Consider the following 69,412-nt stretch of genomic DNA (forward strand, 5'->3'; position numbering starts at 1 on the left):
CTGACAAATGAGTTTGCATGGCTTTCACCAGCAGTGGGAACAAGAAAGCTACTTCTATTTGGTGGAATAAAGCCACCAAGGCAGAGACCCTGTCCTGGGAGCACCCACTTCTTAGCTACCTCCTCATGGTTCTGCATGCCTCCCTACTCAGCCTCTGTCCCCAGACACTCTCCTCCAAAAATGGTCAGGGAGAGCAGTCTGCTCTGGGCACAGTGTTTATGATTAACAGCACTTTATGTGACTTTCCCTCTCTGGCAGGGTCAGTAAGCCCAGGAATCCTGAAACTTCCCCAGCAAGCTAGGCCAGGTCTGCCTGGACTTAGATGGGGTCCCATCCCCAGAGCCCTCAGACAGGTCACTAGGTCTGGATTCGTGGCTGCTCCCTGGCCACCACTGCTCTCCCCTGCTCCTGTCAGGAGCGTATGTTTCGAATCTTCATCCAGGTCACAAATAGAGAATGGAATGAGATGACAGAAGCGTAACCATGTCATCATCCGACAGGCCTTCCTTTCTTACTGGCACCATCAGAGACCAGGAATTGGGCGGGGTGCTGGGGAGACAGACATGAACCAGAGCCAGCTGCTCCTCGAACCTCACAGTCCTGCCAGGAGAGACACATCTACAAAGGGCAATGGCGATGGCACGCCAGCCCACAAACGCTAACACAGAGGTGGTCTTCACAGCACAGCGTGGAGGCAGGGCAGAAGCTGTGGCTCAGTCTAGAGAGGGAGCGAAAAGAATGCCCAGAGCACGTGCCCCTTGAACTAGGACCTGAAGGGTGGGATGGGAAGACAGGGGAGGGGGCAGAGAGAAAGGCATTCCAAGGAGAGGGAGCTGTGTGCGCAAAGGTAAGGAACCATCAGGACCCGATGTGTTTGTGGGAAAGCAGCTCTATGCTGCTGGTTCAGAGGAGAGGCAGGGGCAGGACCAGAGGGGGCTTTGGGTTGGATACTATACACAATGGGGAGCAAGGAACAGCTTCTCAGGAGGCAAGTGACATGTCCGAGTGTGTCTTGGTGGGGGTCGGGGGCGGGGGAGGGGGCAGCGCTCTGGTTTGATTCAACAAAGGGACTGGAAAAAGGAAGAATGGTCCTAGCCCAGGCCCTCCCAACTTGCACAGTAGCTAGATTTTATCACCTATCCAGTCCCCCTTATTCTTTTAACTTTGATTTCCTGGAGTGTAGGTTTTGGCTGTCCCTTGAGGTGCCCAGAGCTAGCAGGCCAATGGGCCTACAGATGGAGGTTAACTGAGGCACTCTACAGAAGAGCCCTTTCCTGGTCAAAATGAGAGCAGAGACGTGAGTCTGGCATATACTCTGTTCTCAGCCACAAACCAAAGTTGAGACTCCAGGGTGATTTTATCTGCAATGACAAGTCCACCCCCAGGCTCAGACAGGTATTGTTCTGGGCTCAGCAGACATCCCCAAGTCAGACAGATGTCCAGGACTCAAACAGACATTGCCCCCAGGCCAGGAGGATGTTGCACCAGGCCCAGACAGATGCTGTGCCAAGTTCAGACACATGTCCTGGGCCCAGACGAAAGCTTTCCTGGGGCCAGATAATGTTCTGGGTTCAGCCAGGTGTTCCAGCCTCAAACAGATGTTGTCTCCAGCCCAGGCAGATGCTACCCTAAGCTCAGACAGATGTCTGCCACCAGAGATATATAAAGATGCTAAGAGGTCCCTGGGAAAATATAATTCCTAAATTCTTCTTTGCCGCTTCCACCCTCCACCTGCTACTCTTGAGAAAGCTGAGGAAGGCCAGCACTGAGCCCAGCCAGCTCTTCCCAGGCCCTCCCAACTTGCACAGCCAAAGAGCTATATTATTCTGTCTTTCCCCCGACTCCAAGCTGGCCTGCTGCACGGAGGGAAAGAAGGCACATACGGTGGGGCAATGAAGGAGGCACGTGGACAAGAGCACAGAGCATCTGCGCCATCTGTGGCATGGTAGACAATGGTACCCAGGCTACCGAGATGACTGGACAAAGAAAGGGGACGAGGCGGGGATCAGAGCTGATGTAAAGACTAAGCCCACTTAGTCTTACCTCAAAACCCACACTCTGGGACTGCAGGGGAGAAGTCCTATGACCTCACCTCCATACTCATGTACTTTGACCAACACCCTAGAAATGCCATTGCTGAGTCATTTGAAAGTAACTACTGCTCCAAAGTTGGACTGCACTAAGCTAGGGACAAAGACAGAAATTAGGAAGTGTGGACATTAAGTGAGAATGAGTCCCATTCATCAGCTTGGTCCTGGCTAGAATGACCTTCTTTCCCCAAGAGCCCTCATAGGGGCATCACAGACCAGGAAGGAAAAAGAGCTTTCCCATCACTGCCGTGCCGCGCCCATCAGGAGACAGAGCTATGTTAACTGCAGCTTTGCAGAGGTTGAGGTTCAGAACCATGGGTTTTCCCACTCCAAGCCACTAGACTTGGGTAGAGGAACAAGAGGGGTTACAGCGAGACTTTGAACTCCCCATTTCTCCATCTGCCATAAGCGGCTCCCCCACTAGACTCAGTCTATTCTGAAGGGGAGGTCCTAGAGGCAGCAGCTCATGCATATGTAAATAAAGCATAAGCCACGCCCCCTCCCACAGGTGAAGTCAGGACCTCCCTCCAGCTCTACCTCCTCCCCCTCAAGAGCTTCCTGGAGACTAAGGAAGGTGAGGTGTGGTCTTTAAAACCACTCTCAAAGGCAAGCACTGTCCGAAACAACTACAAACACTAATGCACACATATTAATACAAACCAAGCACAAACACCCTAACACAAGCACAGAAATACTTATGCGCTTCTGTAAAATACAAACAGGAATTTGTGCAGGAATGCTAACCTACAGGTGCCCACCTATACAAGCACACCAAGCCCCCAACTCACTGTTGTAAACACTGTAAGGCACACAGACACAAGGAACTCCCTTCCAGCTCCTTCCCTTCCAGACTACTCACCTGCCCACCCCCAGCCTCAGTCGGCCAGAGGCAACACCAGGCCCAGGAAGGCGCATCCCTTGTCTAACAATGATGACAAGAACTTAAACTAACACTCGTTGCTCCCACCCCACCCTGTGGTGGTGAATTTTGCAGCCATCCAGACAAAAAGTGTGTTAAAAAAAAAAAAAGTGAGAGAGAGAAACTCAAATCCAGCCCCAGCCTTTCAGAGTGATTAATCCCTGCTAATGATTTACCGATTTGCAGAGAGCGTGTTCTGCATAACCAGATTGTGGGCATTAACACCAGCTCAGAGGCTGCCATTCTGCTAAAAATGAAAGTAAATTTCAAGAGCAATTGACCACCCCTAATTTGAATATCCTACTGATGCACTGGGAGGACCCTCACCCCCACCTATCAACCTAGAAGACTGAGGCAAGGGAAAAAACACAAGAAAAGGTTCATTCCTAAAAGATATCTCACCTTTCATCCTTCTTTCCCTTCCCCAAGACTGAGACATAGGGAAACTTAAATAAGTGAAACTGCTTCTTTCTCCTCCGCCAAAGGCAGCCGTGCCTCTCCTACTCTCTGCTCCCCTATACGAGGCTCTCAGGAGCACAAGAAGGACAAAAGAGGAAGACAACTGGAGGGGCTAAGTTCAGAGGGAGAGAGGAGGGGGTTTGAGAGCTCAGAATAGAGTGATCCCATCCCATGTGGGAAAGATCTCCTGATGGTGGGGAGTGCTATGAATCTGTCTAGCTGGCACCAACCTGCAAGGAGGAAGTGGATGTACCTACCCAGGCTGGGCTTCCCAGGTGGTCCTAGTGGTAAAGAACCCCCCTGCCAATGCAAGAGGCATAAGAGACTCAGGTTCAATCCCTGGGTCAGGAAGATTTCCCCGGAGGAGGGTATGGCAACCCACTCCCATCGTTCTTGCCTGGGACATCCCATGGACAGAGGAGCCTGGCAGGCTACAGTCCATAGGGTCGCAAAGAGTCGGCCACGACAGAATCCACCCAGCACGAAGGCAGGCTGGAATCTGAGGCAGCCGGGACCCTGCCAGATGCTTCCAGTCAAAAACACACGTTCCAGCCCAGAAGCAGCAGGGTGTGGGCGTGGTCGCTCCCGACACTGCTCAGCAAGGACTGGTTGAGGGAACCAGCAGGTTCTGCTCCTGCTCTCCAGCCTCTTACTCACCCCTGGCAGCCAGGCAGGAAAACCAAGCCACGCTCTCCCTTTCCAAGTTTCCATCCAGGCAGTGATCTCATCCCGCCTCCACAGGAACCCAGTAGAGACCGTCCTGCCCAGCCTACAGATGAGGACACTGAGGTTCACAGACTCAGGAGAGCTGAGATTGGTGTCATCAGGCAGGTCTGAGTCAGGATGGAACCCACGGCTCCTTGACACTGAAAACACAGGATCTGGAGCATAAGGGAAAGACCAGTGGGCTGAGAAGGGAACGGAAGCGGGCTGCCCCCATTTTGCCCCCCTTCCCACTCAGCCTGCCTTGGACAAAGACTTCAAGCCCACGCACACAGGAGGGCATCCTAGGACATGAGCTCCTCCCAGCAGCCCTCGCTACCAGTCTGATCTCTCCTCTCCTTAGCTCCACTGGGCACTCCTGACTTTCGAGGAATTCAGGTAGTGTCCGGAGCCCTTCTTCCTCCAACACTGAAAAGGCCTTAGGGACTCTCCCGGTGGCCCAGTGGCTAGGACTTCACACTCCCAATACAAGGGGCTCAGCTTTGACCCCTGGATGGGGAGCTAGATCCCACATGCCACAACTAAGAGTTTGCACGCCCCAGCTAAAACCCAATATGGTCAAATAAATAAATAAAAATAAATATTAAAAAAGAAGAAGAAGGAGAAGAAAGGGCCTTAGGTCTGTGGCTGCATCTGCTCTCAGGGCTCCCCTGGACTCCGAGGACCCACTGACCCACTGCAACAAGACATAATGGCAGGAGCCCAGAGACCAAAGCGGGCAAGCAGCTGGGCCCAGCTGCCCACCCCCCTCCCTCCCAAATCTCTCAGCACACCATTGTGCGTGCTCGCCTGTCTGGGATGTGCATCTAGAATATTACAGTGTGTGTGTGGCTGCCCTGCTGCTGATGGCGAGGATGGTCATATTCTACAGGCCACTTCTGAATCTCTCAGGCGGGAGTGTGAATATAGGTTGTGGGGTTTGTGTCTCTGACTTGAGACTTTTGAGAGAAAGGATATGGGGGCTTGTGTAGCTACAGCTCATCCCCACAGAGCCTCCCCACTGCAGCCCCTCCGGCTCAGAGACCCCCCACAGCGAGGGCCCCATCTGCTGGAGACTCACTGACCTGTGTCAAATGAGCAGGCGCTCGGTCACACTCCAGGGCCTGGAGGAGGCCTCGCCACTCTGGGAAAGCCTGGGCAGCTCCTGGCCTGGGGGCAGGCTGGGCAGGGGCCCCCGCTGGGGAGGGAGGCCAGGGAGCCTCTGAGGCTGGCGGCGGCCTGGCTGGGAGCTGCCCTCCACAGACAAGGAGAGTGGGGGGAAGAAAAAAATATGAAAAGAAAGGGCTTTCCTGCTTCCTTCAAATGAATGGGGCCGCTGAATTGCATGGACTAAGCTCTGGGCTGGGCAGGGCCCCCTCCTGGGCTTTCTGATCCCTTGTGTAGATGGGTTGGTTCCTACAGGGTGTAGGTGTCTATGTGATGCCTGGGGTGGGAGAGTGCATGCTCACGATTGTGAACACAAGAGGGTACGCCCATTTGTGTGAACTAACATGCCAGCTGACAACCTCCATGCTTGCCACCCCAGGGGCCTGTAGGTCTCCTATAGGTCTGGGTCTAGTGGGCCGAAGGAATGCCTGCTTGAGCCTATTTCAGCCTCGGTGTGGACGCTGCAAATGTTGAGACACATGTCTGTATTTATCATCGTGCGTTGGTTTGTGTGACTTTGAATATCCAACCTAATGATGTGAGTCCATGTGTTCCTATTATGAATCTGTATGTCTGTCCCCAGGCTAAATTTCATGTGTGTATCTGTGTGTTATGTGTATTTGTGTGTGTGTGTGTGTGTGTGTGTGAATGCACATCTGCTCACATGCCTAAACCACTCTGTGTCTGCATGGGTCAGGTGGGTATCTGACTTCCGTCTTCCAGGTTTTCCCTGTGGTCTACAAGGGCAGGGCTCCTAGAGAGAGGAGATGCTCTGTAGCAGGTATTCTGCGACTAGCCATGTCATTGCCCCCAGTGTCCTACACAGAATCTCGAGGAGCAAGAGCAAAGGGGCTAGGACTTCCCTGGCAATCCAGCGGTTAAGACTTTCCCTTCCAATACGGCGGGGTACAGGTTTGATCCCTAGTTAGGGAGCTAAGATCACACATGCCTCCAGGCCAAAAAAAAAAAACCAAACAGAAAACAGAAACAACATTGTAACAAATTCAATAAAGACTTTAAAAGTGGTCCACATCAAAAAATATCTTAAAAAAAAAAAAAAAAAAGAGTAAACGGAATACTGAGACTTCCTAGGAAAAACTTAACTCTCAAATACAAGAAAATTGTGACTCAAGACCAAACCCATATCATTGTAGAGGAGCTAAAACTTTGAAAGCAGAGAAAGAAATGTTGTCCTTTCCTAGTTCACACTGTTGTTCAACCCAGGGCAACATCTCATACGGAGAGGGCATCTAAATTACACGCTTTGTTTCATCCTTGTAGCTCCAAAACAAACCTGAGAAGTAGGCATTTCTGTCCTTGTTTTTATATGAAGAAACTGAGGCTCCAACAGGCAAAGCAAAGAGCAGGGCTGTTAAAGGGATTAATGGGATTGGGACTAGATTTGCTAGCCGACAAGCTGGTAACTTGCTTAGGAGCCTGGTTTTGCTGCAGACACCCCTCAATTCAGCACAGACTTGGGAATTTGCCTTCAGGAACACCAGTTGGCCAGAGGTAGGGCAGTAAGCTTTCTCTGCTGTGAAAGCCTCCACAGGAAACTTCCCCATTCCGCAGCCTGGGGAGAACGATGGGGAGCCATGGGGAGTGGGACTTCCCCATCATTCTTCCCAGGGTGAGGCTTGTTCTGAGCCCTTGGACAGGCCTCAATTCCTTCATCTGTGCAATGGGAGAACAACTCTATTTCTTTCTCTTGGGGCTGAGAGTAGCAGGTAACATCATGAATGAAAAGTATTTATTTGTTAAAACATCCATTGCTCATGGTGACCGTTTCAAACAACATCTTGTCCACTATCCAGACATTTCCCTTCCTCCAACAGAAGCTGAGACAGGTTCATAGACTCAGACCATCAGAGCTGGAAGGGAGGTTACCAAAGAGGTCATCTGGTCCAAACCTCCACATCCCCACTCTGCAGATGAGGGAACTGCGATTGAGTTAGAGTGGGGGAGTAACCTCTTCATTCACTGGGTGCTAACAATAGAAACAAGAAGAGTAAAATCCTTTCTGAGTCCTATTCTCTCCCACTGTCTTGTACCACCCTATGACTTACCTTAGTGAGACAAGTGGGCTGCCTATGGTACTGTTATTCCCAATTTACAGGTAAAAGAACAAACCAGGAAGTTATTCTTGCCCAGGAAGATAGTGGCAGGTCCAGGTTGGAAGCCAAAGCTTCAATGTCACACCGTCCTGGTTAGCGCTGAAGTGAGAGGGGACTTCACTACAGAATTCCCAGGTGTGGTCCTAACTCCTGGGCCTGGGAGAGAGGTAAGGAAGTCCTGGGATGCTGCTACATGACAACTTCCTTGGCCAGAGTCCAGGAAAGCCCAGCACTTTTAGCTAGGTTCAGACACCCAGCTCCATCACAGCTCTTGCAGTGGAGATGGGACCTAAGCAGCTTGCTCAGGACAGTGGCCAAAGGCTGTCAGCCTTTGGCTGGCAGGCTAGCCAGAAGCTAGTCCTGGGGCATTCCGGGCCTGGATGAGCACATCTGTGCCCTTGTCACTGTTGACGCTGCCCCGGTCACCCCCACTGCAGCTGCCACCTGAGCCCCCATCATCCTTCACACACTGAGGCTTTATTCCACTGTCCTGACCTGCCAGTAGGGCCCTAGCTGGGCCTCCAGCTTGGTCCTGCAGTCTGGGGCCCTGGGGCCCTGGAATCTATGAATCCCCTGGAGGCAAGGTCAGTAACGAGATGAACTGGCAGCCGAAGACTCCCTGTGAGACAGGGCTCAGCATGGGAAGAGTGGAGGCTCAGCTCATTCCATACAACTCCCAGCCAGCGTGTCACGGAAGAGCTGACGCTGAGGCCTAAGTCCACTGAAGATCCTTCAGGGAGCCCTCAAAGACCTGGGGGATGAGGAGGTACCCCAGCCTTGCCAACAAGGCCTCTTCAATCCAAGTGCCCTTTTCAGCAGCCCCGGGGCAAGTGGGTTAAACTCCAGCCCAGGGTTCCCTGCAAAAGCTGGACAGCTCCCGGCCTGCACTCCAGATTTCTGAGGGCCAGTGCCCTTCCCCAAGTCCACGCGGCTGCTCACCTAGAGCAAGTTTCCCCCGGGCGTGACCCCGCCATGACCCAGGCCAATGAGCCATGCAGGCAGGAAGGAGAAGAAGCGAGAAGGCGGCAGCGGCGTGGGTCAGATAACCATGGGCCCTGTTTGTCCACCAGCCCTGTCAGCGGCGTTTCCCCGGAGCCAGTCTCCACCTCGAGGTCCTCTCACTCAGGAACCTCGAAATCGGCCTGGTTACAGGAACTCCGGTCTCCCCCACAGCATCGCTGCCGCCGACCGTTCCGGCGCGGAGCCACCCGCGCGGTACTCACCTGGGCCACGGTACCCTGGAGGAGAGCCCATGAGAGGCGTGAAGTCGAGCCGGTCCGACTCTGCCGGCGCCGGATGCTCTCTCAGGGCCTCGGAGGCCGACAGAGTTGTGCTGGGTGGTCTAGAGGACGAAGAAGGGAAACCGAGACGGGCCGGGGAGGCGCGCAGAGGAGAGCTCCGCGCCCGCTGGAAGCCGTGGGAGGCGAGGCGGGCAAGGTGAGCAACCGCACCGCAGCCGAGCCGGGGACCCGCGCCGGCTGCAGCTCGCAGCCGCCTAGACCCGCGGGAATCCCGGCCCGCCGGCCGCGGCACTGAGGAGGGAGGAGCGCGGGGCTAGGCTTCTCGGAGCCCGAGCGCCTCCCGGAGCCCGGCATCCCCGCCACCGCCTCTGGCCACCCGGGCGGGAGACCTGCGGGAATTCTGCTCGCGTGGAGCTTGGGGCCCGCCGGGCTCGGAGTCTCCAGAGACGGGAGAAAGCTGGGCCCACGCAGCCAGGACGAGAGGGGGTGCGGTCCCAGTACCACCCCCGCGCCACTCCCCACGTGGCGGCCGCGCCCCCGGGGCGTGAGTGTGTACGCGGACGGTAGGGGGGCTGTGAATGAAGCCCCAACGGCCAATCAGCATGGCCGGCGCGCGGGACCCCGGGAGTGAGGCCCAATGGCAAGCTCTGGGCGGCCCGGCCGGGAGGCAGGCGGGCGCGGGGGGCGGGGGCCGCGGCCGCGGGGGGGCGGGAGGCGGCTCCGCGGGCAGCCAATGGGCGGCGGGTGGGGTGGGGCTCCGGAGCGCCGAGCGGGTCCCGGCTTTAAGCCGGCGGAGCGCGGCGGCGGGGCCCGCAGACGGAGAGGAGCGGCGGCGCGGCGCGGCGCGGGGCGCGGGGCGGCATGGCCACCACCGCGCAGTACTTGCCGCGGGGCCCCGGCGGCGGAGCCGGGGGCACAGGACCGCTCATGCACCCGGATGCCGCGGCGGCAGCGGCGGCGGCCGCGGCCGCCGAGAGGTTGCACGCGGGGGCCGCGTACCGCGAAGTGCAGAAGCTGATGCACCACGAGTGGCTGGGCGCGGGCGCGGGCCACCCAGTGGGCCTAGCGCACCCCCAGTGGTTACCCACGGGAGGCGGCGGCGGCGGCGACTGGGCCGGCGGCCCGCACCTGGAACACGGCAAGGCGGGAGGCGGCGGCACCGGCCGAGCCGACGACGGTGGCGGAGGCGGCGGTTTTCACGCGCGCCTGGTGCACCAGGGGGCGGCCCACGCGGGCGCGGCATGGGCGCAGGGCGGCACGGCACATCACTTGGGCCCCGCCATGTCTCCGTCGCCGGGGGCCGGCGGGGGCCACCAGCCCCAACCGCTGGGGCTGTACGCGCAGGCGGCCTACCCCGGGGGCGGCGGCGGCGGCCTGGCCGGGATGCTGGCGGCGGGCGGTGGCGGTGCCGGGCCGGGCCTGCACCACGCGCTGCACGAGGACGGCCACGAGGCGCAGCTGGAGCCGTCGCCTCCGCCGCACCTGGGCGCCCACGGACACGCACACGGACATGCACACGCTGGCGGCCTGCACGCGGCGGCGGCGCACCTGCACCCGGGGGCGGGCGGCGGTGGCTCGTCGGTGGGCGAGCACTCGGACGAGGACGCGCCCAGTTCGGACGACCTGGAGCAGTTCGCCAAGCAGTTCAAGCAGCGGCGCATCAAGCTGGGCTTCACGCAGGCCGACGTGGGGCTGGCGCTGGGCACGCTGTACGGTAACGTGTTCTCGCAGACCACCATCTGCCGCTTCGAGGCCCTGCAGCTGAGCTTCAAGAACATGTGCAAGCTCAAGCCGCTGCTCAACAAGTGGCTGGAGGAGACCGACTCGTCCAGCGGCAGCCCCACCAACCTGGACAAGATCGCGGCGCAGGGCCGCAAGCGCAAGAAGCGCACGTCCATCGAGGTGGGGGTCAAAGGCGCGCTCGAGAGCCACTTTCTCAAGTGCCCCAAGCCCTCGGCGCACGAGATCACAGGCTTGGCCGACAGCCTGCAGCTGGAGAAGGAGGTGGTGCGGGTCTGGTTCTGCAACCGGCGGCAGAAGGAGAAGCGCATGACCCCGGCTGCTGGCGCCGGCCACCCGCCCATGGACGACGTTTACGCCCCCGGCGAGCTGGGGCCGGGCGGGGGCAGCGCGTCGCCGCCCTCGGCGCCCCCGCCGCCCCCGCCGGCTGCTCTGCACCACCACCACCACCACACACTGCCGGGCTCCGTGCAGTGACCCCGCGGGCCGGGCCCCCCGCCGGTGCGCGGCGAGGCGCCGCGCGGCCTGAACTCTTTTTTGTTCGGTTGCTTTGGATTTTACAAAAAGCCCACAAACTTTCGAATAAAACCAAACACCCGGACCACCCTCTCCTGCGAGCGGCGAAGACGGCCGACAGGCTGCGTCGCCCGAGCCCCGAGAGAGAGGAGCGAAGATCCGGAACGCGCCAACTCACCCCGGGCTTCCTGCCCGCCGCCTGCTCCCTGCCCCCAACCCCTCGACGACCCCCGCCCCTGCCCCCCCGGGCTGTTCGGGGCCGGATCCCGGCAGCGGCCTCCCCACAGCGACAGGTAACGCGGTACGGGGTTAGGGATTCCCCGGGAGGACGAAGAGAGGCGAGCTCCCCATCCCTCTTCCCCGCGCGGATCCCCGAGCCTGCGGGTCGCGGGTGGGGAACTGTCACCTTACTCGCTCCACGCCTCTTCTCTCCCATAAGGATGCGCCCCATCCCCCTTACCCTTCCTCCGGGCTTGGTTTTTTATGGTTTTTATTTATTCATGGAGCCTCTCGGCTCCTGGGGTCCTTCTAACTCCGCCCGCGCCCTTAATTTAAATCGCTGTATACTGTATTTATCGGGGCCCCGGAGGGGAGGCCGCGAGAGCCGCGTCTGTGTATAAAAGCAGGAAATAGCCAAAGCTTTAATCTAGCCTAATTTATTTTCCCCCTTACCTTCCCTATCTTAGCCCTCAAAAAAAAAAAAAAAAAAGCAAAACAGAAAAAAAAACAAAAACTAACAAAAAAAAAATTCGAGTGTTCATTTTTTCGTTTCGTTTTACCCGAGCTTCTGCTCGGTTCCTGGCCACGCTGGAGGAGTCTGCGCTCCCACGCACACGCGGATGGGAAGGGGCTTCTGCCCCGCCGTTGACCGACCAGCAAGTAGCAGGGCCCCGGCTCCCCGCGGGGCCCTGCCCTCCTGGCCACAAACAAACGAAACTTGGAAAAGTTGGAGATATTTTTTAACCAGCTGTAGAAATAAGCCGTTCCCTGAGAACCTTCTGCCTGAATCCGCTCTCTTTCCAGCCCCTTAGGATGCGGGATGCTGGGGGAGGCCTGGAGAGAAATTCCCCAAATTTGGGGTGAGGTGGGAACCATGTAAATATGTGAGATATGTACACTCTGGCGGGGAGAAAGAAACATTTTGTGCTTGGTTTTTATTTTTGGTTTTCCGGGTTGCCCTCCCTCCCTATCCTAAAGGATTTTGTACACTCACTAATCCAAAAAAGATATTTTAATATGATTTCCAGATTTCTGATCCATCTCTATTTATTTTCTGGATGTGTTTGGAGCTTCCCCCTTCTCCATTTCTTGTTCTGTTACCGTTTGAATTTAAATTTTGTTATTTTATTTTTATTATTTTTTGGAACAATGTTTTGGTGCATTCTCTTTGTATCCTTATTGCAAAAAAAAAAAAAAAGTAATAATAATGTAGACTGGGAAGTTCCCTTTATATTTATGTTATAGTAAATATTTTATTACTCACATAAACATGTACCCCAGGGCTGTGTCCTGTCCTCCTTACTACTAGGGCCGGGTTGGTTCGTGGGTGATGTGATGGGATACCCTGGCTTGCCTCCCCCGAAGTTCTGGCATCACTATCTTGGAGGAAGGTGACCACACAGACCTTCTTTCAGGCCAGTATCAGGGCAGCTTGTTAGCTGGGCACCAGTTGGGCCCCTGCCTCAGATGAGTGAGGTTAGGGAACATGAAGCCACCTCATATCCCCCTCCCATAAACAGACTATCCTGGGATCTGACCAGGGCATAAGACACTGCAGACAGCACACCGAATTCGGATCAACCATTCCTCAGGCACAACTCAACTGCTCTTCTGAGCCAAGGAAGAAGCCTGCCTCTCTCTACCTGGCCCACCAGCCAGGCATCTCTGTATTTACATTCCCCCCGATACACACACCCACCCCTGACTTTGACTTCACTTTGCACTTCCTGGGTGGAGCCCAGGCCAACTTCATCATTCCAGGTCTTGGGGCAGGTGGAATCGAGTCAGGCCCCACCAGATCACCCCAGCTGGCGTTCCACCTGCAAACAAATGGTACCAAACCTGCCCGTATCCACTGAGAGCCCTAGCAGCTCAGACGGGGGCCTGCAGGAGTTGAATGGCCTGGGGAGGGACTCCAATGTGTTTGTTTGAGCAAAGCCAGTACTCCGTCTCTACAGGCAAACGACCTGCCCCAACCTCTCTCGGGGAGGAGTAGGGGCAAGAACATCTGTGCCACCAGAAAGTCCCAGCATCTCCTCTCCAGGGCTGGGTCCCCAAGGGAACCCCCACCCCCCCCCCCCCCCCACTCCTCAGGGAGTGGTTGCCTCTGCCTATGGAGGACTCCAGGGCCGTGCACTCATGACCTGGGAAGAGAAGCAGCAATGCTCAGACATCCCCCTGTCGAGCCTTCAGCACAGCATGCCCCCCTTCCCCAGAGTCAGGATGGTGAAGGCAGCTCCGGGCTCCAGAGCCAAAGCCCCTGACTGTCTGTGTCCCAGCGAAGATCCTTTCTCCTTTAAAACAACTCCTCTTAAAAATACTAATAAAACAGCTCTTCCTGTTTCCTCCGCAGAAGCGGTTCTTTTCCCATCTTAAGAGAAACCACGTGAGGTTTATCTTACTCTTGGTGGAGACAAAGCTTGAAGGTGCAATTGCTCACCGGGGGAGAAAGCTGTGTCCCTAGCGAGGGTGTGTGTGTGGTTTCCTCCTGCCGGGGAAGCTGTCAAAGCCCAGGTCTGTGAGAGGCCTTGGCTCCAGCCGACAGAATCTTGGGTGCCCAGAGAGGGGTTCCCAGGCCCCCAAGTTGGCTGTCTCTGGCAGGCTTGGGTCTCAGGATGACTTGTTCGATGCTGCGGGCTCCTGGAGACACCCAGAACTCTGCCCCGGTCAGTCTCGGGAGAGTTGTCCCTCCAAGTACAGAGGCCACCGTGGTTTTCACAGGCTCAGCCTCTCACAGGTTGTTTCTTTTCCCCCTTACACCTTCGGTCCAGCCTAGTAAGCAATTAGCCCTGCGTTGGCACCCGTGTCCCAACCATTCCATTTCCCAAATCGGCAGGCCAGGGAGCCTCCCCAGGCTTTTTACAAGGGGGGTTAGAAACTTTACCTGCCGGTTGGGTAACAACATGACCAGGAGCCGCTGGCCACCCCACCTAGGCCTCTCATCTCGAACTTCGAAGGAATCGCATGCTCCCCCACACTCCCTCCTTGTTCCTTCCTTCCTGGATTCGTCCCAGCCTCAAGGCCCTGAAATGGAAGCCAACGTAGCTCAGAGCTCCCTGCCGCCTGAGCCGCAGCAGGTTTGGAGGTTGGAAAGTGCGGCCGGGAAGACGGGGGGCCCTTCCCTGGCCTCTGCCTGCAGCTGACACCAATTGATTGATTGATTTCCTAATTGTCTGCTTAATCCGATCCAAGAGGGTGGATTTATTATTTAAGCAAGTCAACTCCAAAACAACCAAACAATGCGGTCCCCCAAGATCCAACAGCAGCTGAGGAGTAGAACAAAAAGAGGGGGAAAAGTGGGAAAGGGGATGGAAGAAAATCTTCCATTTGGCGGCGATTTTGCTTAATGAGACACCAGCCTGGGACAGCTACCCGCTGACCCACCCCTCGGTCCCAGAAGGCCCCAGGGGGCTCCTTCCCCCAGTCTGCAGCCTGGGTTGATGGTAGGAACCACAACATGTCTGACAGTATAAAAAGGAAACCACAGGACCTACGGAGCAATATTTTTCCCTGGAGTCTTACTCCCCGGGTAGAATAGAATTTAGAAATGGCAGTCAGCTGTGAGCTTGACCTCGGTTTTTCCAGCCCATGTATATGGGGGTCTACCTGCTCACTCCTGAAAGCTCCAAATTTCCCTTTGTTCAAGAGAGCCAGATGTCCCTAGCATTGACCTCCCACGAAGCCCAAGCTTTCCCCAGCGGATTTGGGGTTTTCTCATCCTATCTTCCTCCTCTTCTCACCAGAACAAAATTCTTTTCAGAGATCAGACAGCCACCGATTCTGGTAGTTAAAGAGAGCCTCCCTCTCCCCACAGGAACCTATGGGTGTTGGTGTGTGAAGGTGTACGGGTGCTCCTGTGCCTATAAATCCATAGCTGCTCCCAGAGATAGGAGTGGGGGAAGAACGTCCATGCTACACTGCCGTTGCTTTGAGCTGGGAGAATATTTGCAAGGTGGGAGCTGGCTAAAATGCAAAGAAGAAAGGTGGCCATTGTGGTTGCCTGGGGTCATCAAGGCAGATTCGGAAGGTTCCCGCCCCTGAATTTCAAGGATGCCTGTATTCCCCACTACCACTTGCCCCAGGAGTTTGCACTGGCTTCTATGTTGCATAGCTTAGAACTTGTGCCATCATCTTTTGACCCCAGGACTCCACTAGGGGTCCACAGGACTAGCTGACCCCCAACTGCAACTGCCCACTTAGGGCTCTTTAGAATCAGTTCTCCTCCGAAGAGGCTCTGGGCCAACATGGGGGAGGGTCAAGCCCCCCGTGACACGTCCAGACCCAGGCTTTCGCCAGCAGGGCTTGAGCTCCAGAAAGGAGACCCACCTGAGCAGGGAGAGGAGAAAGAGGAAGTTAGTTACCTGGCCTGGAGGTTCCCCCTAAGCTTAGCAAAGGGGATTCATCAGGGTTTTCTGGCTTAGGGACCAGAGGAGCCATCGATGTGTCCCTGCCCAGCATGTGGGAAGGCCCTGGAGTTAGTATTTGCCCTCCTTCAAGGCTCCCCTTGCCACTTGGGAGGCCTCCGTGTGGAAGGACTGCCCTCTATTGGTCCCTGAGCTGGGACGTGGCAGCAGTCGCCAGGGCCCCCTCACGACTGAGCATACCCCAAATCAGCATTAAGTTGGCTACACGCTGAGGGGTGCCAGGTAGAGCAGAGGCAACCTGAGCCTTCAAAGGAAGCCATCTGGCTTCACACACACACAGGCTTGCCCGTGACCCTTCCTTCTCCATCTTCCACCCAGCCTGTGCCTCCAGCCATCCTCAGAAACTCTCCATCACGGCTACCTCCTCTGCTTCTGCCCCACTCACACCCATCACCACTACTTCTCCTATCAACCAGCTAAAACCCCAATGCACACTCTGCCAGCTTGCTCACTCACGCACATGCTGACACTCGCAGGCACACCCCTACCACTGTCTGGCTGTCCGATGCCAGCTCCAAGGCCTTTAATACCGAGCTCTCCAGAGGTGCTGGGTACCTGTGCCTGTGCTTATTTGATTTAACACACGCAGCCTCCTTTCCATCCCTTGCCAGGGTCCCCTCCTCTCAGGATTTTCAAACACTCACCCCACAAGCTGCTTTCCAGACACATTCCTGCCCATCATTGTTCCCAACTCCTCCCAGATCTCGCCTGCTCCCTTCAGATAATTAAAGTTAGGCTGTGTGTTTGTATGTATGTGTGATCTTATTTTTTAAACACACACCCCCACACATACATATGCGTGTATATATACAAACACACACAGCAATTAGATCTATCCGTTCCTGCCGTCGTCCCTCTTGTGCTAAACACATGGCCCCCATTGCCACGCCATGAACCCAGCATCTCGTAGTCATGGGCTCTTGATCTTTCTCTTTCTCTCTCTCTCTTTCACACACACACACACACATACACACACTGGCACTTTCACACACCCACCCCCAGCTCCTTGGTGTTTCTCCAGGGGCACGACCTATCTCCCACCCACCTCCAGGACATCTGAATGGGCTCCGCTCAGAAGAGCCAAGTACCAGGAGGACTCTGCTTCAGCGCTCCCCCCCCTACGCACACACCCCCAGTGGACATGTCTCTGGCTGAGCCTGACCAGGGTGGGTCTGGGTATTATTAGGCAGCAGAGACAGCACGGAGGCATATGGTCTCGTACACAAGAAATAATGTTCATGTTAAATCAGACCTCATGCATAATGCATGGTGCCTGATCTCACATTATTTTGGGTGTTCGTCAAAATCAGTGTTCTTTCTTGTGAGGGCTCCTGGAAAGAAGGGGAAAAGGCGTTTGCTAATTGCACCCACAGCCTGGACCAGGGAGCCGAACGTGCCCGGAGAGCCTCCCTCTAGCCCCACTTCACCCACCAGTGGGTCTCATCCCTCTGTCCCCCTCTGTCTTTCCATGTGAAAGGAGGGGCTGACTGGGGTTTGGAGCAGGCGTAAGGCCCCGTGTTATTTTTATTTCTTTTCTCTCGGCTCTCTTGTCCCCGGAGGGTTCTGGGGAATAGCAGTGCCTCGTCGTTCACACACCCGATTCATTTGCCGTTTTATGAACTCCCCTTTGATTCATCGCCTCCCTAAGTCAATGATTCACTCCTGATGGCTTTTCAGAAATCCTTCTTCAAAGGCTCCAGATTATTCAGCTCTGAGCAGGAGCAGACCTGGACCCTGTGCTGCAGCCGCCATCCCTGCTTAGGGTGGGAAGTTGTCACCATCCTCGGCCTCTCCCAGGGGCTGGCCAGCCCGGGGAGGAGGGAGTGCCCTCACAGAAGCTGCTAGAGATGACCCCAGCAGCTCATGGACAGACCTGGCCTTCCAGCAAGGCCCCCTCCCGCCACTGTAGGTCACCTGCCTTTCCCCAGTGTCATCAAAGTCCCTGGGGGGTGCTCTCCATGTCTCAGGAGAGGCCAAGAGTGGAATGTGTGACACACAGGTGACATGCACATCTGTCTGTACCCAGAGAGATCTGGGTACAAATCCTGGCTTCACCTCTTATCAACTGTGTGACTTTAGGCCAGCTCCTTACCCTTTCTGGGCCTCAGTTTCCTGATACGGTGGTAATGGCAGTCCCCACCTCACATAGTTACTTCAAGGATTAAGGGGCATGATGTACACAGAGTGCTTAGCATAAGTAGGTGATGCATGAGTGAAAGCTGTTTTAATGTGGGACCTGGGCAGCGCATCATACAAAAGCAAGTGAGCGAGGAGGACAACCAAAATGTAAATAAACTTTAACCACAATCCCACTCTGTCTAAGGCACTCTGACATAATACTTACCCAAGCACTGACTTTGTGCTTTGTTTTCATTATCTCACATTAACTATTCCTATTTTGCAGATGAGAAAAGTGTTGCCCAGAGAGTTTGAGTGACCTATCCAAGGCCGCAAGACTAGTTAATTATAAGGCCTAGAAGAAAACCCATTTTATCTGATGCTCAGATATATGAACATCAACAGTGACAGGTATATGTTATTTTTAGACTCCCTGCTGAGGTGAGCAGCAGTGTCCAGTGCGTGGGGGGTCTGCCCAAAGCAGAGGGAGTTCCAGAACTCAGGACTGAACCAGGGAGAGAAGTGGGGACCATGGGTTTTGGAGTTAACTGGCTAGGACCTGTCACCTTCTTCACCACTGTGCAACCAGGCAAATCCCATAGGCTCAGGGAAGTTGGATGAGCCGCCTAGAATCAGCAAGAAAGTCGGGAAGCTTTCTCGTGTGTCCGTTCAGAGCACTGCACGCTGACAGATGACATACATACGGTGGCTGAGAATGTGGGCCTTGGCGTCCGTCCAGACTTCCATCCTGGCCGCGCCACCTACTGCCCATGGGACCTTGGGCAAGCTACACATGCTCTCCCTACCTCGGTCTCCTCGCATGTCAAAAGAAGAAGATGACAGTACCTGCCTGGTAGGATTGTTGTGAGAACTAGAGGAGAGATGATATACATAAACACTTAGAATGAGAGCCCAGCACAGTGTGAGTGCACATTAAATGTTAGCTACAAAATCAATTTTATATGTACAATATATATTATCGTGTTATTGCCAGGGCTGAAGTAGTGCAGAAAAATAATGCCCAGTGCTTCTTCTCCCCCCTCCCCAGAATTATTTTTCTTCATTCTCAAAGCCATCCTGGGAAGAAAAGTTCAACCTCTCCACTCCCCAACCATAGAAGAAGAAACAGGCCCAAAGAGGTTGAGGCACTTGTCCAAAATGACCCAGAAAATCAGTGGCAGGTGCAGTCTCCTAGCTTGTTCCCTGCTTCTGATTCTTTGTGGCATCACCCTGGTGATGTACTCTGAGCCCCTTCTATGTCCTAAGGCGCTGTGCTGGGTTTTGGGGAGAGAGCACCCAGAGGGTCAGGGAAGGCCCCATAGACACTGGTACCACTAAGCTAGGTCATGAAGAATGAGTTGGGAGTTGCCTCTGGGGCTTCTAACTCAGGGCCTGATCCCTAAGAGGTAAAACGACTCAGCCCCAATGCCCTCAGACTCCACCAGTTCCGCCTTCCTGAAACTTCAGGCCTCTTCCTGCCCTGCTCAGAACCCTTCCACATACCTGATCCCAACACAGAAGATTCAACTCAAGGTCAAGGCTGCTAGACTCTGGGAAGCCACCTTTCAGGGCACTAACACAACTACAGATTCCTTTAGGTCCCAACTCCTGCTTCCACTGCAGCCCTGCCCAGAGATTGACCACCAAACCATGACCCAGGGCGTCCCAGCCTCAAAGTCAGGGGCTAGGTACCTGGCTCCAGACTTCACTCCACTGTTTATCTTTAGGATGACCCAAGCTGGGTCACTTGTCATCTCTGGACCTCAGTATATAAAATGAATCATTCCCTCGCTTACCCACTCATCCATCCATTCACCCACTCGCCAGCCCCCCGTGCACCCAGGCAACCATCCATTCATCTGTCTACCTACCCATCCACTCATCCCTGCAACCCTTGATTGCCTCTTCAGCCACCCACTCTCCATTTACCCAACCACTCCCCATCCATCCTCTCATCCAGTCATCCAGTTTAACAGGTCCCATGTTGAGAAGTAGGAACATGGAGGTAAATAAGACCAGTCCCCCTGTTCTTAAAACGCTCCTAAGCTAGCCTCTTCCTTCCCTACCTCTCAGTCATGTAGAGTAGGCATGTGAGAGCCCAAGGGAGATCACCGACTGGGAGGAAACAATGAAGTCTATTGTTACATCGATGGACCTTGTGTGTCAGAGAGCTGGCAACCTCCATGCCCCACTCATTTCTTCAGGGCCCTATAGAAGATGGAGTCAGTATGGCCTTTGCATGGCCCTAGGACTCCCCTTAGCTCCAAATTCTCATTCCAGGGATGCCAGGTACTGACCTGAACTAGAGGAATTTCAAAGCAAGTGAGGGAGAGGAAGGAGCTTGTGAGTATAACTTCTGGCAAGGCTGAAGATCACCACTGGGTCTGTTTTTCTACCAGAAACAGCAGCAGCATCTCAGCACCAGATAGGTCTGGGGAATGTTCTAGACCCAGGCCTGTCCCCACCAAGCTGTGTGATCTTGACTAAGTCCCTGCCGTTCTCTGGATCCCAGTGCAGTTGGGGTGGGGGTGGGGGTGTCCTGGGTCCTCCCCACTCTGAGGTGACCCCTCTGCATCCTCACTTCCCTTCCGGCCTGGGTGGGCCTGCCCTTCGGACAATGGAGCCTGTCTGAGCAGCCCACACACGAGGGGGAGTATGAAATGACGTGGTCGGTGTCCATAGCCCCGAGTCCTCTGGCTATTCAGCCCCGCCCTCTCCTGACACAAACAACCCTCAGTCACCTCCCCCTCCCACCCCCCAGAATCCGGGCACAGCTGGGGCTTGCTATGCCCTGGTCACCCCATGAATCACCCCTCTATGGTCCCCGGGGGAGTGGTCCAGGGCGCATCCTACGCCCCAAGCGGGGTGAGGGCCAGAACCGAGGCCCTCAAGTGGGCAGTGTCCACAGGAACAATGGGGGCCTGTGGCTGGCAGCCGGAATGTGGCCATTGTCCTGCCCTGGCCCCCAACCCCAAGGCCTCAGGTCCCCAGGCTGGGCAGGCTGGCGTGGGTCGGTGCGTCAAGCGCTCGTGTGCCAGGGCCAGGACACACAGCCTGCCGCTTGCCCTCCCTGGGCAGGCGGACGGGTGGGCCGCCAGGCCAGAGCCCACCTCCGCACCCCAGCTCACAAAAGGATCACATGCGCAGGGTGAGGAGAAGCAAGACTGGACCCAGGGAAGCCAAGCCAGCCTCGGACCCACTTATCCCTGGGGTACTTGGAGCAGACTCGGAGAAGGTGCCTCATAGCTCCAAGACCCAAGCTATACATCACAGTGGGGAGGGGGACCACATTAGAATAATGCAGGATTAGAGTGGGGTTGCTATAGCGACGTATTAGGGCAATACATCTAGGGAGCCCGGCCCCTTGGTGATGTATGACTCTGCTCAGCCGAGGGGAGCAGGGGGAGGGGACCTGTCCCGCCCCTCCAAGGGGTGAGCAGACGCCAAACATGCTCTTCAATGGAGGAGAACACCTGCCTTGGACTCCAAAAAAAGGCTCCTCAGAATCATGTCAAGACTAAGACAGACACCCTGCAACCCAACCTCCAACAGCCCCCACCGGGGTCCGCACTGAGCTCGGCTTCCAGTCCAGATCCCAGCTGCAGCCTCTGTCTCAGTCCCGGCCTCCATCCCTGCCCTCCAGGCCCTCTTTCTGCTTCAATGCTGAGGAGCATTCCTATACTGTGTCCCCAGCATCCAATGGGGTCAACAGGACTATATGGGGGTGGGATGGAAGAGGCAAAGAAAAAAACAGAGGGGGGAGGGGTGAGAGCATCCAGAAACACCCCTCAACCCAACCACTCAAAGCTATCCATTTGAGAGGTTGAGGTTGAGGGTGCCCATGCTGGTCCCTTCTCACCCACGGGCCTCCCCATGCCAGTGTCTGGGTACCCTACCCCCACCTTATCCCAGATCTGGGAATTTAACTTCCCTCTACATACACCCCTGGGCCACCAAGGGGGTATTGGTGTAGACTAGCCCTAGAGTCAGGCTTGGATGAGGCTCCCAACAAAGGAGAATGTGGTAAAACATCTTCATGTAATGTTTGTAATAAATTGCATGACAAAGTCAGACCGTGGACTTACTTTCCAACTTCCGTAGCATGTCATTTGTTCTGGCTTGCCCCATCTCAGAGGCCCCGGTTCTCAACCCCCTGGGGACTTCAAGTTTCTCTTCAGATAACCTGCTTGGCTGTATCCACCTTGGTGAGGAAGAAGAGGCAGGATGGATAACCCCCTTCAAGAATCATAGCTGTGAGAGAGAAATTAGGAGGCTGCAATTAACATACAAAAGACTATCTATATAAAATAGATAATCAACAAGGACCTACTATATAGCACAAGGAGCTACACGCAATACTCTATAATAACCTATGAGGAAAAAGAATATGAAAAAGAATAGATGTAAGAATATGTATAACTAAATAACTTTGCTGGCCACATGAAACTAACACAGCATTGTAAATCTACTATATTCCAATATAAAATATTTTTTTTAATATTTTTTTAACATTTATTTATTTGGCTGCATCGAGTCCTGGTTGTGGTGCCCAGGCTTCTCTCCAGCTCTGGCGTGCGGGCTTAATTGCCTCACAGTATGTGGGATCCCAATTCCCTGACCAGGGATCGAACCAGCAACCACCCCCCACCCCACCCCCCGTACTGAAAGGCAGAGTCTCAACCCCTGGACCACCAGGGAAGTCCTTTAAAAATTTTTTAAAGAAAAGAAAATGCGTTAGGACCTTTCCCTAGCTTCTCAAAAAAAAAAAAAAGAATCATTAAGTGTGCGTATATCCCTATCTACCTCTCTATATATCTTGACTTTCCATCTGTGTAAACATGTCTTATGTGTAACTCATTGTGGGGGGGGGGTGCGTGTGCGCGTGTGCACACACACACGCCTTGCCTCCTAACTGAATGATAATTTTTGGTTAATTCAATTGATTACAATAATTACACAATCCCCCCAAAGTCTTCCTCTTTCCTTGTGAAAGTAACACTCTGGCCCAGTGCCAGAGGGTGGGTGAGTGTGGCTCCAGCCCCAGCTGGAAAGTGCTGACCTAGACTCCCCCCACTCTCACTGGAGGAGGGCATAGGTCACAGGACAAGGCAGGGTAGAGGCCTTGACCTCTACATGCCCGCACATGCACCCCCTGTGCCCACGAACACATGTGGGCAAATACACACACACACACCTTGGCCCTACCCTGGTGGTGTCCCCACGATGGGGAAAACTTCATCCCTATGAAGGACGTTTCTTCCCTCACTGTCCTTCATCCTCTGGGAGCCTCCTTGCTCACACTCACATGGACACATGTGTTCACACACAATTTATGCACACACAGAGCAGGGGGGAGGGGAAAGGCCCAAAGAAGGTAGATGAAGAGATCACGTATGCCCAGAAGGCAGCTCCCGGCTGCGGGGAGCAGGGCGCCTGGGGTGCATGGAGTAGGAGGGGAGCTTCATGGCTTCCTCTCTTCCCCAGCCAGCAACCAAAGGTCAGCCCAGGCGGCTCAGCCACGTGCGGTCCACCCGCCCCCGTCGGGTCATGTGAGCCCAGGACCAAAGCCTCATCAACACACCATTGTCCTCCAGAGCCCAGCCTCGTGCTGGAGGGAGCAAGGGCCCTTTCAGAATCTGTGGTCCCCTCCTGAAGGGACCCTCTCAGCCCCCACCTCGAGGACAAGCCACCTGATGCTCAGACTAATCCCAACCTCTTCAGGACCTCCCAGCCACTTCTGAGACATGGGAAGGAAAGAGCCTTCCACTTGCACTGAGAGTGCCTGGGATGGGAGCGGTGAGCAGGCGGAGGAGGAAAGGACCTCTTTCTCGTGTGCCCTCTGAGGGCTGCACACACCACCCCTGCCACCCCCATCCCCTCCCATAAGTGGGGAAGTGGAGAAGGGCTCAAGAGTTGCCCTGAAGGTCATCTTGCACGTCAGCATGGGGATGGGCCCCAGAGCCCCTTGCGCCCTGGCTCCCGGCCTGGACCACAACACAGGCTCCATTGACTCCTGGGAACCCTCTTTCCCAAGATGCACGCAAAACTGTGGGCTCGTGGTTCCGGCCCACGGGCCCTGGAGTCCCACAAGGCTCCACAGGGCCTGGCCCCACAGGACTCACCCAGGAAAAGAGGCCAGAACTGGCTGGCTGGACGGCGTGGGTGGATGCACCTCCTAAGAAGCTGGCAGAAGAGAGGAAGAAGGAAGGGAGGGACACTTCGCAGGATCTTCACGATTTGGGCTAAAGGTCCTTGTGGTGCACCCCTGAGCCCCACCTACCCCGCCAGGAGTGGAGTCAAAGATCACAACAAGTACCCAGCTAGGATAGATTCTCCTCTACCCACCTCTCTTCCCTCCTGACTCCTTGCAAAAACTGGGACTGCTGCCCCTGCCGCCAAGACTAAACCTGGGACAAAGCCACCCTGGCCCATCCTCTGTCTCCTGCAAGGGAAGTCAGGTGGAAAAGGATGGTTATATCTGGGGGAGGGGGATGGGAGGAAAGCCAGGCTTCAGCAAGGGGAGGGCTGCCCCAGCAGGATGACAAGGAGATGATTAAACCCACAGAGAAGATTGATAAGAGAGCTAAACAGCTGCAGCTCTGCAAGGTGGGCTGGGGACAGATCTCATCTTGTCCGGGCGTCTCTCAGAGCACTCAGGGGGCTGGGCAGTCTGGCTGAGCTTATGACATACCCAAGCTCCCCAGGACTAGGGGTTGAGGGAGGCTCACACCTCCTTCCCCCACCCCCCAGGCCTCTGGTGGTGACTTCCCAAACCCAGTGCCCACTCCCACCAGCCCGGAGTTGCCTCCCCTCTCGACACCCCTCTGCACCTAGGCAGCACACCCCTTCTCACCAGTGCCCCCTTCACCCACAGCATCTCGGCCACAGCTCTCACTCTCGTTATTATTAGATGTGATTTACAGCGGAAATGCTGAGTCAGACAAACCAAGACTCCCCAGCAGAGGCAGTGAGAGAGGAGAGGTCCAGGGGAGGTGGCCCTGTCGGGCGCAGGGTTCTCAGAAGAAAGTCAGGAGATGGGGATCCGGGTTGAGTTGGAGGGTCATCTTTCCTGTTTCTCCCGTCTGTTCCAAGCCCAGGATCCTCAACTGGGTCTCTTGAACTTTCAGACCCCTTTTTCTGATTCCCCATCCAGCTTTTCAGCCTCTGATCTTCCTCGACAAGTTGGAAGAGAACAGCCCAGGGATCCAGAAGACTTGACATCAAGGTCGTTCTGCTGGGCCGTTTCTTCACACCACGGCTCATGATCCCAGAGATGGAGAGAAGCAGGAAAAGTGCATTGCTGGGGCCCCCACCCCCACTCTGCAGCAGAAAGCATGGGCACTGTGCGCTCCTGTGGGCATCCAAAGGCACCAGGACACGTGGGGTGCACGGCTCTGCTCCCACCTTGTGCCGAAGAGCTCAGTGGGCAGGTCCGTCTCCGCTCCCTAGGTCTCTGACTCCCTGGCAGGGAGGAACTGGGCATTGTTGCCAAAAATAAACGTTCGCTCTCCCGCTCCCTGGCTCCCGGCTCCCGGCTCCCGCTCATTAGGATGCGTGGCGTTTGGCTGCGGTCCCACACCTTGCAGCTCATTATAAATATGCAGTCGCTGCTGGCGCTACCCCAATCATCTCTGCAATCAGAGCTTTTAATTAGGTTAATTAAATTGTATCAAATCTCGCAGGGACGCAGTTCACTGATGCTGATGAGGCAGCCAAAACAGACCCCAGCTCCTGCGCTAATGAAGGCCGCTGCCTGCCTGCGCAGCGAGGGAGCCCGAGCGCATAATAAACGGGCATGTCCTCTGGGAGGAGCTGCTGCTGCCCAGGCCCTGGGCTCTGGGGACCTGGCGGGGGGTCTGCCCCAGCCCACCAGGCTCCAGCTGCAGCAGAGACTCCTGCTGCAGAGGACCATCGCCTTCACTTGAGAACTAACACTCGAGAATTAACCTGGGCAGCTTCAGGAGGCCAGGCAGGTGGGCTGGGTCAGGGCCACCCTGAGAACCTGCCACCTCTACACGGCAAACTTAGGTATGCCCCCAACATCTACTGGCTCCATCTGGGATTCCCTCTTTCCCTCTCCTCCAGAATGACCCAACAAGGCCAGGGACCCCAGCCCCTGAACACACACACACACACACACACACACACACACATGCACACACCCCTGCCACTGCCCCTCTGGATTGTCTTATTAGCCAGGGAGGCCAGACTGAGACTACAAAGCTCATCCAGTCACTGCTGGCCTAGTCTCCATCTGCCGTGGAGGCCATCTGCCCCAGTCAAGGAGGGGTGGTCATGGTTTATAACGCTACCAGCCAGTAGCAGAACAGGGTGGTGCCCAGGAGTCTCCACGTGCCAGATGGACCCTAAATCTCCCCACATACCACTCCACCTCAAGAGCTCTCTCTGAGAGAGGGATACTTGCCCTCCAACCCCCTGGGATCAAATTAGCTCGAAATGCAAGAGGGCCACCCTTTCCCCAGCCCCTGCCCATCCGCGTCCCCTGGCAATCCACAGCTGGCCACAGACTCTAGAAGCAGAGGGCCCCGCATAGGTCCTCCCCTGTCTTTATGCAGGAAGGCAGGTGCTGCCACCCCTAAAGGGACTGTCCCCAATGCTCTACGCAGCCTGGCTCCAACCCCCTCCTCGTAACCCCTCTGTCACTGGCCTCAATGTCGCCGAGCAGCTGAGAAGAGAAGATGGGGAAATTTTCAGTGCTCTCAGGACATGTTTCTGCTATAGAAGCTGGTTTTTTGGCTTGGAAAGGTTTTTTCTTTTTTTTTTTTTCCATCCAGTAATATGAAAACATGAAACTGAAACCAACCCCCCCCCCCATATTTGTCACCTCAGAGAGAAGCCTTTGGGGGAACTGGGAGAGAGCTGTAAATGAGTCAGGCTGATTCAGGGCAGGGGGGCGCTGCCCAGCTGCCTCCGGGGAACCACAATTCATTAACACTTATGATCTGGGCTTGGCCGTCAGGTGACAGACGACAAGAGGAAAGGAAAGGGCTTCCTTTCCACCCTCTACCCCAAAGAGCAGTCCCCCGATAAACTCCTCTTGGTGAGAAGCAGTAGGTCCCTGCCTCTGTTTGGAACCTGCCTCTATCACTACCCTCAGCACCACCGCCCCACCCGGTCAGCTCGCCTTGCACCAGAGAGGGAAGGGCCATGGCCATTACCAGGGCCATCGAGGGACGCAGACAACTGGGCAGGGAGAATGAGGTAGCCGCTTCAGTTAGGAGAGATACAGGTTAGACTGCACTTTCCCAAAAGTACTGATGATGCATCTGGAAATAAGGAACAGGGAGATTCCTTACAGGGAGTCTGAAGAAGCAGGAGAGATTTTTTCCGTCTGACCAGAGAAGTCAGGAACGGAGAACAAGCAGAAGCATGAACCGGGCAGCCTCTCGAACCTCCTAAGTCTACGCACTGGGCTTGGGGAAGGAAACTCTGCCTCTTGGAGCTCCATAGCTGCCGTCTGCCTCCTCCCTGCAGTTCTGCTGAGACAGACCCAGGGAGCCGGGTGGCGGGAGCCCTGCTAGCAGGGAGGCCCCTTGACCTGGCTGGCAAGAGAGCGCACCCTCTGACCCCAGGAGACAGCTGCACAAGAAACCTGCAGGCTCAGCCCCGAGACCGTCTTTCAGGTCCGCCTTCGACTCCGCTCACCTGGGGCTCTGAGCCAGGACTCCCACCCAGGCTTCCCCCGCCCGTCTCCGACACCCTGTGCAAGAGGCTCTGTGAACTGGCGCTGGGAGAGTTCGAGAAGGAAGGGAGGCCAGCAGCAGACACCCACTCACCTCTCTGTCTCAAGTCCCAGCAGGCCCGGCCTCGCTGGCCTCCACAGGTCTGCGGAGCCAGTCTGCGCCTACTTGCAGCCTCCCCTGCTGGGGAGTGCAGCTCTCATCGCTCGCTGCCCCACAGCCAGCAGCTCAGGGAGCGAGCAAGCCGCGAACACAACTGCACACTGGCAGCCCCCACAGTCTCGGTGGAACCGCCCATCAGTGGACCACCTGGGACGCCAACACAGGCTGCCTCCAGGCTCCTCACCAGAAATGTGAGCGGAAGGCCCTTTCCAGCCCAGTCCCTTGGGGGCCACACCGATCTCAAGGTGGGGAGAGGGGAGGCGGGGAAGGAAGGGGACTGGGGTGGAGATCTTTTTTCACAGGAGCTCACTTACATGGCATTAACTCCAATAACCAAATGCCTACTAAGCACCCATGTAGTACTGGGAGCTTTCAACACCAGCACCCTGAGAGCTAACCTCAGCAAAGGGGCAGCAGCTCCACCTACTGGGCCCTTCCCCACTATGTTGCCAGGGATGGGTCCAGTATGACGTTTTCTTCAAATAAACCCAGAACAGGGGTTTATTATTATTATTATTATTATATCAAGGGGGTTATTTATTATTATTATTATTATTATGTCAAGCCCAGAATAGGGCTTGATAGGCTACTGCTTCAATCAGAAGGGCCCTAAGAGGTGTCAATGGACTAAGATGGAGCTGGGTTAGCCGGTTCTCTGTGCTGGAGAGGCCTGGGGCTTCTATGTCACCTGTTTAGCTGCTGCTTTGGAAACTTGGGTTTGTACAAGAGATCTGATTCACATGTGTTCTGCCAAGAAAAATGCTCTCCACATCTGGAGGCTGCCACATTCTCCTTGGCACAGCTAGAACAGATGCCACCAAGAGCCCGAGCACCCTCTGGACCTTGATGGGATGGATCCTAAAGAAACAATAGTCTCTTTTCCAAGCAAGGAGCCAGGAGTCTGAGGTTCCAACAGGCACGAAAATGTCAGAGCCCTTGGCCTGTTTTCAGGACCCATGAAGCTGGAGCTGCTTAGGTTCATCAGAGGGGCAGCCAATATTTCCCCTTAGAATCCTTGGGCCTCAAAGACAGCCTTCAGTTTAAGAGCAGCTCTAGACCCCTAGGCTTCCCAGGTGGCACTAGCTAGCGGTAAAGAACCCACCTGCCAATGCAGGAGATGTAAGAGACACAGGTTCAATCCCTGGGTTGGGAAGATCCCCTGGAGAAGGAAAATGGCAACCCACTCCAGTATTCTTGCCTGGGAAACCCATGGACAGAGGAGCCTGGTGGGCTACAGTCCATGGGGTCCCAGTCGGGACAAACTGAGAGGCTTTCAGGATCCCCAGCTTTATCCCCTTACAGAGCTAGTGCTCTGATGACTTCTACCCTGGAACTTACTCGGTGAGGATGGACCTTCCTGCTCCATTTGACCTGTATGTAGCCTGTGAGGACTTGTGGGTGAGTAACCTGTGTCTAGGGCCTTCCCTGGTAGCTCAGTTGGTAAAGACTCCGCCTGCAATGCAGGAGACCCCAGTTCGATTCCTGGGTCAGGAAGATTCCCTGGAGAAGGGAGAGGCTATCCACTCCAGTATTCCTGGACTTCCCTGGTGGCTCAGAAGGTAAAGAATCCGCTCGCAATGCGGGAGACCTGGGTTCGATCCCTGGGTTGGGAAGATCCCCTGGAGTAGGGTATGGCAACGCACTCCAGCATTCCTGCCTGTCTGGAGAATCCCCATGGACAGCGGAGCCTGGCGGGCTACACACAGCCCATGGAGTCGCAGTCAGACATGACTGAATGACTAAGCGCAGCACAGCAAGCTGCACCAGTGAAACCCTAGTGTTGTTTGTGAACCAGAGGGCATGCAGATATGTGCACACCCGTGTTCCAGCCTGAGCGGTTGGTACCAAGTGCATCTATTAACCCGAGAGTCTACAGTGTGGGCAGCTTTGTGTGGGAGCGTGCTCCACCAAAAGCATTTAGGTGTGCTCCCCACCCTCCTCCCACCTTTCCCCCAAGCAGGGACAGGGAGTCAGAGCAGCAGGATCAAGCTGTGCCATCCCAGGATCAGACTGCTGCTGGATTGGCCTGCTCCTCTGTCCAACACCCATGTGATGAGTCCTTTCCTGGCTCAGGTCTCAGCTCTCCAGATGCCTTTGTCATAAGACTATCAACATTCACTTAGCTCAGCACCTTTCCAGACTGGGAAGCGCTTCCTTCCTGAAGGCAGAAGCTGCTGGCTTCTAATCCCTTGGCTCTTCTTCCTGTTTTCCAGGGCCCCCAGATCTATATCCCACGGAGTACACCCTGACGAAACAGGCTTTCATTTTAAGCTTTGTATAGAACCTAACAGTCATGGAAATTAAGTTTTAACTTCTTTTTTTTTAATCTTTAGAATCTACACAGAGCAGTTCCCCGTCTAGAGAGTGAGGTATAAGCAAGCCTCCCAGAATCCTGCTCCTCCCACATCTGCCCTAAGCATGCTCAGCCCTGTCCTGACTGGTCTCGGGCTACCGTCCCTGTATGGGCAGGGAAGGGAAGGGTGAGACTCTGGGAAGTCTGTGTGTCTGCTGCACACACCCTGGGGCTGGGGTCTCTATTTCCAGGGTGAAGGCTTGTACCAAGCCATTTATAGCCTTGCCATCAAGAACTGGCCAGGAGGGCAGGAACACAGAGCCTGGTCTGAGTTTCAACAATAAAGAAGTGCCCCTCTGAGTTCCTGATTCCAAGGGTTTCTACCTGCAGCTGTAAAGTGTTTAAAAAAAAAAAAATCCTTCCTGGCCAACTTATGCAGCCACCTGAATATCCAATAAGTGAAGAATGAATGAGGGTAAAATCAGTCTATCCACTGTATAAAACACTATACAAATAGTAAAAATATTTAATTTTTACTGTGAGCATATATTACTTTTAAAAATTTAATGATGTAACCAAATGGAAAAGAGCTAATGATTTAATAGTAAACGAAAAAAGTAGGCCATAAAAGTGTTTAATTACGACTCCAAAACACAAAAACCAACAACAGTGCCAACTTTCACAAAATGGAGGAAATAAACCAGGATGCTCTTGGTAGCTGTTCACCCTAACTCCAATGTCCTAGCCTGTAAGTATATGCAGAAGTTATCTGCTGTCCTTGAATAAGTATTGGGCTTAGGGATGAACTCATTTGTTTGCCAAATTTGCTATATAAAAGATTATACTCCTTATAAAATGAAAAAAATGAAAGTATATAAAAATAAGACTGGTGTCAGGGAGTTCAATGGTGGTCCAGTGATTGAAATTTGGCACTTTCATTGCCCTGGGCCTGGGTTTGATCCCTAGTAGGCAAGCTGGGATCCCAGAAGCTGCACGGCTCAGCCCAAAAAAAGACTGAATTCAATAACCCACAATTCAGATGGGGGAGGGGCTTTAATGTTGTTCGTATCAAATGTCAAATCTGCAAAAAAATTATGGCTACAAACAGGAAAACCAAGTCACTTCGACCAATGGAATTTGAAGTTACTGGGAAAAGAAAATGTAAACTCTGTTCCATGTGGAATGACAAGGCTTATAACACCTCAACGTTTTCGACGACTCTCAAATTTGTAAATAGCTGGGGAGTTCACTGTTTCTTTCTTCACTTTCACCTTCCGAGTTTTATCCTACAAAAGAATAAAAAAGTTACCAGTAAATCACAGGAGAGGGCTGTGTAAAATAGAAAGTTTAATAACTAAAGCCCCTAATTCAGCCCATCTCAACATTCAAAAGAGACAAAGCCCTTCTTTCTAAGGCATCCCTGACTGGATGACTCAAGTCCTCCCCCAGGCTTCCGTAATGATGTTGGCTGTGCATAAGTTCTTGTGAAAACTGAGAAGAAAGGTCCTCAAATCATTTTTTTTTCTTTTTTGGTAGGGTTTCTCTTACGGAACCCCAGTTGAGAAAGGCAGACCAAAATGATCTGCAAAGCCAAAGAATTTGACATTTAGAGGAATGATAATAATATGAAAGGGGCATCTTATATTCCTTAGCTCTGCTATTTAACTACACAATGTTGTCTATTTTTAAATACCAGTGAATGACACGCACTGTTTTGTTAACCTGTTTAAATGTTACAGATAGCTGTTCATAAGCTATAAAGTTCACATGCCACCCAATCCTACCCTTAGCTGTTCCAAAGCACGGACTAATAAGCCCCTTATTACCTTCTTAATCAAGGAACATTTCAAGACTGTCAGAGTAACAGACACTGGCTCAAACCACTGCCCCTGAGGAGCAGACATTTTCACTGGGGTTGATTTACACACAGCTGAAATCCAGTTTCAGTTAAGACCTTTACAAGGAAAAAATAAAATGAATGCCTAAGGCTCTCTCTCCTCACCAAAAGATCTTTGCGAGTCTGAATTTTCTGTGCAATAACGAACAATTTTTTCTCACGCTCAATCCGCTGTGTCAGGCAGTCATACTGCTTCTGCCTCTCTTTCGCTATCCGCTGCAGAGAAAGCACACATTTTCAGTGAAACAATTAACAGGATAAAAATGAGTAAGAAACTGTTTTTGAGTCCACTTAGGCCCAAATGCATAAATGGTTTCATCAATTCCCTCCTTACTTCAGAATCAATGTAACAAGACACTCTGAAGTTGTCCATTTTAAAAGCACCACATTCCAGAGGCCAACGGAACCTTGGAGACTTCCCCAGGGACACACGGTTCACCTGGAGCAGAGGCAGGACTGCGCCTCGAGACTCACAGATCCCAGGAATCTTTCCACTACTACTCGGAGCTGCTTCACCCTTTGAGTGAGCATCCCAGTCACCTAACGTGACACAGTACATAGAGAAGCAGAGAAGGGTCCCTGGGCAGTGACCGCAGAACTCAAGAGAGCAGAAGGACTCTGTCAGTAAAATTCTCACTGCTGATGACCCCTCACAGTCCAACGGTCCTTCACTCTTCCATGGTGACACCATGGACAGGAACTCCCCTGCCAGTGTAGGGGACACGGGTTCAAACCCTAGTCCAGGAAGATTTCATGCACCACAGAGCAACTAAGCCCACGCATCCCAACTATTGAGCTGGCAAGCCCTCGCGCCCACGTTCCGGAACGAGAAAAACCACCACGATGAGAAGCCCTTGCACCACAACATGACAGCAGCCCCTGATCGCCGCAACTAGAGAAAACCTCCATGCAGCAATAAGACCCAGAGCAACCAAAAAAAAAAAAAAAAAAAGAAATGGTCCTTCAATACGAGGGAATTATGGACCTCTAAGAAAACTTTGGATTCTTTCTTTTTTTGGAGATTCTTTCTTGACATAAATGTACATATATGTTTGTATTAAATTCATGCAAACATACATACCTAGTCACATAAAATTTTAAGATGGGAAGAGGATGTTCACAGACTTCCTACAGCCCATTCACGGATTCCCCAAACCCTCCAAGTTACAGACTAAAAATTCCCTCGTAAGCCACCACTAGCAGTCTCTTAATCAAAATAATTTTGCTTTAAATAAGAGATTTAAAACCACCACCACCACCAGACAGAAGGGCAAGACTCAAACTTTCCCAACTTCTCCAAAGGTACGCTGGTGAACTATCCTACACAGGACCAGTCTCCTTAGGGACTACTGCAACACTTGAGACGTGTCAGTAAGACAGCTATGTGAAAACACAACTCCCGGACAAACGAAGTCAGCACTAGAACACTAGGTCAGCCAGCTCTTCAGCTGGAAGTGTTAACTACAAAGAGGGGAGTATTACTGGGCCTCAGACTTAAACGATTCACCGAATCTAGCATAGTCTCACAGCAGTGGTTTCAGACAGCTTTTGTTTTCACTTCATTGCACAGACTGTCAAATTTATGGGATTACCCAATATAGTCAAACTAATTAGGGGTATTTATATTACTAAAGCAAGTTTAGCTGCCTCTGAGCTAGAGAAGCTGCTGTGAAATTAAACATTGGAAGCAAAGCTGATGCGGTGTAAATGATTCAAATCAAAACAGAACAGCTGTCTGCTTGAAACACATTGACAGCAGTTTTTTAAATGAATCAATCAGAAGTGAGAGTTCAACTCCAGAAGACTTGGAGAAAAAGCATGTCTTCTACATGAACCCAGTCATAGCAATGGAAAACACCATAAGGACAAATTGATACAAAATCTGGGCTACAAATGCAGAACATGAAAGACCTTTGGATATGCACAGGCACTGTTAAAGGTTTACTATCAAAGTACACCAAATCCCTTCATCTGCAGTGTCCCCCTCCCCGCTTCTCTATATTTTAAAACTGTTACCATCTGTTACAGCGTTGAAAGCACAAGCCCAGGGTCAGAGGTGGAGTCAGATGCAGACCTAGGGAATTCCCTGGTGGTGCAATGGTTAGGACTCCGTGCTTTGCTGTGGCCGACTCAATTCCTAGTCAGGGAACCAAGACCTCACAAACTTCATAGCATGGCCAAAAAAAATAAAAAAATAGAAGAAGAAGAAAAAAACAAATGCAGACCTAAAGACCAGAACCTATGCTCCTGACCACTATGCCACACATCCTCCAATCTTAGAAAGTAAGAAAACTTCCTCCACTTCCATTCCCATCACCAAATTCTCCTCCTACTTCTCCAAGAGAACTTAGTACTTTTTCCACAAATAATCTTATGGAATGCTGGGGGGGTAGCGAGGGAGGAAAGGAACCTAGAGTCCCATAAACTCCGACCTGAAGAAAAATGGAGAAACATACCTTAAGTCGAGTTTGATTGTTAACTCCTTTCACTTTCTCCTTCTGCAAGGTCTCTATCGTGGGTCTGTTAAAGACTCTGTCAACTAGTTCTGGGGCTGTTCGCAGGTGAGTGGCAATATCAAACTGTTCAACTGAAAGTCAAGACAATCCTTAAGGTGCTGTCTCTAACACCAAACAACAAAGACCAACATGCTAGACTGTCCCAGAAACCTTCATACATTTCATACCTTCCTTTTTGGTGTCAAAAAAAAACACATGTTTATTCTGTTGCTTCCCCTGGAAATCCAGCAGATGGAGCTCTGCTTTTAGTCTTTCAATTTTCTGGAACACAGAATATAGTCTCATTTTATGTTGGGTTCTTCTAGGATATCAGAAATGAGTTTGCAAAAGTTTAGACCATTTCACATCATTGTTACCAGCTAGCAAAGAATTTTGAATTTGAAAGAATTCATTCTTTCAAAAGAAAGGACCACTAAAATGTATCAAGCACCAACCATATGTCAGCTACAGGCATAGCCAGGCACTGCACAAAACTCGTTTAATCCTTACAACAATTCTATGAGATAGCAATAAGCAAACAGCCCCAGGAAGTTCATTTGTCCATAATCATGGGGTTAATAAAAGGCAGAGCCCAAATTTAAACCTAAATTTGTCTCATTCTCAAACTTGACCTCTTTCTACTCTACCATGCTAAATATACCTTTAAAAGGTTATCATAATCAAGTGTACTTTAAGATTAGAAATGCCAGAAGGAATCAACTTATAACTTGAGATCAATGGATTTCTATTTCTCTTCTTAACCAAGAAAAACATATCAGGATAAACATTTTTAGCTGTTACCTTTGCTTCTGCAACCCTTTTCATTTCTATATATTTGATATCCTGAGTTCTCATTAGCTTCAGCTGTTCTGGAGTTACTTCTTCCTTCGTCTCCTTAATAACATGAACTCCATCCTAAAAATCCAAATCGAGAAGACACAGTTCCTATTAGAGTAAAATCATTAACAAGTTGTTGGCACAGTTCATGGCTGGACCAAAGGCTACATATGACAGCCACTCAATGCACCAGGCCTCTAAGACATTTTCAACTCAGCACCTCCTGTCACCAACTCAGAACAGCTCCAGCAGTATTTGGATTGAACCCGCACACTACAGATAGAGGTCTAAGAGAAGTGTTCTCTAAATATGGCCCAATGGCTGACATGTCTGTTGCACTATGACCAGCAGTCTAGACGTTCAAGTTTGTATACTTTGAAAATGTAGATGATGCCAAGGAAGCAAAAAGAGTGTGCCAATGGAATGGAGCTTGATGAACATAGGATCAAGAGCTGATTACTCTATAGCAAAAAAAAAACACATAATCCCACACCAGGAATCTACACGGGGAGATCTAACTATGGGAGCTCATGCCGTCAAGATTACTACAACAGAGGATATGAGTGAGGCTATGATGTTCAGGACTGTCCTAGTGGATCATACGAAGGAAGTGAAGGCGGAGGATGGGGAACTGCTCAAGACAGGGATCAGGCCTACAGAAGACAGTGACTGTCTTCTCCCTACTGTAGTTGTGGAGGACACAGATCACATCCCAGATCGTGATCATATTCACCTCACTGCTACTAAAGCAAGAAGTTGAAGACTTTCTAAAGCCAGTCCTAGAGTTAGGATGTTGTCTGTGGATAATATTTTTTAAAAAGTGAACAGTGACTTTTACACCTTCTATGATGACTACTTTTGGTGGAATTGAAATGTTATTTTCATTTTGCACTCAGTGCTTTTGTTCATTGTTTTCAGAAAAGCATGTTCTGCATGTATTTTTTTTACAGTCTAAATTCTGATTGCTGAGAAGTTTCTACTGTACAAAATTTCATTTAAATGGTTTTTCTACTGAATCCAGGGTATTCTGAAGATTGAAGCCTGTGTGTAAAATCCTTCCAAAGGCAAAAAGCAACAATAAAGTTTGGATTTTACTTTCCTAACATTAAAAAAAAGGAAAAAGAATGGGAATGGTTCCAGGCATCAAACAACTGAGACTCAGGGGCAGAAACACATGCTGCTCGTGAAAAGGCAGCTTCACCCTGGATACTGACCAGGAGCACCTGACCAACTGGAGAAGAGCTAAACAAAAGCCCAAGATCCTCTCTCTCCATCTCCTCCCTCATCCCTATTTTCCTTCTTGAGTTGGAGCTCAAAATACCAACTAATCCATTAAGCACTCACCTGGAGTTTAACCCGGGTCATTTTATAGTAGAATTCATCTGGATTTTTTTCCAGAGCCTTTTTCCGGAGAGCTCTGAGGTATTCTTGCTTTTTCCGGTAGTCACTAAAAAGCAGGTTAAACAAGTTCACAGCAAAAAAGAAGAAAATAACCACAACAAGCAAACTTTACAAGCATTTAGTGATATATACAAAGTGAAACTCAAAAGAGCCGAAGAGGTGACTAGATTCAATCCACACTCCACTGTGGCAGACCTTGTTCATCTCTCTGTGGTTTCACTCCTATCCCAGTTCTACCTGAAACTAATAACAGTCCTTTTTTCATGTAAGTTTTAGTGCCATTTACATCATTACAGGGAGAGACCCAACAAAGCACAAATTAGAACTACTCAGACAGGATTATGAGGCAAGTCTGAGCACCAAGTAACCAAGTAAGTTTCAGAAACTACACACTGGAGTACAGCACAGCAACTAAAATCGTGGGCTCTGGAGCCAGACAGTCTGTGTTCAAACCTTGACTCCACCACTACTGGCTGAGTAATCTTAGATAAGTTAGTTAACCACTGTGCATCCCAATTTAATTTGGGAAATGGGTGTGATAATAGTACCCCCTCAAGATTGCTAGGTGGAGTAACTGAGTATAAAAATGATAACTCTTGTAGAACACTGTCTCAGTTATTATTATTATTTGCCTGAAAAACTCTGGGATCCAGAGCAACCCACTGAATCCATCACCATCTGCTCTGGGAGCATAAAAAAGGACCTCAGCTGACATGCATGGCTAACAAATAATCATAAAATACTTTGCAAATAAAGTGCTAAAGAAAAAGAAGAATGGGGATAATTGTTTTATAAGATGTTTTCAGAGTTCATTATCACCCACGCTCAGTCCCATGAATCCATCTTTCACATCTCTTCATTCCACACCACACATGGTGATGTAAGAGACTCAACAATTGGAATGTTAGATTTTATCTTGAACGTCAAGAAGAGAGAGAGAAAAAAAGATTCAGCTTTTGGCTCAAACACCAAGGCAGAAGCAAATCAAAGCCATCATGAGAAAACGATCTGCAACAACATAATAAAAAAAATTCACAATGCAAGGACAGTTAAATAAATAATGCTCCGCCTAAACAAAGAGAGAAGTTTAAGGTCTGACAGGCTGCCAGAGCTTTTGGCCATTTTATCAATGGCAGGAAATTATCCCTTGTTGGACACTCAGGCAATTCAGCTGCAATACAGGGAGGTTGTAAGCTTTTTTGGCAGCACCTCTGCTAGAAGGACTACACTCACTCTGCACGAAGCTTGTAATCTTTCTTTTTCTCCAGCAGGCCCAGATGTTTTCGAAAGCCAGGCTAGAAAACAAAAGGAAAAAAAAAAATGCTTAGTTCCTCAGCAAGCACATATCCTAATCAACATGACACCTGCCAGGAACAAGAGTCTCTGGAGCGCTCAGTAAATCCCTGTCCCGGCGGCCAATGTGCTACCCTGTTCCCTCCCTCCCCCGACTGGGCTCTGCCCAAGGATGAGAGGCCATGCAGCCGTCAGAGAGGTCACAAGTACGGCCATAGTAGGTTTCTTGGCCTATTAAGGACAGAGAAAGGCAACAATGACTCGGCACTAAGCGAGCAGTTGCCAGTTGTACTAAAATTACTACGGACTTAATCCAAGGGTTTATAAAATACTATGAAGGGAAAACATAGTAACAGGGAAGCAACTGTGGTTAAGAGAGCTAAATTTAGAGTCTGAAGAACTGGGTTCAAATCCAAGCTGCACCTCTTAACAATCTGTGACCTTGCGCAAGTCACTTCACTTCTCTGAGTTGCTGTTTCGTAACTATAAAGTGCTTCAAAAGATTGAAGACAAAGGAAAAGAGGGTGGCAGAGAATGAGATGGTTAGATAGTATCACTGACTCAAAGGACATGAACTTAAGCAAACTCTGGGAGATAGTAGAGGACAGGGAAGCCTGGCGTGCTGCAGTCCATGGGGTCGCAAAGAGTCGGACATGATTAAGCAACTAAACAACTCTAAAGTGAGAATAACAGGACCTACTTCTCATGATTACCCTGAGAATTAAATGAGACTTTAAAGTGGTAGCTACCTGCACATAGCAGGTGCCCAGCATATGTGTACTGTTACAATTCTAATTTTGGTACAAAGCATGAGAGAAAACCAAGAATGACAGAAAATACTTTCTCTAATAGAGAACTTGGATAGCATGGTAGGTACGAGGATTAAATCTTGGTATTATCTTTCTACAAGCTATCACTTGCTCAGCACTTAACCTATGGCAAGGTCAGTGCTAGCAACTTTTGCCTACATCATCATAACAGGCCACATTTGCTAAAAATTACTATTACATCTTAGGCAATTTTGAAAACATAAAATTAAAGGAAAGAAAAAAATCATTATAAAGAATTTGCATGTACTTTTACTTTACCTTAGTTTGTAACATCTAGGAGCTTTGACATTCCTAGAAGGTTTTAAAAAAAAAATGCCTATTCTCCTATAAGGATGAGTATATAACATGAGTAAATAAAATTTTTATCAATGTGGAAAAAAAAAAAGAATCACTACTACAAAGCAATCTGCTAGGCTCATTAAACACAATCTCATTTATCCCCAAACAATCACGGAAAGCAAATAAAGCAGGCACACTGTTATCCCATTTTTCCAAAAAGGGAAGGCAGTTTAACGAACAGCTTGCCCAAGAACACAGACAGAACTACTAAGTGGCAAAGCTAGAACTAGACCCATTCTATCTGGGGCCACAGTCTGCTCTTCCCCACTCTCCTACACTGCATCCTCTTCCACCCTGAATGATCTTGATCTTTGAGGAAGTACATAAACTCACTGTTTAAACTTCTGTAATAACTTGGACGAGATTTTTAAGTCTACTTTCTCATCCTCTATCCCTGAAGTGTTGCAAGAAATAACTCAGTATTTAAAATAATACCCAAGCCCTCTCGTGATCATTATTTTAATTACAGCAAAGGGAGGCTGACAGAGAGTAGAAAGAGAAAACCCAAGCGTCAAAAGAGCAACAAAGTGAGGCAGAGATCTTGAAATCTGTCATGTCCACTTGAATGTACACCTGCGTTACAGGAGGAAGTGTGGCACTGAATCTGAAATAGTTCACATAATTACCCCCTCCATACCAACTATCTTCCAGTGCTCCCCCACTGCCGCAGTGAGGACCGACAGGAAAGGGTCCAAACTTTACCCAAACAGGGACTGCTCTCCTCAATGTGTTTACCACCTTTTCCAGTATTGCCTTCTCACCTCTCCCACAAAGACCCTCTACTCCCACTCACACATGGCCTCTGTCTTCCCTATGAGTCTAAATCAACTACTCAAAATTGTGCCTTTGGTCACATCACACTAGTCAGGCTCTTTAAGCATCAGATTCCTCATTTGTAAAATGAGGATAACATCCTCCTCACAGGGATGTAGTAGGATTACAAGAGATAATCCTTATACAGCACGTTAGGCTGGACCTAGCATATGGTCAGTGCTCAAAGAGACAGCTATTATCATTGCTTCCAAGTCCAACAGATCTCATGGTGATGCTTTCTCTCATCATCTCTCCTCTTCCCACTCATGTTTCTTATTGGGAATTTTTGCTTTTCCTTTTTTTAAGAATTTTTTTTTCCTTTTTTTTCTCCCCCTCTCATTGGGCATTTTTTACACATCTCTTACAAAGCTACTTCTTTGCTCAACCTTTGGTGGCTTTTGGATTCAGGGATCTGATCCCTGACTTTGTCAACTGCCAGCTATAGATGTCTGTCTTGGGGCAAATTATTTAACCTATATGAACCTTAGCTTCTCCATCTGCAAATGTAACATAACAGTAGTGCCTACTTTCACATACCACTGACAGCTAAATGAGATAATAAAGCATTCTGCACTTTGTCTGGCTCTGGCACACAATAAGCACTTCTAGCTGTTGTTACTTTTAGATAGATATGTGTAGATCTATCTATCTATCTTTCATATCTATCTTGTTTGTAGGTCCAAACAAGGTGGCAAATTACACTAGTCCCAACACACCACTGAGCACACACCAAGTGCACAATAAATGTCTGATAAATGCTATTAAGCCAGAAGACTAAACTGTGGTTGGGAGGCCTTAGTTCCATCCCATCAGTGACACAACTTTAGATACATCCTTCTCTCTTTCCCATCTGTAAAATGAAGTTGGACCAGACATCCCTAAGGGCCTTTCTGGATCGAATATTGTGTGATTCCTGATTAAATGAATTCCCACTCAAGTTCCTCACACAGAGACAACCCCCACAAAAGTCCTACAACTGTTTACCTGGCCCCAATTTGGTGTTTGTGACCAGGCAAGCCAACTCTGTTCTTGAACCTCATTTTCCCCACCTACATAATGGGCTATCAAGAAAGCTGAACACTAAAGAATTGATGCTTTTGAACTGTGGTGTTGGAGAAGACTCTTGACAGTCACTTGGACAGTAAGAGATCCAACCAGTCCATCCTAAAGGAAATCAGTCCTGAGTATTCATTGGAAGGACTGATGGTGAACCTGAAACTCCAATACTCTGGCCACCTGATGCGAAGAACTGACTCATCAGAAAAGACCCTGATGCTGGGAAAGATTGAAGGCAGAAGGAGAAGGGGACGACGGAGGATGAGATGGTTGGATGGCATCACAGACTCAATGGACATGTGTTTGAGTAAACTCCGGGAATGCATAGGGAGGCCTGGCCTGCCGTAGTCCATGGGGTCACAAAGTGCCGGACACGACTGAGCGACTGAACGGATAAAATGGGCTTGGAAAACATGAACGTTAAGGGGAAGACATAACAAAAAGCGTATGTAGCAGATCTTCAGGGACCTAAAAATTCAGGCATGATGATGATACTGCATTAGTAACATCAATCTCTTCGGGCTCAGCCGACAGACGCAGTGGACAGAGCTGAGCATCTTTAAATGCGGATTCCAGTTTCAGTCAGGACACTTAATGGCTGTGTGAACTTTGACCTCAACTTCCCGTAAGAAAATCACTTTACACACAGTATCTTATTTAACCACCTCACCGAAACCTTGCAAGACAGCTTTATCTCCCAGGAATAAGGACAGCCGTTCTTTTCCTAGAGAGAACGACCATCCCCTCCTCCCCAAAGGCGAGGCTCCGCCCCAGCCACGCCGGCGTCGCTAGCATATATTTACATGTATTTACTTATACCTTTCCCCTCACGGAAAAGGACAAGATCCGCAGGCGGTGGGGTGGGGAGGGCTGGGGCGAGAATAGCACATGGGCCCATCAGCCAGCGCTCAGTGGGGCCTGTGGGACCCTACCTGGCTTCGCTCTCGGTGTTCCCGCTGCCGGGACTTAGCCGCCTTCCGAAATGCCGCCGCCATGTCTGCTCACTCCTGGAAAAGCTGTCTACAACAACGCCGATTTCGCACCGCTTCAGCCGCCGGACCACCGACCCTACCGGAAATAAGCCAAGACACCAGCGACTTAGAACCGCCCACTTCCTCCCCGCAGCCTATCCAGCGCCTGTCTTTCCGGAAATACGTCATCTAGTAAAGGCGTCCACCACAGGCTACTTCTGGGAAGTGTAGTTCTCTAGGTCTAGTCTCGTGACTCTACAACCTCCCGTTCTTATTCGCCAGAGCTTGTCCACGTGTACCGAAACCTCGCCTTCGCGCTCGGCTCCGCGTTGGCACCTGGGAACACGTGGCTGGCACAGCCCTCGGGCTGAATTGGGCCTGGAGGGTGCGCATGCGCGGTCTCCTACAGCTCTGCTCCACTTGCTGTATTTAAGCGGTACGTTTAAAGCTAGGAGCCTTGTGAATTTCCCGGTGTATCGGGAAGACCGCTCTAAAGAGAGACAAGCGTCCTTAAAACCACCTGTTGTTCTGCCACTTGTTGGCTACATAACTTCGGACAGGTTACTCTGATACTGACCTTCCCCAATTCAACAGAAATTGACTAGAGGTATGGATGTGAGAGTTGGATCATAAAGAAGGCTGAGCGCTGAAGAATTGATGCTTTTAAACTGTAGTGTTGGAGAAGACTCTTGAGAGTCCCTTGGACTGCAAGGAGATCAGACCAGTCAATTCTAAAGGAAATCAATCCTCAATATTCATTGGAAGGATTGATGCCGGGGAGTTGGTGATGGACAGTGAAGCCTGGAGTGCTGCAGTCCATGGGTTTGCAAAAAGTCAGACAGGACCAAGCGACTGAGCTGAACTGATGCTGAGGCTGAAACTCCAGTACTTTGGCCACCTAATGTGAAGAGCTGACTCATTAGAAAAGACCCTGATACTGGGAAAGATTGAAGGCGGGAGGAGAAGGGAATGACAGAAGACGAAATGGTTGGATGGCATCACCGACTGGACATGAGTTTGAGCGAGCTCCTGGAGATGTTGAAGGACAGGGATGCCTGGCGTGCTGCAGCCCATGGGGTCACAGAGTCAGAACGACTGAACAACAAGAAGCTAGACAAGAAATTCAGGGAGGACTTTACCACGGCTCCTGTTGCACCAAGTGGGAGCAAAAAAAGTAACAGGTTCCTTTTCTGGGGAAGAGCTGGGAGGGGAGGCTGGTGCCTTATTTGGGGTGAGGGCAAGGTGTGTCCAGGGTTCAGGCCAGAGGAGTGGCTTAGGTGTGTTCTGCCCACCCCTTTATGGTGTTGTGTGCAGTGGGTACTCTGCCTTCTTAGCTCTCAACACCCGATTTTTGCTGCTGCAACCCAGGAAGGGACAGTTGGATTTTTTTGTTCTTTTTATATCTTTTGGTCCAGAATTTGCCCCAACTACACACACAGACACACAGACAGACAGACAGACAGACAGACACACACACACACACACACACACACACACAGAGTTATTTGACTTTAATGGCATCATTTTTCTCATGCATAAGCCAAGGATAATAATAGCATGCACTGCTTGCCTCATAGGGCTGTCAAAGGGCTCATAGTTTAACAGAGGAGTCATATTATGGCACTAGTTACAAAGTTCTAAGTCCCTCACACCCTCAAGGTGTGGCTGAAAGAATCTCAGAGGCAGTACAATGTAATGATTGGGACCATAAACCACGGACGTGTGTTCTGATCCTGTTACCAGTCAACACACAGTTAGCTTCATTGAACCTTAGTCTTCCATCCTTGAAATGGAGGTAATAATACTATATCTACAGGATTATTATGAGGTTTAAATGAAATAATATGTTTAAAGTCCTTAATATTGTGTTCACTCGTTGGCAAATTCACAGTCAATTGGAGCTATTATTGTTATAACTGAACGTACTTGTAAGAATAGAGAAAAGGTTGGGCACAGTAGAACATTCCAAAGGCATTTGGCTTCTTTTCCACCACATAAAGCTAACCTTCAGTGAGTTCTGTAATTGCACCCATTTTCATGATAGGGCTCACCCCTCCAGCTGTGGAGCTCTGGAGAAAACCTCTACTCAATCCCCAGAAGTGTGAAGCCAGTAAGCCAGTGAGCATGTAAAAGCTGAAAGTAGCTGAGATTTGCTGTGTGAAAAATTTTTTCCTGCCTCTGAGTCTGAGCCTTGCCAAACTAAGGCCATGCGCATCAACAAAATTCAGTCTCACTTGTTATTAATCGGTGACCATCGAAAGACAAGGACCTTCATGATCTGGCCTGAACAAGCCTCACCTCAATTAAGAAGCCCAGCCATCAGGGAGAGTGACCAGGTGGCAGCCCCTTTCCCTGAAGAAGGCATTTAGTGGCAGAGACATTCAGAAGAAGGCAGCTCTGCACACTCGATTTGAATTGCACATCCACAACCTATCAGCTTGTGATCTGGGGCCACCTTGTCAAACTTTCTGAGCACTGTGTACTACTCTGTAAAATAGTGATAACAATAATAACCACCTCATATGGCTTTGGTGGGGCTTCCCAGGTGGCACTAGTGGTAAAGAACCTGCCTGCCAACCCAGGAGACATGAGACACAGGTTCTATCCCTGGGTCGGGAAGATCCCCTGGAGGGCATGACCACCCACTCCAGTATTCTTGCCTGGAGAATCCCGTGGACAGATGAGCCTGGTGGGCTACAATTCATAGGGTTGCAAAGAGTCAGACACAATCAAAGCGACTTGGCATGCACGCAGGCATGGCTTTTGTGAGAACCAAAGGAAGTAACACTGGCACTTAGCATGGTACCCTGCATATATTTGGCATTTAAGCATTGGTTAGTTCTTCCTGTGCTCTGTAGAAGTCAGTCATTTCACCCTCTGCACCCACAGACCCATTGCAAGGCTTGAGGTCATGAGGAAGGTGTTTCTGGGCAATCTGAAAGAGGGTATCTGCTCAGATAAGAGGCCTGCAGGGGCTGCAGGCAGTCCAGCGGGCAAGAATGAGCAATACAGCAGAGAAGGAAGGGAGTTTTCTCACTAGAGGGGAGGAGGGCTTGTGGTTACAGGCATCAGAGAATGATTCAGCAGCCAGAGGAAACCATGAGAGGCCTGCCAGTCACCAGGCACCCAGGGCCTCCTTTTGTAAACTCTTTCAAGGTGAGAGAACAGCTGGGAGACACTGAATAAGCCACCCTCCACCCCAGAATAAGGAAGGTGGGGACCTCTAGGGTTGGGGGGAGGGACAACCAGATCCCACTTACCCAAGGCCAGTCGGCGTGGCCAGCGTTCAGGCTCTGCTTCCAGCCCCAGCTCAGACACACCTGTTCCTGGGAGGAGGGGTGGGGGATGGGGAAGACTGATAGGGAACAGGAACAGGGAGTCCATGAGGCTGATCCCTAGACCTCCCTGGGGCATATCCACCTGTGTCAAGGGAAATTAGAGCAAGCAGGGAAATGTGAGCCTGCTGGCAATGGAGGTGGGAAAGGATACAGGCCTGCTCTACACCAGTCTCCCTCCCTTAGGCTGGGCCAAGTCAAAAATCTCCTAACTTTCCAGGGCTTCCAGATTCCAAGAAGCAGAATCTTACCACTTGACAAGGAAAGAGAGTGTTGGGGGAGTTGGGGGGGTGACTGAGGGTGGGCAGGGGGTTGAGGGAGTGTCCCCCATGTTGAATAACTACTGTGTCTTCTCACCCATTCCTCACAATTATGTGATGAGACTGGGAGTCCACCACTCTGAACAGATGAGAGTTGGAGGGTTCAAGAGGTTAAATGACTACAGAGGCTATAGAGCCTAATGATTAAGCTAGCTCCCTTTGTTTGGCTGGGGGTTTTTTTGTTTTTTGGTTTTTTTTTTTTTGGCATAAAGAGCTTTGACTTTTGATTGTCTGGCTTTGAATCCAGGCTTTGCTGTTATTAGCTGTGTTACCCTTGGCAGGTTACTTACTCTCTCTGTGCCTCCATGTTCTCATCCTTAAAGATAAAATTACATATTTCACAAAGCTGTTGGATAGTCAAGTGCATTAATATATGTAAAATGCTTAGGCGGGGACTGGTGCAAAGTAAGAACTCAGAAAATACTGACTCTTATTCAGACTGCTCATCAGAATTCAAACTGAGTAAAACCAGAGACCCAAATCACTTTCCTGTACAGCAAAAATTAATGCAACATTGTAAATCATTTACTGTTGTTCAGTAGCTCAGTCAAGTCCGACTTTTTGACTCTTTGCGACCCAATGGACTGCAGCATGCCAGGCCCCCTGTCCTTCACCATCCCCCGAAGTCTGCTCAAACTCGTGTCCATCAAGTCAATGATGCCATCCAACCATCTCATCCTCTGTCGTCCCCTTCTCCTCCTGGCTTCAATCTTTCCCAGCATCAGGGGCTTTTCTAATGAGTCAGTTCTTCGCATCAGGTGGCCAAAGTATTGGAGCTTCAGCATCAGTCCTTCCAAAGAATATTCAGGATTGATCTCTTTTAGGGTTGACTGGTTTGATCTCCTTGCAGTCCAAGTGAATCTCAAGAGTCTTCTCCAACACCATGATTCAAAAACATCAATTCTTCAGTGCTCAGCCTTCTTCATGGTCCAACTTCAATTAAAAAGAAAAAAGACCCACAACACTACCTTTGATCCAGCACCTTCCTTACTCACTCATAACCACTTCATTTCTGACGGCTGCTCACCTTTACCTTCCCCTCAACCCAGAGCAAACCCTTTCTTACCATCTCCTCCAACCAGGCAGTCTTCCCTCTCTTCGCCAGGGCTGAGTCTCCTATACCTGCAAGGCAAATTCCAAAGTCTGGACTGGCTACTCCCTCCCTGGACTCCAGGTAGTACGTGCCTATGGACCAATCTGCAGCTTGGGGGGTCCAAACAGAGGCAGTGTCTGTGATTCATTCATTCCTCAGATATTTGTTGAGTGCTAAACATTGGAGTAGATACTGGGAATGCTGTGGTGAACCAGAATAATGCAGTCCCTGCGCACAGAGTAGGTGTCAGAACAACAATAATTAATAAGCCATTAGTTAATCTTGAAAGGAAATGTGGCCTCAAGGGTGACTTGGGACCAGGAAGGCAGATATGTGACTCAGAAGTGGGAGAGCAGGGTACTCAGGAGCACCAGTTTGGGAGGGAATGAGTCTCTGAGTGTTTGGCCAGACCAAGGCTGGGGGATGGGAGCGCCTCTGTGGGCACCCGAATTTTTACTTTAGACCCTGAGGTTATTTCCAGGGTTGGTTTGTTGTCTCCTGTTTTGCAAACAGCGCGGCAGAGCCTCCTCCTCCCTCCCCTCCCCTTCAGATGGAGGCTATTTATTCCTAGTGACAAGCCTGAGGATCCCAGGGGGGGTGGCCTCAAGGACCTGGAGGGGCCTGTGTCCCTGGCAGGCGCCAGTGCTCCCTCCCAGGCAGGGCACGGGGAGGAAGTCGGAAGGTTGGGAACTGCAGAGGTCGGGGAGAAGGACTTCCCTCCACCGCCCCTTGCAAGCGCCCCATCCATGCACACTCCTCACACCCCTTCTTGAGAAGCTCCAAAGTCATGGGGCCTAGGATATGAGTCTCCCCTGGGCCTCAAAGGTCAAAACTATTCCTGGGCACTGTGGAGACCAAGGGAGGTCTTCTCTGCTCCACGATGAGCTGGAGACGAGGCGGCGGTTACTTCTGTTTTCGCCACTTTAAGAGTTGTGAAATAAAGCCCTTTGAAGGTCAAGGCCCTAGAGAGGGGGTCCTTACATCATTCGTTTCCAGAGAACACCTTGGTTCCCACTGACAGCAGGGTAAAAACCACCCCCTCCTCCAGGATGGCCTAAGTCTTCTTTTGCAAATTCGGGCTGAGTGTGATCCCTGGGGGTAAACTGGGAGGGGGCGGGAACACGAAGTGGACACGAAGGAGGACTCTCTCGGTCCCCAAATGGACGTTGGTCTGCTGCCTCCGGGTATCCCTTGCCTGAGATTGAATACAGCTAGCCGCTGGGGGCGGCGTGGGGGAAAGGAGATGAGGGGGGCGGGAAGGAACATGGGGGGAAGGGAGGGAGGCCAGCAAAAGCTGAAGGGAGGGGACTGGGGCGGGGTCCTGGAGGCCCTGGAAGGTTGGGAGAGCCAGGTTAGGCCGAGCGGGCTAGGGCCGGCTCCAGTCTAAAAGGGAGGTGGGGGCGGGGTCTGGCCCCCAGCCTCCGGGACGAGGGCCGGGGGCGGGGTCCGCACCCCGCGGGCAGGGGCGGCCGGGGGCGGGGTCCGGGCGGGGCGGGCCCCCGCGCTCACTTCCTAGGGGAGGGATTGGGGCCGCGCTCCCACTCGCCCACACAGTCCTTGTGCCGCCGGCAGACTCGCCGGCTGCTCGCTCGGCCCCGGCTCGGCCCGGCCCGCTGGTAGGAGCCGCCGAGGGACGCGGCCCCGGCTGCCCACCTTCCCGCCCCCGCGCGTGAGCGCCGCGCCCCGCTCCCGCCGCCCGCTTCGAGGTGAGCTCCCCGCCGAACCTGGCTCCTCATCCCCGCTCCCTGCCCCCGCCCTCGGGCGGGAGGAGAGAGATGGTCAGCCGGGGGTTAAGGGTAGCCGCAGCCCCCGCCCTCTGCCCCGGGGCCCCGCCTGGGTCCGGTCGCGGGCGCCGGGAACACGCTGGGCTCGCTGGTGGCGCGCGGACGCCGAGCCCCGGGGGCGCCCCCCGGACCGCACCGCCCCGGGCCGCCTGGCCGGGGCGGGGGCTGCTACGCGAGTTAGGCGGGGGAGGGGTCCAAGTTTGAAATGGAAAAGCGAGAATCGAGAGAGACCGAGAGAGAGGGTGAGAGAAACCGGCTTCCAGAAAGCCCGATGGGAGCAGGAGACCGAGACTGGACAGGAGCGGCGGCGAGCTTAGACCGGAGGGTGCAGAGATACCCGAAACAGGGACAGAGACCGGGGCGTAGGTCACCAGGAGGCAGACCCGAGGCTTTGGGACGGACCCAGGGTTTGCGGAGCGGAGCACTTTAGGAAAAAAGTATGCAGTGACCCCAGACGTGTTGTCGGCCCGGTCTAGGGCCTTGGAGGGTTCCGCGCAAATGAAGGGCCCCGGAGCTTAAACTTCATTAGTCTTGTTGTCAGGCAGCCTCAGAGAAGCCTAGAGAGACATCCAGAGACTGAAGGCAGAGACACTCAGACATACTGAGATGCTAAGAGATAGAGAAGGGCCGTAGGTAAGATCTGAGACATTCCACCCTTTGGAGACACTGAGTTGCCAAGACTTGAGCGGAGGTAGAAATTCACAGAGGCTGAATTTGGGAGATAGCCGGTCAGAGATACAGACAAGAGAGGTACAGACACGAAACATACAGACAGCTGCTGAAGTACAGACACAGACGTCCGGAGTGGAGCAGAGTTAGATGCCGAGAGACAGATGTCACGGAGGGACGGTGACAGTTTCCAAGACAGACCCCGAGGGACTCAGGCCCCAAAAGATTGGGAGGGAAGGACATAGGAAACAGAACTGGGGGGGCAGCAGACCTGAGACAGTAAGGCATCAAGAAGGAGCCTCACACACTGGTGGAGACAGCCCCAACTTATTTTTAAACTCCAATCTTGGACGCTCTGCTTCAGCCCTGGGGGACCTGGGGTGAATGAACTGTTCCTCTTCTGTCCCCAGAGCAGCTGCTGGATCCTGCTTCCCACCCCCACCTTCTCCCAAACTGCTCTGACTCCCAGGCCCCATGGTGGAGGGAGCGGGGGGGGGGGGGGGGGGGGGGGAGAAGAGAGTGAAGAGTTGGGGTTGATGCCTGGTAGCAAGGATGAAGTGGGGGAAGGTTAATTTCTCCCCTCAAGTGCCCTGTCAACTCCTGAAAACTGGGGGAGGAGGGATCAGTTCTGATTGTGAGTCACAGCTGTGGGACCTGGCCAGGGTCCTCCTGGACAGTGGGGGGTAGAGGGGGGCAAAGGGGTTGAGTGGTTGGCATGGGTACTTGGAAAGACTTCTGGATGTCTTCCAAAAGTCTCAGGGCCGGCAGCTGGGGAGAAGAGCCAGGCTCTTGTACAAGTGACACCACCCAGCATCTCCTGTCCCCCTGCTCTTAAATGTTGACCACCCCCTCCCCCACCGTTTCTAGGGAAATCGGAAAAGGCTCCCGGCTGGGAGGCAGGGGACCTGGGCTCTCTGATACCTGAGTGATTTTGGGCATGCTTCTGCCTTATCCCTGGCCTCTGTACTCAGCTGTAAAGTGAGAGTGATACCCAATCCTGCCTGCCTTATGTGTGATCTGATAGATGGTAGGGGCTTCCCTGTGGCTCAGCCATAAAGAATCCGCCTGTAATGTGGGAGCTGCAGGAGATACAGGTTCAATCCTGGGGTCGGGAAGATCCCCTTGAGAAGGGAATGGCAAACCACTCCAGTATTCTTGCCTGGAGAATCCCATGGACAGAGGAGCCTGGCAGGCTACAGTACATAAGGATGCAAAGAGTCGGACACGACTGAAATGACTTAGTGTGTACGCATAGATGGTGGGTGGGCTTTGTGAGAGGCAAAACAACATGCAGACATGTATACCTGCACACCTATGTTGGAGCTTTCAGAGTTATGCTCACTGAAGTCAGACTTGCCCCCACTGGTCTCAGTGAGCCCCGTAGCCTGGGCCTCCTCAGTTTCCCCAGCAGAACTAGGGGGTTCCCTTTTAGTTCTCTCTCTGGGCCCACCCTGAGAAGGTCAAGGTCAAGGCCCAGCCGGGCCCCCTGACCCAGGCCTGGCTGAGAAACTGTAGTCTAACCCCACTTTGAGTAAGGGGCTAATAATATCAATAAAAACAGTAAGAACTACCATTTACTGACTACTTAGTATCTCCCAGGTGCTTTCCAGGTACCATCACATTTATTTTGTTTTCATCACATCTGAGTCTGGCAACAACCCTAGGAGGTAGGAGGTAGTATTAGATGGGAAAACAAGCTGAGGGAGCTTAAGTGACTTGCTCGAAATCACCTAAGTTTATATTTCACAGTTCAGGCCTTTCCATACCACATGCTGCAGCCATTTAACCAGCCATTCTGAGATGCAGGTTCGCGGGGAGGTGTGTCAAATGTGTGTGTCTGAGTCAGGTGTAGGGGTGTATGTGTGTTGGTGGGGGCAGCGGCTGAGTGCCATCTGGCAGACTGAGGAGTCTCCCCCGCGAACCCCTCCCAGCCATGGAGGAATACAAGATGGGCTCCCTTTAGCTCCCCAGCCCTGCCAGGGAAAGGGGGCGGGGGGATGGGCAGAAAAAGGGCAGAGACAGGTGGGCCTTGAGAGTGCCCTTCACTCTGTCCTCATCGGAGCCCAGCTGGACAGACTAGGGGACCAGGGAATTCTGGGAGAGAAGCCGAAGCCACGCCCATACCCTATTTGGGGTGCCCCTGTCTCAGAGTGGTGACTGCCTCCCAGGGGGCGGACCTAGGACTAGTCTGGGCCTGGGAAGGTGGTTGCCGGGGGCCAAGCCAGGAAGGAAGGGAAGGCCCAGGGCTCTCCTGGAGCGAGGCATGGCCACTCTCCACCTGTGCGGCCCCCTGCTGCCCAGTGGCCGACAGCCCAGGCAACCCTCAGATGTTGGGCCAGAAGAAACCCAGGCCTGAATGGTGGGGAGTGGACTCCACCCTCTAGCAAAGCCCCCAGCCCAGGAGTCTCCAATCTGAAGACCCCAGCCCCTGGTGTCTCCTGGCCTGGAGTATGAACTGAGTGTCCTCCCGTGACAGAAGGGTAGCTGTGAGCTCGAGCCACCCCTTCAGAAGAGCCAGGCCCTCTAGGCCTGGGGCATCCGCTGGTGCCTGGAGTCTGAGTTAACGCTTGTTGCTAGAATTTCCTGCTGGGGGTGGCTGAGAAAAGGAGGGCTTTTCCTTCAACTTGAGCCAGGCCAGGCTCTGGGGACTGCCAGTTCCTGGGGTCTAATGGGGGGAGTGGGTTGGTGGGTCCCTTTTTGCTGCTCAGACTCATCTGCATCTGTGAGAGGATCCCCTTCCCAGGGTCCTGGTGGTTCCTCTCCACCCAGGATCCCAGTCCTCAGAGAGCGGGCTTCTTGATGGAGGAGGCTGGGGTGGGGAGCTCTGAATTTGGGCTCAAGATGGGAACCAGGAACAGCAGAAGGGACCGGGAACCCCACTTCCTAACCCTCCCTACTCCCCAAGCTCCTGCTGCAGAGGCAGCTGTGTGGATGACCTCATCCCACAAACATGCTTTGTTCCTGAGAAAATGGAAAGTGTCTGAGGTTTGGTGGGGGGCTGGGTGTCTGCAGCAGTAGCTCTCCGTGCTCCCCCTTGCCTGACTCCCCACCCTAGAGGGGGCCTGACTGGAGAGTAAATGTCTTTAGTGGCTCCCACTCGCTCACCCTTCACTACCCCAGCCCCAGACCCTTAGAAAAGCTGGAGAGAGGCTGTCTTCTCCCAGAGGCAGGGGGAAGGAAAGAATGACCCAGGGGATGGAAAGATTCTGGGGCTCTGCCAGGAGTGATGCCCAGCAGGAGAGAGGGCAGAGGGCACACTGCATCATCTCCTGTTCCCCTCTCTGTCCCCAAGCATCTCGTTTCCCTTTTTTCCTCCCCTGTTGCTGGCAAAACCTGACAGCTGGCCATCTGTGCTGTCACAGCTGCTGCAGATGTTGCAGGCCAAGGCTGCCCAGGCTGATGTGGCCAAAGATGCAGAGGGAAGTGGTGTGGGGTGAGGGCAGAGGGTCCAGCTGGGGAAGCTTGGCTGTGACCAGCTTGCAGGATTTCCTTCCTGGTTAAACCTGGGCTGAGCCTCTGAAGTCCTTGTTGTTGGATTCTCCTGGGAAGGGAGGCCCAGTGTTATTTCTCCCATCAGCCTCCTCCACCTCTACCATTCACTGGCCCAGCATCCTTCTTACACTCTGCTGTTTCCTGAATGGGGTTGAGGCAGGGAGAGGAGGGTGGTGCAAATAGCCCCATAGTCATCCCAAAGCGCCTCACTCCAGGCCTCTGGCTATGTCCCTTCCTGGGAGTCAGGAGACGGTGAGAGTACTGTTCAGAGGGGAGAGGGTGGGGTGACTCCTTGCCCCTGCTCTTACACCCTTCTGGAGACAGTAAAGACAGTGGAGGCTAAACTCAGGCTAAATGTAGGAGCAGGAAATGAGTCACTGACCCAGGAAAAGCCCCCTCCCCCCAGTTCTGCCAGGGCCCAGATAAGAAAAGAACTTCTGCTTCCTGATTTTTTCCTGACCCCCTCACCCCCAACGTTAAATACAGAAATAAACATGCAGGACTCTTGTGTTCCCAGAAGCACCCATTCCCCATCACCATCTGCTCTGACCTGGCATTTCCTATGCCCAGTCTCTTGTTCTTTTTTTTTTAATGCAGTGTGGCTAAGCCACAGCCCCTCGGGGTGACCCCTGCCCCACCGTGTGCCCCTCGCAGGGCTCACTCACAGCCACCATGAGCGAAGCCTTTGACTGTGCCAAATGCAGCGAGTCCCTATACGGGCGCAAATACATCCAGACAGACGATGGCCCCTACTGCGTGCCCTGCTACGACAACACCTTCGCCAACACGTGTGCCGAGTGCCAGCAGCTGATCGGGCACGACTCACGGGTAAGGACTGGACCACGCAGGGCAGGGAGTGGGTGGAGGCTGGCAGGAGGGGGCAAATGTGCCAGCACCCTTGCCGCGCTCCCCCCAGGAGCTGTTCTACGAAGACCGCCACTTCCACGAGGGCTGCTTCCGCTGCTGCCGCTGCCAGCGCTCCTTAGCCGACGAGCCCTTCACCTGCCAAGACAGCGAGCTGCTCTGTAACGACTGCTACTGCAGTGCCTTCTCCTCGCAGTGCTCTGCCTGTGGGGAGACCGTCATGCCCGGTATGTTCCCGGGGGCTCCCAGGGGCTCACTGTGCGTGGGACTGGCATGCCTGGCATCTACGTAGGATCCGTGCACGTGCATGGGAGTGGCATGCCTGTCTGATACAGGGAGGCTTGATAAAGACCTGCCCATGCCACACGTTCCTGGAAATTCTGTGCAGGATCTGTTGTGCCTGTTTGCTCTTTGGAGCTTAGCACGTGCAGGGACTGACACGCGTGATACACACCTGGAGGCTTAACACGTTTGGCACACGTAGGGTACTGAGACTGTCAGTGTTTGTTGCATTGGGGCTTGTTGTGTGCAAAGACAGAGAAGACAGATACATAGGACTTAACACGTATGGTGACCTGCATGGCTGATAGAATGTGACGATTTAGAATACATGGAGATTGGCACGATGAGGATATGTACTGAATCTGTCATGTCCAAGACATTGGACTCGCTTGCCTCGTAGATGGGGGTCTTTGTGTGTGTGCTCATACTATCACATCTGGTGTATAAGGGCTTGCTTAGCATATACTGAGTCATCGCGCCCATCACCTGGAGGCCTGGTAGCAGCTGAGGTCGTCATATTCTGGGACAGGTGGGGACTTCACTTAGGCCAAACCCTCAGGTCATGTGCTCAGCCAGCATGTCTGGTGTTGGGGGAAAGTTAGCATGTGCAACATACGAGGTGGGGACCCCGATGAAAATGCATGGACACCACCTTCAAGGCTGCAGGAGCAGCAGGGACCCTCCTGGAGGGTAGCAGAGGGTGGCACTCAGGAGCTTGGGACACAGCCTCTGAGTGGGACCCCTGTTCCCCGCAGGGTCCCGGAAGCTGGAGTACGGAGGCCAGACGTGGCATGAGCACTGCTTCCTCTGCAGCGGCTGTGAGCAGCCACTGGGCTCCCGTTCCTTCGTGCCCGACAAGGGTGCCCACTACTGCGTGCCCTGCTATGAGAACAAGTTTGCTCCTCGCTGCGCCCGCTGCAGCAAGGTGGGGGCGGGGTGTGGCGCTCCACTGCACTCAGGGGAGGGGGTGAGCAAGGCTCTGTTGTTGCGGGGTGGAAATCCCCACACCCCCCCCTCCCCCGGCTGATAGAGGCTGCCCCCACAGACACTGACGCAGGGTGGCGTGACATACCGTGACCAGCCCTGGCATCGAGAATGCCTGGTCTGCACTGGGTGCCAGACGCCCCTGGCAGGGCAGCAGTTCACCTCCCGAGAGGACGATCCCTACTGTGTGGCCTGTTTCGGAGAACTCTTTGCACCCAAGTGCAGCAGCTGCAAGCGCCCCATCACAGGTGGGTCAGAGGGTCCAAAGACTGAGTGGGGCGGGTGTAGACTGGGGTGGGGGACGGGAAACCTGGTCTCGGTGAGGCCAAGGGACAAGACCCACCCTCCAGATGGCAGCACTAATCCTCAGCCTCCCTCCAGGACTCGGCGGAGGCAAGTATGTGTCCTTTGAAGACCGCCACTGGCATCACGGCTGCTTCTCCTGCGCCCGCTGCTCCACCTCCCTGGTGGGTCAGGGCTTCGTGCCGGACGGAGACCAAGTGCTCTGCCAGGGCTGCAGCCAGGCTGGGCCCTGAGCCAGGGCTCCCGGACTAAGGCTCCTTCTCCAGACCGCCTCTGGGACCCAGCCTCTCCCCAATTTGGGGCTCCCCTTGGGCTCCAGGATTCAGCCTCCCCACTCCAGCGTCCTCAATCTGGTACTTCCTGACCCAGGGCCCCCAAACCTGGGCTCTCCCGGAGCCTTCATCATCATTCAAATCCCCTCCCCAAACCTGAACTCCAGAACTCTCTCCTCCCGCCTTCAGGTCCGGCTTGCTTCCCAGACCAAGCCCTTTCCCCAGGTCAGGGCTCTGGGACCCAGTCCCCCTTCAATCTAGACTTGTCTCCAAAGACTTTAGGTCTCCTATGGGTGCCTGAGAGGTCCTCAGAAGTCGAACATACTCAGGCTTGACGCTCCCCACCCCTGTCCCACCGGGATCCCCAAGGATGGGGGTGTCTGGGCAGCACTGGTTAGGGAGTCCTAGGGTACAGGTTTTTGCCCATCCCGTGTTGTGAGTGTTTTCTCTTTTCATTTCAGCTCCATTTTGCCCAGAGATGGGCAGAGGGGTGGGTTTGGCTCGCCCCCCTCTTTCATATTCTGCAATAAAGCAGTATGAGAAAGTGAAGGCCTCTGTTTGGCTGGGGGTTGGGGGAGCAGGCGGAGGTGGGTGGAGGGGCAAGGAAGGGTCCTTCGCACCCAGGGACTCGGAGGCTCGTCCCACCTCCTCCCTGCAGGGCAGGAGGAAGCTTCCAGGCGGGGTGGGAAACCTCTCCCGAGAAAGGGGATCCCCGCCGCCGCTACCGTCCGTCTTTGGCTTAGTCGGCCTCCCTTCCACCTCCCCCGCTTTCTGGCAAAGGACTTTTTCCTCCGGTGAGGAAGAGAGGGATTTAGGGAGGTTGCGGATCGGAGCCTGGGCGGGGGCGGCTGGTGTTGGCTTCCCCACCTGGTACAAGTCTCTCCCCTCCCTTAATAACCACCCCCCCCCCCGAACCCCACGAAGCATCCAATGCGAATCCCCAGTCTGGGCCCAGACCCTCAGCCCCCTTCCCCCTCTTCCCTAGGATTAACGGAGGCGGCCCGGGATCCGCTCGCGGCCGCACGTTTTTTGCCAAAAAAGGCAAGGATGCAGCTGCACGCGCCGCGGGAACATCTGGATCCGATTCCCGGCATGAATGGGTCATGGCCCCGCCCCACCGTGATTCAAGGGCGGGGGCGGGAATGAGCCCGGGGGTGGGGGGGCTGTCCCCCAAAATGAGGCGATGGGGCGGAGCGCTGCTCCCCTCTCCCGGCGTCCGACGCCCCTGCCCCTGCGCTCTCGGCGGCCTGCGGTGTGGGCTCCGCGGTCTAGACTGGCGGAGCCCGACTCGTGCGCCCTGGCGGCCGGCGCGGGCTGAGCCACTGACGTCCTGCCCGCGGCCTCCTCCGGGTGGGGGCCCCCGGCCGGGCAGGCGGACCTTCGGCGCCCGGTGGGGGAGGGGCCCCCCGGGCCCGCAGAACCGCGTGATTATATGTATTTGAAATGAAATCCTCCCCGAAATTCTATGGGGCGGGCGTTTTTCCGTTTCACAGAGGTGGAGACTCTACTTGTCAAGTTCCCGAAATAGGTAGATCCGGGGTTCAACTCCTTTCCACACTGCCTTCCCGGCCCAATTTGAATCCTCAACTTTGACATTTTCAACAAACCTTGATGAATGCCCACCATGTGTGCTTATCATTAATGATTGCATGTTGACATTTTCGTCTCTTTCTTCCACCAGCCTCTGAGGGTTGGATTCACGCCTGCCTTGCTCACCCCTCCACACTCAGCCTCGGGCACTTAACTACATGTTCAATAAAGAACTTACCGAGGAAGAGTAGTCCAAGCATAGAAAACAGCTAATGCAAAGACCTGGAGGCCTGAAAAAACATATGGTGTATTTTGAGGAAGTAGCAAGTAATTTCATTTGGAGGAAGTGCCGAAAGACTAAAACAGTAGGCAGCAGCCAGGTCATGAAACGCCGAAAGCCAAGTGAAACAGACCTCACCCTGCGGGTAAACCAGGCAGTGGAAATCTTTAAGCAGGGGCGAGAGATGATCACTTCGCTGCATAGTGAATAATGGATTGGAGGGGTAAGATGAGTAGGCTGGGGAGGAGGCTGGTGCAGTGGTGCAGGTGAGAGATAATGAAACAGGTGGCAGCTGGAGTGGAAAAGACAGGACCTGGTGACCGGTCTGAAGGAATGAGGAAGGAGAAGGTTTAAGGGGAAGGAAGGCATCAGGTGAATGGTGCTCAGGTGACCCATCCACCTAAGAGGAAAGGGATGTGCAAGTACGGTAATGGATCATTGATTTCAAGATAAACATTTTTCAGATTTATGACCTCAGAAACCAGATGCAACCATATAATCAACCATGTGACGTAGCTGAATTGAAAAAAAAATTTTTTTTTCTTTCTTAATGGACCATAAAACAATGGTGGGGTTAACACTTGATAGTGTCTCATAGGTGTTGAAACATGGTGAATCCCAAACCTTTACCCTTCCACCCCCACCCCCACCCCTCAAAAGATACACACACTGAGTCTGCAATCCAGAAGAGGAATTTCTTACCTCTCTCCCAGAGGTGCAGGAAAAATTTCTGGGGATTTGTTGTGTCTGGGGGTCCTGTCCCTAAGTTGGAGGTCTTGCTTAAATTTTTAGACACTAGCAGCAGGCAACCACTCACCTACTTTCTATCTGTATAGATATGCCATCTGAACACACACTAATGTGTTTTTCTTTGCGTGTTTGCCTTCTTTCACATAACATGATGCTTTCATGGTTCATCCGTATTGTACTATTCCTTCATTGCTGAATAATGTTCCATTGTATGGATACATCATATGTGGTCTGTATATTTACCAGTTAATGACTTTGGGGGTTGCAGCTTTGTTGATAATGAGTAGTGCTGCTATGAATGTCTGCACATATGGACATAGGTTTTCATTTCTCCACCTAGATGTAGGCATGTAGACTTGTTTCTTTTTTCTCTCCCCCCTCCAGTTATATAGTATTTTACTGCTTGAATGCAGTATATTTTATTTAACCAGTCCCTTGGGTTTCCCAGGTGGCACTAGTGGTAAAGAACCTGTCTGCCAATGCAAGAGAAATAAGAGATGTGGGTTTAATCCCTGGACGGGGAAGACCCCCTGGAGGAGGGGGAGGAGATTCACTCCAGTATTCTTGCCTGGAGAAACCCTTGGACAGAGGAGCCTGGCGGGTTATGGTCCATAGGGTCGCAAGGAGTCGAACATGACTGAAGCGACTTAGCACGCACGCAGCACCGCTGATAGACAATATCAAAAGAAAGGAAGGGAAGGAGAAAGAAAAGAAGAAAGGAAAGGGAAAAAAACCCGCGATCATCCTCATTTTACTGAGGGAAAAACGTTGTCACAGGTCACACTGAACTGGAGACTCAAGTTCCGGTTCTCCAGCTCCCATCCGTGCTCGTCAGCTACTCAGTCCAGCCCGGCCGCACAGCTAGGGAAGTTCCCGGAAGCCAGGTCAGACTTCTTACCGCCAGGCTGATGGATTTCTGTGTGCCCCCTAGAGGCACCTGCAAATCGTTCGGTATCGCGCCACACACCCTCGGCCGGCAGGGGGCACTGCAGCCGTCTCCATGGTACGGACTGGGTCTCTAGCGGTGCTCACTTTTCCTCGAGTCCCCGAGGAACTTCCGGCAACCGCGGAACTTTGCCGCCGCCGGACTCGTAGCTTGCGGACGCGGGCGCGCAAGGCGGCAGGGGTTGTTTCCGGTCGTGTCGGTGGTTTGGCTTGGGTTGCGGCGGCAGCGACGGCGGCGGCGGGGGAGGAGGAGGAGGGAACATGGAAACGATTCTGGAGCAGCAGCGGCGCTATCATGAGGAGAAGGAACGGCTTATGGATGTCATGGCCAAAGAGATGCTCACTAAGAAGTCCACGGTGAGTGGGCCTGGGCAAGGGCTACCCTAAGGCCGGACCCCCTGCCCGGGTTTAACCTCAGAGCTTTTTTCAGCCCTCAGACCCGCCCCGCTCCGAGCCCTTCGGGAGATTCCCTCCCCGAACTCAGGCCTAGGTAACCATTCCCCGGGGCCCAGCGCCCAGAGGCCTCTCTGCTTGGGCCGCTAAGACCCTAGCGGGTAAGCTCCGCCCTCGGGCGGCCTTCCCCAACTCCAGAATTCCGACTAACGACGTCTATGTCACCGTTTGCCTTTCTTCAGCTCCGGGACCAGATCAATTCTGACCACCGCACACGGGCCATGCAAGATGTGAGTGTCCCGCTGTCCGCTTTTCTTTGGGCGCGATGGACTGGAAGAGGAGGGAGTGGGTGCAGGGACAAAGGTAGCCGATTGGCCAGTCGAGGGGTTTGTATGCCTGCCAAATGTCCACGCGCTGCCAAACCTGAGGATGCTCGACCACCCTTACTCGCTTCTCCGAATGGAGAACTCACTCATTTTTAATTACTAGAGATCCGCTTTATAGCATCCTGTGTCCCATGGCTGTGCAAAGAGTAGTTATGAGGTGTCAATGCCTCGGGCTTAGAAGGTACTCTCCTCCCCCATAGAAAAGAATAAAAGACCCTAATCAGAGTTTCTGATTTAGGGTAGATAAATGAGCATTACTATCCAAAGTACTCTGAAAACAAAAGATTTTTTAATTTGTTTTGGAAATTACTTGTTGGCAAAAATCTGACTTGATCTGATCAGATGAGAGGTTTTTTATGGCCTTTATTCCATTTAATAAATAACATAACTTTCAGTGCAGAACTAATTAACGTGTTTTCCAGATCTCGCTAGGGATATTTCATGTAGTACCTTCCTGAACTTAAAAATTCCAAATTCTGAAGCAAACCTGGTCCCAAAAGTTTTGGAGAATGGGCTATGTACTTGTGCCATCCTGAATTTGAACCCAAAGGAAGCTGTGTGATGTTTTACTTAGCCTGAGCACTCCTTAGTCAAGCCTTTGAAATAGTGAAAGTCATCTTGAACTACCCTTTTATCTTTGAGGGTCTTTGATGGGAACTGCTGTTTTCCAAAGAGTGACTCTCTTACATGATTCTCTTTTACAATACTTCTATTTTTAGTTGATAACTCTATCAGACTCTTGCAGCCCAACAGACTGTAGCCCATCAGGCTCCTCTGTCCATGGGATTTCCCAGTCAAGAGTACTAGAGTGGATTGCCATTTCCTTTTCCCGACCCAGGGATCCAACCTACCTCTTGTGCAATGGCAGGCACTGACCCACCAGGGAAGCCTGTGACTTTTCTAGGGAAAGTTAAATATAGGAACTCTCTGTCACCCCTCAAAACACATCACTTAGGTAATCTTCAGAGTGACCTATTTTAAAAATTAGCTAGGAGCCAGTGCTCTGTTTAAGGGTACCAGAAAGCATAAGAACTTTTAATACCACATCTCTTGATATTTTCCTGGGATTTGACTAGAGAGCCCTTGCTGGTTGCTTGGGTCTCAGTTGTGCAGATTGCTTCATTCTGATGGATTTGTGTTTGCCTTTCAGAGGTATATGGAAGTCAGTGGGAATCTGAGGGATTTGTATGATGACAAGGATGGGTAAGTGACAGTCACCTTCAGTGACAGGAATTATTGCTTTTGAGGGGCCATGGTTAAAGGACTGACTCTGTGCTCCATGTTTTCTGGATTTTTTTCTGAAATTGCAGGTTACGAAAAGAGGAGCTCAATGCCATTTCAGGACCCAATGAGTTTGCTGAATTCTATAATAGACTCAAACAAATAAAGGAATTCCACCGGAAGCACCCAAATGAGGTATGACCTTGGAAAGTTTTTTCTCCAGACCTGTCCAAAGAGCATACAAAGGACATGTGTACGGAAAATGGAGACTGCCACTTAGATGTCCTTTCAAAAAAGAACTTACCAGTTAGCTATAAACAGTATAGTTAGGTGACATCCTGCAACTCCCAAGTTCTTTTAGAATCTCCCTCAGCTTTAAGCTAAAGCCATTCTCTTTGGGCTTCCCAGGTGGCTCTGGTGGTAAAGAAGCTGCCTGCTAATTCCCTGGTGGCCCAGTGGTAAAGACTCTGCCTGCACTGCAGGAGCCACAGGTTCAATCCTTGGGTCAGGAAGATCCCCTGGGGGAGGAAACGGCAACCCACTCCAGTATTCTTGCCTGGGAAGTCCCTTGGACAGAGGAGCTTGGCAGGCTAAAGTCCATGGAGTCACAAAGAATCTGACTCGACTGAAGCGACTGAACGTGCATGTTCTCTTCTTGGGAAGCCTGTAGCCAGTGGCTGAGCCCAGCGGGAGGGGGTGTACCACGGCTTGGTATTTCTGCCCAATGTGAGACTTTGAGTGAGTAATCTTTGCTCCTCACTGAATTGGTCAAGATTTTGTCTTATCTGCATCATGGTCTAGGCTCTCCTGTTCCATTGTTCCATCCTGCTCTCTTTCTCTTCTTTTTTTTTTTTTTTTTTTGTGGCCGCACCTCGTAGTACATGGGATCTTAGTTCCCCGAACAGGGATCAAACCTGTGTCCCCTGCATTGGAAGCATGGAGTCTTAACCACTGAATTGCCAGGGAAGTGCCCCTTTCCTTTTTATCTTTCATGGGTAATCCCTCTTCCCAACCCCCCCCCCCACCACACCCCACCCCACGGGCCAATAAACCACTTGTGTTCCTGTCTTGAAATCTGCTACCTAGAGGAATTAACACAAAGAGGCTTTACTCACTTCCATTGATCATTACCCCTTCATGATTCAGCCCAGAGACCAGCTCTTTCATGGAAATTGCTTCCTAGTCTGTCTTACTCCCCTAGTTAATCCCAGTTAATCCTTCCTTTATGATCCTGTCACGCTCTGTGACAGTGAATGTCTGCCCCACTGTATTGTAAGATTATGAGGAGCAGGGATTACATCTCAGTTGTTGAGAACTCATTAAACATCTTGCACAACTGACCAAAGGAGTTCTAGGGGAAAGTGGGAGTGAGGCATGACTATAGAGTGGAAAGATGGGTCAGTAATTGCTTTTATGACTCTGTACCTGAAAAGTTGTGTTTTCCCTTGATAGAAATAAGGAAGAAAGAACCCATATGCACTGGAAGTGGATTTTTATGTATGTAGATTTTCAGGTGATGATACACCTAGGTAGAAGTGTCCTATGAGCGACTGAAGTTAGTGACTGGGGCTTGAGAGTCATCACATGGACTTGATGGTTGAAGCTGTGAATCATGGAGTTCTGGGAGGGAGAGTGTGAAGGGAGACGGTCAGCTTCTGTGCCCTGGGGCACACTCACAGTAAGGCACTTCATGGAAAGGGGGCCTGGGAAGCCTTACAGCACAGGTCAGTTGGCAGCTCCAGGTAATGTCTTATGGAAGCTCAGCAAATGAGCCTCAGAAAGGAAGTGACTGGTATCAACTGTTACTGCTTGGTAACTGCCAGGATTGCTGCTCGGTGGAAGTGGCGGGAGTGGAAATTTGGGAAATCTGGTCACAGGGAGCACTTGTGAATAGTGGGGAGATGGTAGTGTGTGGTGTTTTAACATGCATTTGAGAGACTGGCAGGAAAAAGGAGAGGAGAAGTAGAAGTAGGATCATAGGGCAGATAGGAAGGTGTCCATATCTAAAGGAATGGGTAGAAAAATAAGAGACTGAAAATATTAGGCAGGAGAGGTTACTTAGTGGAGGTACATAAATGTCTCCTCACTCCCTTTGGGAGGTAGAGTATTCAGTCTTTTGCTAACCAAGAGAGAAGACGTGAGTACCATTTTGGTGTGTTAACCTTATCCCAGCTCTGGTGGAAAAGTGATAAGGGATAAATGGTTAAATAAATGATTAGAAGGATGCTCAGGATACACTAAGGGGAAAAAAATTTAAATCCAATTATGTGAGAAGCAAAGTAATAATCTTGGTACTTGTCAGTGTTATGGTTGCACAAATACATATATATAAATGCACAGAGCAATGGTTTCCAAATTTTGCTGTGCATTTGAATCTGAGGGTCTCTAAAAAGCGCTGGTACCTCCCCCGACTTGTCATTTAATTGGTATCAAGTATGTCAGGACTTTTTTAGTGCTCTCTCAGGTGATTCTAATATGCAGCAAAGTTTGAGAATGGCTGACATTTAAAATTTTTTAAATGGTCTGTACACAGTGGTTATCCACTTGCAGTACAATTTTTTTTTGGTGGAGGAAGGTTGGGGGTGGGAGTGCTCTTCAAGACATGTGGGATCTTAGTTCCCTGATCAGGGATCGAACTCATGCCCCCTGCATTTTAAGCGCCGAATCTTAAACACTGGAGCACCAGAGAATTCCTTCGCAGGAGAACTATTAAAGAGGGACCTTCATTTTTTTTTTTTTCATTCTCTTTTTATGTTATTTGAACTTTTGTGAATGTTATTTTAGCAAATTTTAGTTAAACAATGGCAGAACGCAAAGGAAAAAGCAGGGTAATTGGAAAACAGAAGTAAACTCCTAATGAAAAATCCAAGCCAAGTAAAGCATTAGAAATCCAACTTTCTCTATGGCCCATTCTGTGGTATTGCAACTTTTATGTTGAAAAATCCACCTGAGCTTTTGTCTTTTTTCCATCAGATCTGTGTTCCAATGTCAGTGGAATTTGAGGAGCTCCTAAAAGCACGAGAGAATCCAAGTGAAGAAGCACAAAGTAAGTAGGGTTTAATGCTTCTCTCCAGCACTAACAGAATACCTCAGGTAAATAACAGAGCTCAGATTTGCCCTCAGAGCCCTGGGAAATGGCCCCACAGAAATGCATAGCTGGGTTCTCCTACTGATGTTCTGTTAGACTAAAGAAAAGCCTGGACTAGATTGTCATCCTAAACTGGCGTTGGACACAGTATTCATTTTGTGCTCATCCAACGTAAATGCATTGGCTGAGTCCCTTTTCAGTCTGCGAGCAGAGAGAGGGTGTTTGGGTAAAGGGCTGCATTATGAAACAGTGCAGTCCACCTGAAAAGCCAAGTCCAAGAAAGTGGTCTTCAGTATCTGAATCATTGGTACCTCTGATTGCTTCAGACTTGGTGGAGTTCACAGATGAAGAGGGATATGGTCGTTACCTGGATCTTCATGACTGTTACCTCAAATACATTAACCTGAAGGCCTCTGAGGTAAGACCCAGGATAGGGGAGGGTGGCTCTGACTCTCAGGGTGAGTCAGGACACTGGGCCGGGGCTACTAGACATGAAACAGAGTGTCTTCCTTGTGTTCTGGAACTGTTGCATAAATATTAAAGTGGTGATGTGCTTTCTTGGAAGGAAACCATTTTCAAACTGAAAATCGGGTTTCTTCAGTGAACGAATAAATCTGTTCTACTTACTAATAAATTTTGTTTTATTATTACAAGCCTATTTTGCTTTTGTAAAAATAAATTTTTAAAACTCCCAAATACACATCAAGCATCTGTGTGAGGTACACATAGTAGTAGGTACATAAAGATACAAAAACATGATTTCTTCCAGGAATGGCTATTTAATATCTTTAAAAAGATGCCTAAAAATAACTTACCATAAGAGATGAGATTTAATGTGACAGCCTCAGGAAAGTCGCAAGGAAGTATGTGATGAAATTCCTCTTGGAGTTGTAAGGACATGTCCCAAAAGTTGTCTCAGCTATATAAACTCCATGAGTCCAATCCTGCTGCATTGGTCTTGTTCTCATGTGTATCCATGCACTTGGTCCAAAGATATTCAATAAGTGATTAAATAAGGGGAACAAAAGGGCACCTTCCGGGACCTTATTTTAAGATGCAGTGGATGTCAGTCTTTAAACAAGTCCTGGTATGTAGTAATGTTGAAGAGATATTTCTTTTAGCCTATGGTTTATTGATTTGATCTTTATTTTTCCAGGTTAATTTTGTGTCTCATATTCTACTTAGTCCAGTGGAATTAACACCCAGTTAATATAGGAATTAAATGTTAGGGGAAAAAAAGGGTAAAGTGAGTTGGGCTCAATTTTGATCTCATTTATCGGAGATTATATTGTTAGGCTCAATTTTGACCTCATTTATTGGGATTATGTTGTAACTTGGTGCAAACACCTAACTGAATCTCTTGTCATTTCTTTTCTCTTTTCAGAAGCTGGATTATATCACTTACCTGTCCATCTTTGACCAGTTGTTTGACATTCCTAAAGAAAGGAAGAATGCCGAGTACAAGAGGTAGGCATCACTAGCTTCCAGGCCTCTACTGAATGTGACTAGATTATTTTAACAAGAAGATTTGAGGGCAGTTTTGAATCTTGTTTCACGAAAGGCATATGTGAATGACTTCCAGGTTTATGGGAGAATATGAATTTTAAAGATATGGTTTTAAAATCATAGCACTTTGGGACTTTCATAACACTTTGGGACTTTCTTGGTGGTAGAGTGGATAAGAATCTGCTTGCCAATGCAGGGGACACGGGTTTGATCCTTGTTCCTGGAAGATTCCACATGGAGCAGCCCCTGTACCACAAGTATCAAGCCCACCCTCTAGAGCCCAAGTGCTGCAACTAGTGAGTCTGGGCACCCTAGAGGCCACACACCGCAACTGTTGAGTCTGTGTGCTGCAACTGCTGAAGCATATGTGCTTAGAGCTTATGCTTTGCAACAAGAGAAGACCCCACAATGAGAAGCCTGTGCACTGCAACGAACAGTAGCCCCCGCTTGCCGTAGCTAGAGAAAGCCCTCGCAGCAGTGAAGACCCAGTGCAACCAAAACAATAAATGATTAATTAATTTAAAAATAAAATTAAAATCATAATACTTTGGCTCTGGAAGAATATGTGTCTATGGGCACATCTGTGATCTTAGGCCCATACTGTTCTTAATTTTGTCTCAGTGTAGAAGGAAGTCTCCCACCCAGGTGCCTCTGTCTTTGGAATTGAGCAGAGTGGGGGAAAAATTAAACTTTCTCAGAGGTGCCTGGGTCTGATGTATAGATGTTATGTTTTGTTTGTGTTGTTTTGCCCCTAGTTAGTAATCTGTACTCTGCCTTCCTCTCTTTTTCTCATTTTCTTTTTACCTGAAATCTTTCTTATGTGTGAGTTAAGATTGTAGTATTTGGAATTGTATCTTGAGGATGAAAGAGGATAGGAAAGGTCAGAATCAAGATGACATATTAGAAGAAAGCCAATTGTAAGCTCATTTTTATTACTTTAAAAGACTAGTACCAAAAAAAAAAAGACTAGTACCACTGGAGTTACAAGTATATTTTGTAGGGCATAACAGTATATCAGAAATAGAAACCTTGCTGTCTCTATTACTTATTCCTCTATAGATATCTGGAGATGCTGCTTGAATACCTTCAGGATTACACAGATAGAGTGAAGCCTCTTCAAGATCAGAATGAACTTTTTGGGAAAATTCAGAATGAATTTGAGAAGAAGTGGGAGAATGGTACTTTTCCTGGATGGCCGGTGAGCTTCAGTGGGGGGTTTGGGTGGAGGACATTTCAGGGAAGTGAACTATTTTACTTTAATCTTGAGCCTCTGCTTTAGGCCTTCGGATGCTGGTCCTTTGGGATCAGTTGTAGCCAGGAGGTATTCTCTGCCAAGTATGCTGGGTTTTCCCTGTGTACTTTGGAAAGAGATTTGTCAGGGCCCACTTGCCATTGGTTGGGTCCAACATTTTCACCAACCGTATCATTACTGCTCTGTGGTTCCTACTGACCAAAGGCTGATATAATTATGTGCTAGAAATCTTTACTACATATTTTCATTCCTGGGGACAAACATGAATTTTTTCTGAAATCTCTGGGAGAGTTGGACCATCTAGTTTTAGTTGTTTTTTTTTTTTTTTTTTCTTCTTCTTCTTTTTGCCCCGCTCTTATAGGCATTTGATTTTCACTCATACATGTTTATAAGGGGCCAACCAGCACCTGGTACACACACACTTCATCTTACTGCACTTAGCTTTCTTACACTTCTCAGATGGTGCATTTTTTTTTTTTTACAAATGCAGCAACCCCCTCCATCAGACAAGTCTATTATTGCCACTTTTCATTTTGTTATGGTGGTCTTTGATTTTTATTACTACCAAGACTCAGATAGTGGTTAGCATTTTTTCGCAATAAAATTTTTTTAACTAAGACATGTACGTTTCTTTTTGGACATAATGGGATTGTGCAGTTAATAGACTACAGTATAGTGTAAACATAACTTTTGTATGCACTGGGAAACCAGGAAGAATTATGGGACTCACTTCATTGTGATAATTGTTTTGCTGCAATGGTCTGGAACTGAACCTGCAATATTTCTGAGGTATGCCTGTAATTTAGATGACTCCCTTGCCTTTGTTCTAATCCTGGGTCTTAATAAACATCATATTGTTTTTCCAGAAAGAAACAAGCAGTGCCCTGACTCATGCTGGAGCCCATCTTGACCTCTCTGCATTCTCCTCCTGGGAGGTATGTTTTCTTTAGCCTGTGCTGGTCTTGCCTGTTCATGCCTTAGAGGGGTCACTTGATCTCCTAACACTACAGACTTATTATGATAAGACATCAATCCTTGAGGCAAGCATCTACGAAGAATGTAGAAAGATGAAAAGGGGGGGAAAAAAAGCTTATCCGATTTCTTTGAAAACTGTTAACTAAAAATTAACCATCTTAAGCCATAGTGGAAGTAGTGGAACACAGTGAATATGGTTACGTATGAACTTAACCGCAGAGTCGGTCCTTTGGAGAGTTGGAGCATCCTGCTAGGAGACTGGCTATGGAATGCGTGGTCTTGCCACTATTTTAGAAGCACCCACACACCAGCGTGCAAACCTAAGTTTGAGCATTTGTTGTTTCTCCAAGTCTATTTATATAAAATTGTAATTTGTTTCTTTCATATAGGAGTTGGCCTCCCTGGGTCTGGACAGATTGAAATCTGCCCTCCTGGCTTTAGGCCTGAAGTGTGGCGGGTAAGAGGCTTTTTCTATCAGGACTGTCACGTGTACTTTGTGTTTCACGATCTAAGTGGCTCCAGTTCTTTCTGTCACTGCACACTGCAAAGAGAAGCAAGCCTAGATGGTAAAGTAATCCTGAAATCCTTTGCCCCATTTGTCTCCTTAGGACCCTAGAAGAGCGAGCCCAGAGGCTATTCAGCACCAAAGGAAAGTCCCTCGAGTCACTGGACACCTCCCTGTTTGCCAAAAATCCCAAGACAAAGGGCACCAAGCGGTGAGTGGGGGGAAGGGGTTACACTGCTTACACTTTAAACTTTTTATTCTCGTGCGGAATTCGTACCACATCAGAAATTTTAAAGCCTATTTTATCATCACTATTGATCCATCGAGCTCCAGTCTGCTCTTTTTCTCTGCTAATGGCAGACAGTTCTCTCATTGTTATTATAAACCAAGGGCAGTCTGTACTCAGGTGTCTGAGAGTAGGTGACATCTCTATAAAGTTGGAACTGTGCCTCAGCTACCTTTTGTTACCTCTGTAGGTTATAGAGGGTAGGTTGGTTCAAAAATGTTCATCTAAGTGCATTTTTGCTAATAACAGTTGAATCTTTTCCTGAGCCACATGCTCGTACTGCTGCTGCTAAGTCACTTCAGTCGTGTCCAACTCTGCGACCCCATAGCCGGCAGCCCACCAGGCTCCCCCATCCCTGGGATTCTCCAGACAAGAACGCTGGAGTAGGTTGCCATTTCCTTCTCCAATGCATGAAAGTGAGAAGTGAAAGTGAAGTCACTCAGTCGTGTCCGACTCTTAACGACCCCATGGACCGCAGCCTACCAGGCTCCTCCTTCCATGGGATTTTCCAGGCAAGAGAACTGGAGTGGAGTGCCATTGCCTTCTCCGACATGCTTGTACAGTGTATTTTTTTTTTTAATATGTGGTTTTGCTAATTCTCAAAACAACCTTGAAAAGTATTTGTTATCCTCATCTTTGACAGATAAGGACTTAGAAAAGTTATACCTGTTACCTCACAGTTACTAAGTAGCGAGGTCAGGATTTGGGCCCAAGTCTGCCCGTTCCAGAGCTTCCCCTTCTGTACCACATTTGCTTTGTATAGAAAATTGATAGGAATTTAAATACACAGATATGCTTTTCACTCTCTAGAGTGAGATCGAAGAGGAAGCTTCCGTGCATTCTAAGAAATAATCTCAGGGGAATTACCTGACAGTCCAGTAGTTTAGACTCCTCACTTCCACTACAGGGGGCCTGGGTTTGATCCTTGCTTGGGAAACTAAGATCCTGCAAGCCACATGGCATGGCCAAAAATATTTTTTAAATTAAAAAAAAAAAAAAAAGAAATATCAGCAAGTCCTGACCAGAACAGAACATTTGCTTTCACAACGTGGTATTTCTCTTGTGCTTGTAATTTTTTTTTTTTTTTTTTTGTGCTTGTA

The 69,412-nt window shown here is 51.0% G+C and overlaps 4 protein-coding genes across 5 annotated transcripts in view; 3 read left to right on the plus strand and 1 right to left on the minus strand.

Moving 5' to 3' along the window:
• The first annotated feature begins 9,553 nt into the window (after positions 1–9,553).
• On the plus strand, positions 9,554–10,909 carry POU3F1 (POU class 3 homeobox 1). Its single transcript, XM_061120090.1, has one exon. It carries the CDS (start codon positions 9,554–9,556, stop codon positions 10,907–10,909), a length of 1,356 nt encoding a protein of 451 aa, XP_060976073.1.
• A 19,574-nt stretch (positions 10,910–30,483) lies between these two features.
• On the minus strand, positions 30,484–45,124 carry UTP11 (UTP11 small subunit processome component). The gene is made up of 9 exons (XM_061122328.1): positions 45,058–45,124; positions 41,759–41,894; positions 37,729–37,790; positions 36,439–36,541; positions 35,059–35,172; positions 34,446–34,539; positions 34,219–34,349; positions 31,868–31,978; positions 30,484–31,151 (listed from the first exon to the last, which is right to left on the minus strand). Exons 2-9 carry the CDS (start codon positions 41,819–41,821, stop codon positions 31,068–31,070), a joined length of 762 nt encoding a protein of 253 aa, XP_060978311.1. The 5' UTR covers positions 41,822–41,894; positions 45,058–45,124; the 3' UTR covers positions 30,484–31,067.
• Positions 45,125–48,106: 2,982 nt separating this feature from the next.
• Positions 48,107–55,739, plus strand: FHL3 (four and a half LIM domains 3). Of its 2 annotated transcripts, none has more exons than XM_061122329.1 (6): positions 48,107–48,251; positions 53,088–53,318; positions 53,407–53,581; positions 54,392–54,561; positions 54,682–54,868; positions 55,002–55,739. In XM_061122329.1, exons 2-6 carry the CDS (start codon positions 53,163–53,165, stop codon positions 55,154–55,156), a joined length of 843 nt encoding a protein of 280 aa, XP_060978312.1. In that variant the 5' UTR covers positions 48,107–48,251; positions 53,088–53,162; the 3' UTR covers positions 55,157–55,739. The 2 variants fall into 2 exon arrangements, with proteins under 2 accessions (XP_060978312.1, XP_060978313.1); XM_061122330.1 differs by having other exon boundaries at positions 53,145–53,318.
• Positions 55,740–58,879: 3,140 nt separating this feature from the next.
• The window catches only part of SF3A3 (splicing factor 3a subunit 3), a 25,383-nt gene continuing 14,850 nt past the window's right edge, over positions 58,880–69,412 (plus strand). The window contains exons 1-11 of the mRNA XM_061122331.1: positions 58,880–59,057; positions 59,336–59,383; positions 60,630–60,682; positions 60,790–60,895; positions 63,674–63,746; positions 64,115–64,206; positions 65,173–65,255; positions 66,354–66,492; positions 67,413–67,481; positions 67,911–67,978; positions 68,130–68,237. Of these exons, the coding sequence (XP_060978314.1) occupies positions 58,962–59,057; positions 59,336–59,383; positions 60,630–60,682; positions 60,790–60,895; positions 63,674–63,746; positions 64,115–64,206; positions 65,173–65,255; positions 66,354–66,492; positions 67,413–67,481; positions 67,911–67,978; positions 68,130–68,237 (935 nt within the window). The 5' untranslated portion in view covers positions 58,880–58,961. The remainder of the gene's footprint in view (positions 59,058–59,335; positions 59,384–60,629; positions 60,683–60,789; positions 60,896–63,673; positions 63,747–64,114; positions 64,207–65,172; positions 65,256–66,353; positions 66,493–67,412; positions 67,482–67,910; positions 67,979–68,129; positions 68,238–69,412) is intronic.

The sequence above is a fragment of the Dama dama genome, chromosome 20, assembly GCF_033118175.1.
Source record: "Dama dama isolate Ldn47 chromosome 20, ASM3311817v1, whole genome shotgun sequence".
Lineage (NCBI taxonomy): Eukaryota > Metazoa > Chordata > Mammalia > Artiodactyla > Cervidae > Dama > Dama dama.

Excerpts from the sequence above, each read along its gene's own strand:
- POU3F1 (XM_061120090.1), top strand. The coding sequence starts at position 9,554 with ATGGCCACCACCGCGCAGTACTTGCCGCGGGGCCCCGGCGGCGGAGCC.
- UTP11 (XM_061122328.1), bottom strand. The coding sequence starts at position 41,821 with ATGGCGGCGGCATTTCGGAAGGCGGCTAAGTCCCGGCAGCGGGAACAC. Across the intron at positions 34,540-35,058 it reads AAAGGGTTGCAGAAGCAAAG|AAAATTGAAAGACTAAAAGC; the intron begins GTAACAGCTAAA and ends TCTGTGTTCCAG. Across the intron at positions 31,979-34,218 it reads ACAATCAAACTCGACTTAAG|CGGATAGCGAAAGAGAGGCA; the intron begins GTATGTTTCTCC and ends CTTTCTCTGCAG.
- FHL3 (XM_061122329.1), top strand. The coding sequence starts at position 53,163 with ATGAGCGAAGCCTTTGACTGTGCCAAATGCAGCGAGTCCCTATACGGG. Across the intron at positions 53,582-54,391 it reads TGGGGAGACCGTCATGCCCG|GGTCCCGGAAGCTGGAGTAC; the intron begins GTATGTTCCCGG and ends TGTTCCCCGCAG. Across the intron at positions 54,562-54,681 it reads GCTGCGCCCGCTGCAGCAAG|ACACTGACGCAGGGTGGCGT; the intron begins GTGGGGGCGGGG and ends CTGCCCCCACAG.